Source organism: Homo sapiens, chromosome 8 (genome assembly GCF_000001405.40).
Source record: "Homo sapiens chromosome 8, GRCh38.p14 Primary Assembly".
NCBI lineage: Eukaryota > Metazoa > Chordata > Mammalia > Primates > Hominidae > Homo > Homo sapiens.
In genome coordinates, this window is record NC_000008.11 from 74,820,172 (window position 1) to 74,892,260 (window position 72,089).

Sequence of the window (72,089 nt, forward strand, 5' to 3'; positions counted from 1 at the left end):
CCATGTATGCTGGCCTCCTGCCAGAAGCACTCAGTTGCCAGTCGTGTGGATGAGCCACCCTGGAAGTTAATCCTCCAGCCCCATTTAAGCTGCATGCATAGGAATAGATTGTAATACATATATATTTTATAAAATTTCTCAAATATTTTGGTAATACAGTATTTTGGCATTTTATAATTATATATTTATTATATAAATGTATAATAGATATAATATGTAAATATGTAATGATATATATTTATATCCTAAAATATATAATGTGAATTACACAGAGCACTCAAATTTGAAAATATGCTTTGTGTGTTAATAGTCGAGGCTCTTGTAAGGCAGGTCAAGGCAGTTGAACTTGGCCCTGTGGACAATGGAGAGCCAGTAGAGAGTTATATGTAGATGAGTTAAATGATTCAGTTTCTTTTATAGGAAGGGAGCTGAAAGCAGTGTGAATAATGGATAGGAGGAGAGTCACTAGAGTAAGAAATATCAGCTAGAAGGTGATTCTTCTAATTCTAGAAAAAGATAATGGCATTAACTTTTAAGCAGTCACAATAACAATGATGATGATAAAAAGGGTAGATTGGCAAAACAGGTCAGAGATTAAAAATACACGTTTTCCAGAGTTATTGATTGTATGAAACAAGGTGAGAGAGTGAGGAACAAAGGATGATTTGGGCCTCTGTCTTAGGGAGACAGAATAAAATAATAGCTTTTTATTTATATGCCACATCACAGTTTATGAGCCCTTTCACATATAGTGCATTTTGTTGTTTCAGCAATCTTGTGATGAATTAATATGTATTAAATTAAAAATATGCTTTACATAGTAATCTTGCAAAGGTTCTCACCACTGCTAAATAACTTCTTTGTAAGATGCTGAGTGTTCTTTTCCCGTTTTTTTTGGTTTTTTTTTTTTTTTTTTTTTTTTGAGACTGAGTCTCCCTCTGTCACCCAGGCTGGAGTGCAGTGGTGTGATCTTGGCTTATTGCAAACTCCGCCTTCCAGGTTCAAGCAATTCTCCTTCCTCGGCCTCCTGAGTAGCTGGGACTACAGGCGCTGCCACCATACCTGGCTAATTTTTGTATTTTTAGTAGAGACGGCGTTTCACCATGTTGGTCAGGCTGGTCTTGAACTCCTGACCTCAGGTGATCCGCCAGCCTCGGCCTCCCAAAGTATTTGGATTACAGGAGTGAGCCACCGTGCCCAGCCCATTTTTTTTTTCATATAAAATAGAGGTTGACTTGTGTTCTCCACTTCAAAGACACTTGGGCCTACCTCTATTGTCTTTTGTTCTCTCCATGTTATTAGATAGATCGCCTTTTCCAATAGCTGATTCAGGCATGTGTGCAGTAGATTGTCTCTCTGTGTCTCTGGAAGCATAGTGATTTAGATAGTACTTCTCAAACCTTAATGTGCATATGAATCATCCAAGATTCCTGATAAAATGAAGATTCTGATTTAGTGGGTCTTGGCTGGACCTGAAATTCTGCATTTCTAACAAGCTTCCAGGTGATCTCAAGGGTACTAGTCCACAGAACATATTTCAATTAGAAAAGAATTAGACTAAAGTCAAATGCATATGTGACACATACACACATACATACACACACACACACACACACACACACACACACACACACACACACGTCAAAGTAGCTTTGCTTAAGCAGGTGTACCATTCTGGAATGCTTACATCTGATTTCCATTTTAAAATAACAACCATTTTCTCACAGGTTTCAAGATGCTGCCAAATGTGTATGCATTTCTTCTCAGTAATATAACTACATTCCATTTCTGTCTCTGTTGGCAAGCAGGACCTAAAGGTTTCAAAACATGTCAATGGTCTTTTTCAAGAAGAGTCCTCATAAAAAAAACCACCTCATTGTTAGTTGTTCATTAGCAGTCCTCTTACTGACAACTTGGATGTATGCCTCTTAATTTTGCAAGTATTTTAAAATTACAATTACCTCCAAAGCATTTCAAATACTTCTTCTGGCAATAATGTCTGCTTGGAAGCAGAATTCTTAACTCTCCTCCCACAGGTCTTTTCTTTTATGATTCCATAGCCTTGTGGGTTTCCTTAATAGTCCGAAATTCCACAATATAATCCATGTGTGCTGAAAGACATTTGAAATCATTGACATGCCTCAGGGTCTCCGGATTAAGCAACTATCAGCTCTGCCCTTATGTAATTGGACTCAGAGGTGATCTCCTGTTTAGATGCATCTCAGAAATTCCTTCTCCTCCTCCTCCATCCAGCCACTTCCTGCACTTAGAGGAAATCCATTTTTGGTTTAGACAAGTTTGTCAAGCATCACATTTTTATCCCTATGGAAATCTTTCAAGTCAAACCCCAAGAGGTGGACAATACCTCTTTGTGTATATGACAAAGGGTGTAGTCTTAAATATAACTTTCGATTCTTATGAGGTTCTAAGCAAGAACTCAGTCACCCTGGAGAATGAAAGGCTCATGACTGCTGTTCAGGTATTAAAAGTCCTTTTGTTCCTCAGATAGCTGGGAAACTGTGTGAGATATGTAGAGAGTAAAGGCTAATGTGTGCTGCCACTAATTTCTCAAAAAGTCCACAGATCTTAGAGCTGGATGGCCTACAGAGAGTTTCTCATCTAACCTCTGATTTAATTCAGGAATCCTTAATATAGCATATTTGAGATTCATTGAAGGTGCCATGAATACTTTCCAAAGTGGTGCAACCCTAGTTGGACAGCTCCACTTGTTAAGATCTGCAGCTGTGAACAACCATGTGAATTTCCTCTAGTTGCTCCAATGTTTCATAATATCCTTGCTCACCTCCTGAGTTTATATATCTGTTTATGCCTTTTCAAGTTTAGTATTAATTCCTTGTTTAAAGCTCTCAATATTTCAGCTATGGCTCTCCTAAAATGATTTCACTTTAGTTAGGAGTTGAATAGTCATCAAAATGTGTCAAAACCTGGACTTTGGTATATATTATTATAAAGTCTGTATCTCATCACTGTAGTTTGAATTTTAGTGACACCTCTGGTACACCTCACTACCCTCTTAAAGAACTTGATGATGTCTGTCTCACCATAGAACGTGAATCTTTTCTCTCCCATTTTTAGGTGCACCAATGAAGAGTTAAACAGTATGCATTTGACCACACATACTACTCGTGATCCAACTGGGAATATATCCTAGGAAACTTGGCTGCCTGTCCAGTGTGCCACATGACCATCATTTCTGATGACTGTAAATTCACATAGTATTTCTTCTGCTGAAACATGTGGGAGACAATCACATTAGCAAGCTGGAAAAAATCAGTGTAAGTTAAGTAAGTTTCTAAACTGAAGAGCGTGTGTTTTCCAGGATTCCTATTGCTACTGACTGTAAGTGGTCCACATTTTGTTAATGAGATCATGACGCATTTTGGGGAGGGTCCTTTCATTATAGAGCACCAATGTTCACATTCTTCTTCTTGCTTTGCCTGACATAGACTTTGCCCCTGTGACATCCTCCTAACAAGGCACTTCTAATTGTTGGCAGCTGCTGCTGCTGTTAAAATTCTTCATGGCCTCTGTGTTATGCCCTCTAATACATTTCCTGAGAGGCTGAGCTATTCTCTGCTTAAAATTTCAACTATATGCTCTAAACCTGAAACAGATGTTATCTTGGCTGCTGTCATTTGCCATGAGCTTCTCTATTCACATTTTATACAAGGCAGGTAAAAAGCAAGTAATTTCTGACCTCACTCTGTAGAGAAAGAAAAAAGGGAGAGAAGGTAAAATAAGAGAGAGAAGAAGAAATATATAAAGCACAGGAATGCAGCCACATGGAAGCAGAGAACACAGCCACTTGAGCATCTATTATCCTAATATCATATGCTATAGTTTGGTTACTACCGATTTGCCTGGCATCCCTCTCGAATCATATTTGTGGCCACCCAGATTAACTATGTTAGCTGATCTCTTGATTTAATATCAGCTTGTTCTTTTTAGCTCCCATGTCATTTACTGTCTTAAAAAAATGTACTGCTTGTTACTCAACTGTCTGTTTTTTCATGAACCCACAGTCTTTTTTTTTTTTGTCTTTGTTTCTTCTTTTTTGTATGGGAACCAGGAACTAGAAAGCATAAAATGAGAGAAATTACTCACAGAAAAGGTGGAAGCCCAGAGAAAAAGGGGTTTGTCTTTTATGGCTTGTACTTTGTAAGCTGTGGGTGTGACTCAATTTCCTCACCACCCACATAAAAAGGTTGCCACCCAATCACTGTTTTTTTCTACCCCAAACCCCTCCCCTTTGATTTTGGCTAAGAGAGACCCTTAGAAAGACTGCCCTTTCTGGACGTTGCAAACTGTGACATATAAAAGCTGTTAGCTGCTCCTCTAGCCAGCAGCATTCAAACCTTGCAGAGCTTTGCTCTCAGAGAGTTTGTAAAAAGACACACTCCTCTTACAAGAGTTCATGCTACCACATAGCAAAGAACCTTAAATTTTTGGAAGAACAATATATTCATTTTGGCATTGTGCAGAGGTAAGCTATTTAGCTCAACAAGTTTATATTGCATGCATTGATTTTAAAGTAGCTCACATTTTTTTAAAGAAATGAGATTGGATTACTATGACTTTTTTGTATGTGTTCTATCACTTGGTGTGTCTATATGTCTGGCAGACATTATCAGCACATTCTCTGTTGTTACCTGTGATTCATTTTTTCTTCACTCTCCAGGTGAATTTCAATTGCTGAAAATTTCCCACTGAAAATATGCAGTAATATATTTTGTGGTTCAGACATTTGGGGCAAATGGTTCACATTCATTTTAGGGTTAGTGGTCATGCTGTTTATTTTTCTCTGCTATACAAAGTTCCTCTTAGGGGTCTGCCTCATGACACTAAAAAATGAATAGAGATTCTACTGTAGGTTATCTCCTAGGCTTGAGTTCAACATTTGTTTGGATTTTTGAAGAAAGTCAAATCAAGCAATGCTCCCAAATGATGTCTTTGTAAATTCATACCCTCTGGCCCTATTTTTTTTCATAGACCCTAACTCTACCTTTCTGCTTTAAAGCAAAGTAAACTCGGTGGCCTCTTCTTCTCCACCCCTCAAAATGATAGCAATCTCTGCCGTCAGCAGTGCACTCCTGTTCTCCCTTCTCTGTGAAGCAAGTACCGTCGTCCTACTCAATTCCACTGACTCATCCCCGCCAACCAATAATTTCACTGATATTGAAGCAGCTCTGAAAGCACAATTAGATTCAGCGGATATCCCCAAAGCCAGGCGGAAGCGCTACATTTCGCAGAATGACATGATCGCCATTCTTGATTATCATAATCAAGTTCGGGGCAAAGTGTTCCCACCGGCAGCAAATATGGAATATATGGTAAGAAGAATTCTTTTTTTTTTTTTTAAGTTCTGAGTGAGAAAGCTTTATATTGTACATCTGCAGAATCTCAAACGACCACGAGTGTTTATATGTCCGGGTATATGGACTTTTTACATATTTTAACCTAAGGTTCTTATGTGCCTAATAATGTTGAGTACTGTTGCATCACAGAATCAGAGAGACAGAGAGGTCCAGAGAGACAGAGACAGACAGATAGAGAGAATCTATGTAGACTTTCTTCTGTGAGTTCCATAGCTACTGGTGAATTGTATCTTATGTAAGAATCATAGATAAAAAGTGGGGTATGTTGACTGATCACATTTGGAAGGTCCACTTTAAAAAAAGTCACATGAACTTTTTCTGTGCTTTATCTCACAGTCATATTTATCAGCTATATCATTTCTTGAAAATACTTCTTAAAATTATAGGTTTCATATGCATGATTTATTCTCTGGGTAGGTGTCTTTTCCCTTTTTTGGACAAAGTTCTTACTGACGCTAACCTATTTGTATTCTAAGAGAACATGCTGACTTTTTTCTCCTTGTGATTTAATGCTTTGCTGTCCAGATAACAGTGAAGCCAGTGCATTTGCACACTGTTCCAACTTGCCGTGAACACATTTTTTGCTCTTTCTTAAAAATAGACAATGTTTAAATCATTTTACTTAGAAAGTAAAAAAAAAAGTTAGTATTGAAAGGAAAAAGTCTTGTTAAAATTTTTATTTGGTTTTGAATTTATGCAAGGTTATGATTTAAAGTCCAGCGTCTTACAAGAGCACAGCTTGGAGCCTGTTTAAGGCAATGAAGACCATCAATATGGTATTTCCAAATTGGGGTGAGGGGAGGGGGTACCACTAACAGTTTTATATGTGCTGAATTAAAATTTGGGATTTTTATCATATTCTAGATTCACTTGTTTTATGTAAATAAGTTATATTAAAAAGTTTGGCTAGTTGCAGATGCCAATGTCACAGGAAAACTAAAGACTTGCTAAATGATGTAACAGAGTCACAGTTCATAGAAGTACAATTTAGACTCTGTGAAAATGCATTTTCCTAGAATTTATAAAGACAGAGAAGATGTAATCAGTCCTGGTGTGTGAGGAGCAGTATAGTCTCATGATTAAGAATATGGGCTATATAATCTAAATGCTTGGGTTTGAATCCTAGTCCTGAAGTATATGCTGAATGAACTCATTACCACACTGTTTCATTTTCATCATCTCTAATATGAAGATAAAGGTGGTATCTGCCACACAGCATTGTTGTGAGAAATGTATGAGTTGACGAGTAATCAGACCAGAGCCTGTTGCTAACTAGATGTTCAACAAACATTAGTTTTGATGGGTTTCTTTGAACTTCTTGTGAAAGGTGCCCAGTGAAAACTCATTCAAGATCTAAAGACAAAAAGTTACCCATACAGAAGAGATGTTTTTAGAAGGTGATGTAAATATGTAAAAATTAGATGAGCAAACACATTTTTAAAATTACTAAAATGATGAAATAAATATGCCTAAGATACCATGCAAGCTCAGAAAGGCATAATATCCCAACTATGAGTTTAGAGAATTTGTAGCAATCACATGACTCTAAAGTGAGAACCAAGACTGCTGAGCCAGCTTTGAAGGTGAGCTCATCTGGGTTCAAATCCTAACTCTGCTGCTTACTTTGTGGCCTTGCACAGGTTATTTAATGTGTCTAAGACCCAATTCATTTATCTGTAAAATGAGAATAACAATACTAACCAATCAAAGAATGCAATTCACTATTTTTATCCTATTGAGGTCAGAGCGTTCACCACGAGGAAAGGCATAGTTAGGTAAACACAGTATAAGTAGGTTGAAAAAAGCCACATTTTTTCTAGCTCTATTTTCCCTTATCAAGAATTAATTCATTCCACATGCATTTATTTAATTGCTTCCGTATGCCAAGGACTTGACTAATTGTTTCCATAGACGATCTCATTTGATAGCTCACATTCTCCGTGTGAGGTTAACATTGTGATCTTCATTTTACAAATGAAATCACTGAGACCCACAGATGTCAACGAGTAGGCCAAAGTGGTAAGGATAATGAATGGCACTGCTGGAATTAGAATTTAGGTCTGTGTAATTTCAAAGCCCATGCTTCTATTGGGGAGCATCTTCTCATTTGCTGCATTGAGGAAATGCCCCATGGCAGGACCCCTGAAGATGTACAGTTATCTTTCTTTCCTTCTTTAAAATGCCAGCTGAAGTCCTATAATATCCATGCTCTATTTATTATTCCATTCTTATTATTTTTTTGAATATCAGAACCACTATATATGATTTATTTTGTAAGAACTAGCTCCAGTGCTGATTACATAGTAGGTGCTTTCTAAATGCTCCTTAATTCAGTAAAAGTAATGAGAACAGTAAGTGCTAGAAAGTAAAATAGGGCTTGTTTCAAAAACTCATGTAAATACTGTGCATACACTTCATTCACACCTGTATTTGCTAATTTAATATTTATTAAATATTTAATATTTGTTAAGCATTGACTATATGTTAGGCTACATAATTGGGGATACATTCATGAATAAAATAGACATCTTTGGCTCCCTGGGTGGGGAATCAGACAATAAGCCAGGTAAATAAATAAGTTACACAGGATGTAAGATGATAAGGTTATGAAGAAAAACAAAGTGGCTTGTGGTAAGGGTTTGATTTTTAACAAGTGTTCAAGGAAGAGTCACTGAAAGAGCCTGGAGGCAGGCAAGGGAGTGAGCCACTCTCAAAGGTGAAGGAAGAGTGAGGAGTCTAGACAAAGGTCTGGAGGTGGGAGAATATCCATCAGTTCAGTTAGAAAAATGTGCTCAATTGAGTGAAATCATAAGTTAGAAGGACTCTTTGAGTAAACTGGTCACTGGGAAGAGTTCATCTAAATCCGTCATGAAGACCCAGAGGGACTTGGAGGGAAGTAAGTATAGTAGGTGGCTTGGAGATTGAAGCAGGGACTATAAGTGACTTGAATTCTCTAGGCTATATGGAAAATGCAGATCTTAGTTTGATACTATTACCTTTAGTTAAACTTGTTCAACATTGATTTGGATTGTGAGCATGTGAAAGATAGTAGAATTCCTAACCTGTTCTATGTACCTCAGAAACTTAGGACACCCCTCACTTGATACCTCACAGATATATGTGCTGTGATCACCAGCTGTGTGTTCAACTTCTCCTCAGTGAGTGATATCACCCAAGGGAACTTAACAGAAGATGGTCTTTGGCTCAGGGCTTCTAATTGCATCAACCTAGTTTGTAATTCCTTTTACCTACAACTCTCTGAGCCTTTTACCACTCCATTTTCCTTCCCTCTAAAGTCTCTTCCTTAGTTTGTTTATAATACTATCCTTCAAGCTTTTGATGCCAGAATGCTTCTAATATCCATGACCACAGATGATTTATCCTAGTTTTGAGCTGTGGTAGCCCTTCTTGTCTACTCTTATCATGTCTTGCTCTCATGAAGTGATTTACAGTTACTTTGTGCATTTCTTGCAAACTTTAATTTTGAGCTTTCTGGGTGCTGTGTCTATTTATTCATTTTTGTATCTCTGTTTTCTTGGGCAATTTCTTGTGTATAGAAAGTGATCAACCATTATTTGTTGAATTTAGATGAAATCCTTGTGAATTGTTATGTGTTTATAATTAGCATTAATTTTGATATTATAAATGTCTTAACAGAGTTTTTGTCATCATTTATAATGATATTTGATTCCACACCTGAATTAAAAAGTTTTTCTTAAATTCTAAAAAAAACCATATAGATAGAACTTAAAATTTGCAAGTAAAACTTTTTTACTCTTGGCTTCTGTTCTACAATTAGTTTATTGACTATTTCCAGAGCTTCTTGCACACCAGCTGTTTTTTATTCTTCCTGAGGGTAGCTTAAACCATGACTCTAAACCACAAACCACACTAGTTTCTTAGAATAAGAATTATCTCCAAAAGAATAAAATTGCAAGACCCACACATAGAGTAAAATTTGTAGGATGTTCTCTGAATTTAAGTCAATTGAATAAATTAATTTGAAAAACTTTGAGGTCCCTCTATGAGAGAAAGAGATCCAAAGAAAACAAACATTTTTGTCTTTAAAGTCTAAACAATGCAGTAAAAACAAAACAAATGGAAAAAAATTCCACTAAGGATATAATTCAGTATAATACACTGCTGTATAAGATTGATGTAATAAAAGAGGTACAGAAAAATACCATGGAGGAGTTGAAGAAGGGAGCGATAATCTCTAGTTGGCAGATCATGAAAGGCTCCTTGGAGGAGGAGCATGTGAAATAGATGCCCAGGAAGGGTCAAGGTTGGCTGTTACAGAAGGCAAAGCAATGCATGAACAAAATCTCCAGCAGAGAAAAACCATGACACTTGAGCTGTATTTTTGAAGAGTTTGAGAAAAGGTTGAGGATTCCTTACTCCAAAGGCAATTAGGAAGACTGTGAAGATTTTAGAGAAGGATTAGGGATGCGTTTTAGAAAGATGATCCTGGCAGTTGATGGAGCTGATATTGGCAGTGAAAGTGACCAGAGAGGTGGTAACTCCCGAGTAAGCAATGCCAATCCTTCAGGCAAAGATAAGGAAGAACCGCACAGCTGCTCCAACATAAAGTGGCAGGCAGGAGAACTCCCTGAAGTGTCATGGGTGAGATGGCAGCCTTCACAGATGGTATGGAGTGGTGGAAAGGCAGATGAGGGACAATGTGAATATAATGAAGGAAATGAACTGATCACCTTAAAACTGAAAAAAAAAAGTGTAATGTAATTTTAAGAAGCCAAAATAACTATATTGATAATACAGTATCTCTTTTATTTGTTTGATACCTGCAAATATTATTTGCAGAGCTACAGATATAAGGTTTCCTATCATTTTTGGAAAAAAGAAAAATACTGGATACCAAATCACAGCAGGTAGTAAAGTTACAGAAAGCATGACTTAAATGAATGAATGGAGAACAGATTAATCCATGCTTGAAAAGAGCCCATGAACTATTTGCCTAGGATGATAATTTATGACTTGGGAATAAACAAAAATGCTGATTTTGTTTGTTTGGGCTTCATGTGGAAGAGAATGTGGAAAAGGTAAACTACTTTTTGTTTTTCTTTCTTCAGTAGTTGATTAAACACTTGTAGTATCTATCTTTATATATACATGTATATATCTTTTTTTTAACAAAGCCATATACCGTCCCACAAGGCGCATTTCCTCTCATTTGGGAAGGATAACTCAATGTTCTTGCTATAAACATGAGAATTTTAATGTGTATAATGTAAACCTCTCCAATGCATGCTTTCGTGACCACTAGAAGGCCTCCTGAGGGCCTCTGCCAGAAGGCAGTGTACTGAGAACAATTGCTGGCAGGAGGCGTTTTCTCCAGCACATTCAGAACTCTACATTCCTGCTCTCCTGGATGTAAAATCTTTTCAATGTCTTGGCTTCAGAAAGAGACTGGGCACATTTTGTAGGAATTTTCTTCCACGGTGCACGTTGCTTATTATCACTTTGATACGCCTGAAGAAGGTAGTAACCTTAAAGGTTCTTGCCTTTTGTTCCGCTCTCCCCACAGGGAGCCAGCCAAAGGTAAGAACATTTTGTTTGTCACCATTTTCAATATAGGTTCTGAAAAATGCAAATGTAAAAGCAGTAACAGGATGTGATTTGAAACCTCAGCATCAGGTGGCAGGCAGAAAAGCTGTGAATCACAGGTAGGCCACATAGGTGGTGACTGTACTTCCGAGTATTGGACACAGTTTTTTTGGTGGAAAATGATATTTGACCAAATGCAACATTGTAGAAAAATAATTTTATTGTGTTTCTGTTGAATATTTATAGAGCCTAGCATCATGTCTGCTCCACAGAGAATATGCAGTGACTACTCAGTAACTATTTGTGGAATAATCAAATGAGGTCCTTTAACTTTTTCTGGTTAGTGTGTGACTGTGGTGCTCTGGGGGGCAAGAGTTGTACAATGTTCAAGCACTTACTCCATAATTTTTACTCGTGTGCCTGGCACTGTGTGCTGAGGGAGTCAGTGGGGAGCAAAGGGACTCTCTTTGGTAGGAAGTACTGTGAACAGACAAGTCAGGTGCAAGGCAGTGTGCTAAATGCTGAACTAGGATAGATACAGGGTTCTTTGGAATCCTGTGGGAAGACCTAGCTCAGATGTGGAGTGGGGGTAAGAAGGTAGGGAAGGCTTCCAGAAGGAATGATTTTAAATAGAAAATATACAAAATAAATAAAGTTATACAGGTGTGAGTTAAGGAAAGAGGGATCTGTAGTGGGTATAGGAGGATGTTCTAAGAGGGTATGTAGTACACTCGAGACATGGATAAAAACTCATTGAGGCTTGGATTAGTGTAGAGAAGAAAGAGTGATGTTTGATGAAGTTGAGGAAGGCACCCAGACATTTGTTCGAATTTCATTTTAAGATCCAGGGTAATCATTGAAGGTTTCAAGCAGGGAAGTTATATAATCAACGAAGTGAAGAAAAGATGCAGTCAAGAGGCTGTTAGGATAGTCTAGGTATCCTCAGCTACGTTTAAGGCAATAAGGATATAAAAAAACCATAAATTAGAACCGTGAAATATGTAAGGTACAAATCCATAGGAGTAAGTGGTTTACATGATGAAGTAGAATAAGGATTTATATGATGAGGCAGCCAAGGAGGATGCCTCCGTTTTTGACAAGGACAATTAAGTTTCTCTGAGTTAGAGAACACAAAATAAAGAGCAGAATTCTGGAAGCCATTAGTGGCTGCAGGTTTATCACCCAGGACACGCACCTCTGGAGGTTGAAAAAAGTAGCTAGTGTGGGGGAAGGAACATTCTTCTACTACAAAGAATTTTGGATGGGTATATCCTTCGGTAGTCAAAATGAACCACTTTGCATCATAGAGGTTGGGTAGTGTAGTGGAGACAGCATAGGTGCATTATTTTATACCTGGGAATCTACTCAACAAATATGCAAGAAAATACCCCCCTCTGTTTTTTTAATGGTGCCATGAATTTAGTATTTATGAAAACCATTTACCATTAAATAGCTGTGAACTTGAGGTATTTGCTTGTCTATAAGAATTTCTGAAGAATAGTATGAAGTGGGCACAGAAGATATAAACTAACAGTTTAAAATGGTCAAGAAAGATGTTTGGCATAAAATGCAACCTAGACTGAGGCTTGGAGGGATAGGATTTGAATTCTTCCAGTCTATGTTATCCATAGTATCTGAAATCAGGTACCAAGCATTTTTCTTAACACAAATATGGAAGAATGCCCAACACGTTGCCCAACAAGACTAAACTTCTCATAAAATCTCTTAAAATTTCACACCACATACTCCAAACTGAAGTAGTCCAAAAGTGTTACTCAAGGACACAATAATGTTTTCTAGTAAAAAGTGCATCAAATTCACTTTTAATAATTTAGTTAAATATGAACATTCTACCAAATCTATCTCTCTGCATTCCAGAGAGATCATGTTTTCAGCAGGCCGTAGGTAGGCGGGAAGGCATTTGAATCCTTCTGACCAAGTGGGCAATGGCAAGATATGAGGTTTGCAGGAGTATCACAGGAGAGTTCAACAATCTAAAAATTAGTTATTAAAATATACCATTGAGTTGGTGAAAACAATTAAACACATGTAGAAATCTCTTCCTGGCTTATAATTTTAATATTAAATGATAGCTGGTGGGTACTATAGTTCCCTGGAAAGTGGGATGATTGTTAGACTCTATCAACAAGTGGTCTTAAAATTTAAAGCTAAAACATGTATTAAAGAGGGATCTACAGAGATGAATTAATATGTTTTAAAACATCTAAAATGTTCTCTAATTTTCAGCTTCTTTTGCCTGTAAGCAAGCTCCTTAGAATCTCCTTATAATTCTGTTTCTGATTATCTAGTTGCTTCAGGGTTTATCCATTTTCACTTTACCTGATTGCCTGGTTAGTTGAGATTAATTCTTGATGTCTCTTAAACTTCCGGCTGCCAGATAATGTGATCAAAAGTGCACCTCACTGCTTTTCATTTTAGGTGACTGATTCTACCACCATTCCCAAATCTCCAACAATAATAATAGCCACCATTAAATACACCTTTGCCCTGCTAGAGCTGTGCTACATACACTTCAGTCACTATCTCATCTAACTCTCTCAAGTTTTGAGAGATGAGATAATTTTCCTCATTTGGAGATAGAGAATCTTAAGTTTGGAGAGCGTAAGTAACTTCCCCAAGGTCATAGAGCAAGTAAATAAAAATGTTAAGAACACAATTCTATCTGACAACAAGCCCATGCTTTAAATCAGGGGTCTCCCCAATTCCCAGGCTGCAGACCAGTGCCCATCTGTGGCCTGTTAGAAACTGGGCTGTGCAGCAGATGAGTGAGCATTGCTGCCTGAGCTCCGCCTCCTGTCAGATCAGTAGCAGGATTAGATTTTCACAGGAGTGTGAACCCTACTGTGAACTGTGCATGAGAAGGATCTAGGTTGTGCACTCCTTAGGAGAATCTAATGCTCTAAAGCCTGATGATCTGAGATGGAACAGTTTCATCTCAAAATCATCCCTTCCCACATTCCTCCCTGGAAGAATTTTCTTCCACAAAACGTTCCTGGTGCCAAAACCACTGGGGAGCACTGCTTTAAATGGCAACGTAAAGTACCTGTTCCTCTTCCTGCGTTCATCTCTCCTGTTTCTGAGCCCTTTGGATAGAGAATTTCCCTACATGGATTTCATCTGAGGATATTGCTGAATGTTAGAAAGAATTTCTTCATGTGGAATCAAATCTTTCTCTTTGTATTATTTATACCCTTGGAAATCATACAGAAAAACTCACAGGCTAGAGCATCCAGTCTCAGAATGTATATTAAGAGGGAAGAAAACCTATATGTCATAGATCCTTGACTCAGTGGATCCAGTCACCAAACTCCTTCTTAGCCTCAAGACCCTTTGTGTTAAACATCTACACACACAATCCTTCCCATCCAGATGATGCCAGCATAAGCTGTCAGGGAAGGCTACACAAATACATTTGATTTCTGAAGATCCTGGAAAAGGTAAGAAGTTTATCATTAAGGAAATGGAAAGTCAAGGCACTCCCACCTGCCTTTTACTCCACATATGCACGCATGAACAGTGACAGTGAGATCATCTTGGGACCTGGAAGCTGTGTGGCCCTGAGCAAGGAATTCCCATCACTGGTTGCACTTTCTGGTTGGGTTACAACATGTGTGTGTTCTTCTGACCATGAGATGCCTAGAATTTATGTGACAAATTACTCTCCAATTGCTCTACTTCTGTGGAGTTAACTTGGCAGAGTCAGTGGGCACATTCTCCTGATGATTCACATTCTCCTGATGATTCACATTCTCATGAACTAAGCTGCTTGTAGGTCACATAAATGTGTGTTGTAAATGCAGACGATGTTGTTATAATGGAAAGGGATTCATTTTTTTCATCTTTGTTTCATTTATATTCACTGCAGTAAACTCATCCAGTCTTATGGATTAAAATACCACTTATATGCTGATGATGTTTCAAATTATATTTATAGGCCTCTCAGTTGAATTTTAGACTAATTTATTCACCTACCTACTTTTCCAAAATTGAGCTCCAGATATTCACAACCTTACCCCCATCCCTTCAAATCTTACTTTAGAATTTTTTTTATCTTTTTAAAAATTTTGGATTTTCAGAAAGTTTCATACAATTCTCACGTGTTACATTGGGTATTTCAACCAATAAAGTCATTTAGAGTTTCCGTGAACATAGAACCACTTTGCAAGTACACATTCAAGGTCTCCAACCTTGAATTTTTGATTTGATAGATTCAGGATTGAGCTAGACATCTGCCTTCTCAAAAGTTCCCTGGGAGATTCTAGAGTTATTTCCCTGGTGAGAACCCTAAAATGTGCTTTAAGATCATGGTTCAGGATTCCAAACCAAGTTGAGAAAAATATTATATGGTTGAAGTATCTACTTATCTGTCTATATACTGAAAGAATTAATAGGTTAAAGCAAAAATTATTCTGGGGATAATTTCCGTATTATCACATAATTTCACTTGACTATTCATTCAGCACCTACTTCTAGAAAACATGTGAGCACTATGGGTGAGCTATAGATATCCACAACAGGGAATGAACCTTACTTGGGAAGTGCTTTATTGACTAAGAAAACTTCAAAAGAAGCAAATTTGTTGTTTTCAAAGCACTTAACCAAAATATGGTTTCACAGTGCACATTTAATGATGCATAGACTTAGAGCACTGGAAATTTTATTCCTTGACTTTTTTAATCAACAAGCTATTTAAATACTCTTTCTCAAAATTCTATTTTTCTTTCATGTATTCCTTCATTAATTTATCTATTAAGGCTGTATTGAGCACACCCTTAGTGTCTCTTTCAATAATCCAGATAACAAATGATGATGGCTTTGACCAAGGTGGTAACTGTGGTGGTGGTGATCAGTGGTTATAGTCTAGAGATACAGTATTTTGAAGGTAAGGTCAATGAGATTTGCTCACTGAGCAGATATAGACTATAAAAAATAGAGTAGATGACTAGATTTTTGGCCTGAGCAATAAAGAACAGCAACCAGTAAACTTTTTCTGTAAAGGGCCTGATAGTAAATATGTTCAGCTTTGCAGGTCTTATGGTTTATGTTGCAACTACTGAACTCTGCCTCTGTAGCAGGAAAACACCATAGACAACATGTCACAGGCAGTGGAGGTGATGTGACCTGTCCACCATAGTTAGCTGATTCCTGGACTAGAGAAACGGCATTGTCATTCACGGATACCAGGAAGACTGAAGGAGTAGTTGATTTGGAGGAATGGGGGTAAGGTTGTGAATATTTGGAGCTCAATTTTGGAAAAGTACGCAGTTGAATAAATTAGTCTGAAATTCAACTGAGGGGTCTAGAAATACAATTTGGAACAATACCATCAGCAAATAATTGGTGCTTTGATCCGTGGGACTGGATGAGTTTACCTGGGCAGTGAATATAAATGAAACAAGGATGGAAAAAAAAAGAGAAGGGACTTGGACTGAGCCCTGGGAACTTTCCGGCACACAGAAGTTGTGGAGATAAGGAGGAATCAGCAAAGGGATAGAGAAGAAGCAGCCAGAGAAAAACAGGCAAGTGTAGGGTCATGAAACCAAGGGATGAAAGTGTGCTCAGAAAGAGTAAGTGGTCAGGCATGCCAAAAGCTGCTGATAGACCAAGGAAGGTGATGACCAGGAGATGACCTTTGATGACCTTGAAGACAGCTGCTTGGGTGGAGTGGGGATGGGGTGGAAAATCTGCCTGGGGTGGGCTCAAGAGAGAATGCGGAAAGCAAAACTGGAAATTCCCAGTGAAGACAACTCTCTCAAGGAATTTTGTTGTAAAAGAAAGGAGAAGAATGGCATAGCAGTTGGAATAGGAAAAGGGTTCAAGAGAGGATTTTTACAAATATCTGTGTGCTTTTAAGATATTTATGTTGCTGGCAATGATTCAGTTCAGAGCCCCTAAAAATAGTACACCTTACACCATCTCTTTATAGATAAATAAATTTACATGAAAGATAATACTCATCTTATTTAAGGAAAGCATTATCTTTCTTCAAACATTACAAAAATCCTTTGGATCTCACCTTTATATTTTTTGATATACATAATATAGTGTCATATTTTGTAGTTATTTTTGAGGTTGAAGGGAATGCTTTTTAAATCAAGTTTCTTTAATCCTCTCCTTCTACTCTTACAGAGAACTATTTTAATATCATCTAATTAATTTAATCACCACTCTCAAATTCTCCTATGAAAGCCCTTTCTCTTCCTCTGCCCCACCCTCCCCTTCCCTGGCCTAACAAGGCTCAGTGCTGCCCTCCTGTCTGGTTTAACACAAGTTCTTGTATATTCAGCTGTCAGTTTCCCTTATTGGCCATTTCACAAGCATTTCTATCTAATAAGGATAAATCCGTTAATTTTAAAACAGAACCACAATCATGCCTATGAAGTGTTTTTAAGCCTTTGACTGCCCTAAAGGAAAATAATTTTGGCATCACTTAATTTTTTAATGGCTTTTTTTTTCACTTCTATAGGTTAGCACTCTTTTCTCAATCTAAGAAAAAGATCAAATAGCCCTAGCTAAATTATTTTAAAAATAAAAACTTGTCTATGTAAGATGCTTTTGCTTTTTATATTATGTATGTGAAATGACACATAAACGTCCAAGAAAAAATAAATGTCCAAAAGGACATGCCACACAGTCTCCAATGCCATTGACATGGCATCTATGAAAATAACTTTATTTCTGTCCCCCAAAATTCAGAGTCTGATATTTTTATTTTTAGCATTTTGTGTATTTGAAAATGGTTTCCATGTGTAGAATAGACTTCTCAAAGTTCACTTTAATTTTCATAATTAATATTCTTTTTTCCTTAAAATTTTAACTTTATGAATTTTTGTTCTTTCCATAAGTATAGCAAGTTTGGACAATCACATTTATTTAATGTTTGTTACCACTTGCAAATTAAATTTCTTAAACTGCATGTATAGGTTTAATAGATTTGATTTTCTTGTTTAGTATTTCAATTGATTTATTGATAATAATACTTTCCATATAGTTAAATAAGTTATATAATTCTAAGAAATGTAGCGATTCATTTCACCTAAATTTTGCAAAACAGCTTGAAAAAAATTAACAGATTTTCTTATCATTGAAAATGATAAGAAATCATAAATTCAAGTATTTATATGCATATATATTTTAAATTGAAAATGTAGGACTAACATGTTACTGTAATAGGGCATTTTTGTAACCATTACATTTATTAGTAATATCAAATAAGATCAGATTCCTTACCCTAAAAGCCCATTCTTTTTAACCTTTTTAAAAAGTAATGTCAACTTTCATATTTTAGGGAGTATATGTGCAGGTTTGTTACCTGGGTATATTTCATGATGCGAGGTTTGGGGTATAATTGATCCCATCACCCAGGTAGTGAGCATAATGCCCAGTAGCTTTTCTACTATTCCCACCTCCCTCCCACCCCTCTCAAGTAGTCCCCAGTGTCTATTTTTTACATCTTTGTGTCTGTGTGTACGCTCAATGTTTAGCTCCCACTTATAAGTGAGAAAGGGCACTATTTGGATTTTTACCTTAAATTTTATCTTTTTAAACATTTCTACATTTAATTTTTATATTTGAAGTTAAAGGATCTTACCCAATTAAAGAGGAAAAAAAGTCAATTCAATCAAGTTTAGGAGTGGAGTCCCAGGTAATTTTGGGGGTTGCCTTCCATTTCTTATGGCGTTTCTTACTAGCCAGAGATAGTGGCTGGGATTTAAGACAACATCTTCAGATGTCAGTGTGCTTTATGGTCCTGGCTGCCACTATGTTGAGGATCCCAAAACTTAGAAAGACAGTTGATAAGACAGCCTCATATCTGGTTTGGATCAGTATCATCAAATTTTTCTGTCTACTTATGGAAGTCCGCAACCTTTGCCCATGCAGCAACATTTTTTACTCAATTTTGTATTCAGCTCAAGTTCTAAACATCTCTGAACTTGATGAGAATCCTACATTCTTTTCATATTCCTTCTATCTTTTGGCATCACTACTCTTTTAGATATTTAAATGACTTCAGTGTGAATTCTGGATATGTGTCATGTCTTAGTTTGGTGGTTTAAACTTCTTGTGCTTCGCAGGCAAGGTACTGTGTCTATCTCAAACTCTCTAATTTTATTTATAAGCACAATAGCTCATGGTGAATATTTTAGTCCAGAGCTAAATCAACCAATTTATGAGCTGACCAACTGAATGGCTCTTAATAAAAAAGAATGGAAGAAAACTGCTTGGAAGCAATAAGGCATCCTACAAGCCTATGCATATTCTGATACCATTATGAACCATTTTTATTTTATGAATTAAACTGTATCTGATTTATCTAATTTAATCATAATGTATAACTTCTAGTGGGTCTTGTAAATATTTGTGCATATTTACGCATAATATTCTTAATTTTTCCTCATTTTTAAGTTGAAATATTTTAAGTGTTTACAAGCAAATTATCTGTGAAAATACCTTACAAGCAAATTATCTGTGAAAATACCTTATCTATTTAGAGGGAGAAGAACTAGGAAGTCAGAATGTTGAATATGGTTTAATAAGAGCTCCGTATATATTAGGTGCTTAGTTTTTCCGAATAGATAACAATTTGTTGCATATTTACTAGGCATTTCACAGAAATAAGTACACACCTGTGCCCTTCTTTCTTCCATTGATACATCTGTAGAGTATATTAAAGTCATTTTAAATAAATGCTACAAACACTCAGAGAAATTTATCAGATAGATTGCCTATTAAGCATCTGGAAATTAATAAATTAAGTCAAATGTTTATACAATTTACATCCTCATTTTCTGAACTTTCGTCAGTTGTTAAATGTTTCCCATAATTACAATGGCAACATTCATTACAACTTAGAGCTTCCCGATAGGAAAGAATTAATCATAAGTACTTACGGATCCCACTTTTTTTGTTGAAAATTTCTATATTTTTTGTTTTTTAATTTTTAAAATTTTTTATTGATACATAATAGAAATATTTTAGGATACATGTGATAATTTAATACATTCATATAATTTGTAAAGATCAAATCAGTGTAATTGGGATAGCTATCACTTTAAATTTGTATCTTTTCTTTATGCTAGAAACATTTGAATAACTCTCTTCCAGTTACTTTGAAATATACACTAGATTATCGTAAACTATAGTCTACTTATCTATCAAGCACTGGGTCTTATTTTTTTCTATCAAACTCTATATTTGTACCCATTAATCAACTTCTCTTCATATAGTTCTGATAGTTATTAAATAAAGTCATCATTGCTTGTCAGTTTCAAACTTAAAAGACCTCATCATAGTAATAAATTGAAATAAGTGGAGACTAAGGGGATAAATCACTTACCCATCTTTCTCTGGGAATTGTAACCAATGGAGAAAGACAGAGAAAGTAAATGTAGGTCTCAGCTTTACCAGAGGATATGATGTAATTCCCAAATTTCACAGCTCACTACTCAAGCCAGACTTTCCCCTTCTTGAGTAGATGCAAGTTCTGCCTGGAGACAGAAAGGCAAGAAAGAGCATGGGGCCCTCTGACTTCCGCTGCAGTGGGCATCAGAGGGTAGGTCAGTCCTGTCTCCATGTGGGAGTCTGACAGTACCTGTCAGACTTTCCAGAACCTTCCTTTAGGTACATGGAGACAGGTAGAAACCCTCCTAGTTTCCTAAAAGCAAACACAGTGAGAGAAAGCAATTATCCCTCCTTCCCTGTAACTACCTTCTCCAATATATAATATTTGTGCATAGAAATACCAAAAAGCATGGACATCGGTGAACACGTTTTCTTCACATCTAAGTTCCTTATAATAGTTAACAAAGGATGGTCTTGTAAGATATTTTTCAGGCATGAGCTTTTTAGTTTATCTTTTTGACATACCCAATATTTAGCTTTTAAATATATGAATGAGTATAAAGGTAGGATTACATATGGTAAATTACTTTTAAAGTTGTTAAATGCCTTAATTTTTATTACTTATTTTTTATTTTATATATTTAACATACACAATGTGATGTTTCGGTATACACACAGAGAGTGAGATAAGGAAAAAGAAATGTCTTGAATATTTTTAATTATTTCAAAAATAATCTAGATTTGCTTTCTCCATGATATGGAAAACGCCAGAACTGAGGAAGTCCCAGGCCAATAGAACACAGGTCTTCCTTGCTCTGATGCTAGGGCTACTCAAGTGTATCTAAATCACAAGAAGTTAAAGATGAAAGGGACCCTGGAGATGCCCTCATTCAATCTCATTTTACAGATGAGTTAACTGGGAGATCACAATTGACATGGCCTCAGTCGCAGATGACCTTAGCAGTGGAATTAGGGTTAGATTAGTCACTGATCCAGGTCAGCGCTATGTGTGCATGTTGTGCTAATATTTTAGCGTAAGATTATAAGAAAGTGTTTTTAGCAGTTACAGATCTGAGTGCACACTCTAGTCCAATATGTACAGAATGCATACATGTACTTTTTCCAAAGTAACTATAATTTGTTAATAACCTTTTAGGGGACATAATTTGTTGAAGCTACTCCATCTGAAATTCCTGTATAAATTAATTGTAATGTTTTGTATTGTGGTGAACTGCAATCAATATTTTATGAATCCATATTCTGTTAATATTTGGTCAGAAGAAAAAATATTTGATAAATCAATTTTCAACCAAAAGAAATGTTTTTTAAAGTTCATTTCATCCCCAGAATACTATGATTTTTATATGACCTCTGTGAGTGAGTTTATTTTGTGCAATCCTAGGTCAATTTATGTAAGATGACTTTGTTTTTCCTAATTTAAAACTATTTCTGAGTAACTAACAAATGTCTTTTGAAAGTAGGCCTCCTGAGGTAAGAGGGTCTCTTGAAGAGTTTATCTTTTTTTTTCTTATTTTATTTTAAAGTCACTAAATTAGTTTCTTTCAATGAAATATGTTGTTACATTAAATAAATCTATGCAATCCATTATCCTTGAGGGAAATGAAGCCTTTTCAGTGATATGGTCAAGCATTCCCATGAGTTTGCTTGAAAGCTTGTAACTTGCCAATGCATAGCTACTAATCCTTACTTAGCTGAACACAATCTGATGGAGGAAAAGTAGGACAAAAAAGATCAATAGGACATTTACATACCTCCTCATATAAGCTCCATGTAAATATAAGTGATCATAAAACTGTTGCTTCCTTCTTCATACAAGGTCTCAATTTCTAAAATATGCTGCTAACCACTCTCTAGTCACAATGTGAACGCTATTTTTCCAGGTAGAATAATATATAAATATTATAAATAGTTTAGGAAATAATGCCATGACATTGAACTATGAAACCAATTTTAAAATAATTATTTTCAACAGGTAAATACTTCACTAAATTATATTACCACTAGGGAAATTTTTTTAAACTTCTTTTTCTATAATGTGTATAAGAATTATAAATATTCTCTATTGTGTATTTTTGTACCTTATGACTTGCTAGAAAATAGATTACCATTTCAGAACTGATTTATTACTGGCAGGTCTGCAAATGCTAGACTTGATTTCCTCTTGCAGCTATGGAAATGAGTATGTCAATCCATATGCTAACTAATATGAATGTATGTTAAATCCACGGCTCATTCAAATTTTGTCCTACGATATTTTTCAATGAAAGAAAATTTACCATCCATCACTAACATCCTTATTAACTTAGCTTCCTCTATAAAGGAAAGCAACAGTTGCTATTTTTCTTAATTCATTTAATTGAACCATGAAGTACTATGTTTTTATAACACTATGTAGCAGTGTTACTTTTATTAGTTTGTTTCTAGTTTATACCAACAAGAATATAAATTATCATCGTATTATTTTTATTACCACCAATGATTCAAATTATATTATATATGTAGACTCTGTGGGTTTTATTACACCATAATAGAGTATGACCTTATACGTTGCAATATAAAATTAGACATTATTAATTTTGGTAAAATCAGTTTGAATAAATTAGATAATCTTTGTTTCTTAAAATATATTAATATCATGGCTTTTGACGGCTGTGAAAATTATCTCTAGGAAAACCAATGGACTTTGTTGGATTCAAATTTCAGTAGTCAGGATGAGCTGTCCCCAAGTTACAACTAGTTATGGTGTTTTGTTTTAACCTTTTCTTTACTAAAACTGATGTATGAATGTTGGATCTAGATGACACTGAAAAGGCAGTAATTTTTTGTAGTATAACCATATTGCATTACAGAACTTTGAATAACAGTGGCCTGAATTTGCTTTCTTTTAGTTATAGCAGTCTCAGGAACCAGAATTAAAAGAATTTTAGGAGGTCTGGAGTGGTGGCTCATGCCTGTAATCCCCACGCTTTGGGAGGCCAAGGCGGGTGGATCACTTGAGGTCAGGAGTTCCAGACCAGCCTGACCAATTTGGTGAAACTCTGTCTCTACTAAAAATCACAAAATTTGGCCGGATGTGGTAGTGCGCACCTGCAATCCTAGCAATTTGGGAGGCGGAGGCGGGTGAATCGCTTGAGGCTCGGAGTTCGTGACCGGCCTGGCCAACATGGTGAAACCCTATCACTACGAAAAATACAAAAATTAGCTGGGCATGGTGATGTGCGCCTGTAATCCTAGCTATTCAGGAGGCTGAGACAGGAGAATTGCTTGACCCCGGGGAGGCAGAGGTTTCAGTGATCCATGATTGCACCATTGCACTCCACTCCAGCCCGGGCAGAAAAAACAAAAACAAAAACAAACAAACAGACAAACAATAACTCTAGGAAATAGTAGCACCATTTATTTTGTCTTACTTTTTGTTTGTTATCAGCAAATTCCGTAACGCTGAAGATTTTTTTCCCCTACAGGTTTGGGATGAAAATCTTGCAAAATCGGCAGAGGCTTGGGCGGCTACTTGCATTTGGGACCATGGACCTTCTTACTTACTGAGATTTTTGGGCCAAAATCTATCTGTACGCACTGGAAGGTAGGAAGTAATTTCACTGATGCAGTTCATCCACATGGCTTTATTAATTATGGACTCTAGGAGGGAATTTCATCAATTTCAAGTAATATCAACAAATTCTTATTGAATGCTCACTATGTGTCAGGTACTAACGCTTGGCCTATGAATATTTTAGATGTCTTCCAGAATTACTTAATTAGGCTAAAGGGCCAGTTCCCCTTTTCACCCTTGGAACACCTTCCCTTAGCCTGGATTTTTCTTTGAGCTCGCAGAATCTTAGAAAGGGTCAAGCCTGTGCTGTATCTTGCCCCCTCCATCTCAGGAAAAAGCCCCATGACTGTGCAGAGGCTGTGTGTGTGTGTGTGTGTGTGTGTGTGTGTGTGTGTGTGTGTATGCATATGAGTGCAACTTTCCCAAAGTTGCATATACCCGCATTTACATAAACATATACAATAAAAATGTAGGCATTTACATATGTTTATACACATACATATACATGCAGGTATATGCAGCTATGGGAAAAGCTATTCCCATTTGCTAGGATAATTTTTCTGCCACTGTGCAAAGTCGTTATCCAACACTCCAAATACCCATCTCCCCCAAATAGGGAAGGAAAATCAACTGTGCTATTATTAAAACTAAGGGAATTCAGACTGAAGTGAAAAAAATGCACTGGGTTCTAATATTGTGACTACTTTTATACATCTAATTCTGGATCATTTATAAAATTCTGATGGAGGAAGTTTTCGACATGGATTAAATAAGACATTGATGATTCCTGAAATTATTTGCATTTTCTTCGTGGAATGACCAGACACATGTTTAGACAAATACAGAATCACTTACTCCAGCCCTGGCCATTTCCATGCTTGGCCCTAGTTGGAGGAATAGAGGACCCGACTAGGTGGTGATGGTGATTGTGAGGGGTGGATGTGCTCTTGGATCATCATGAATAATCTGCAAAAAGAACAATCAATTTACAGTGTAACATGAGTCCCTTATATATTACCACTGCTGCACTCTGATTTCTTTCTTTTCTTTATATGCAGATATCGCTCTATTCTCCAGTTGGTCAAGCCATGGTATGATGAAGTGAAAGATTATGCTTTTCCATATCCCCAGGATTGCAACCCCAGATGTCCTATGAGATGTTTTGGTCCCATGTGCACACATTATACGCAGGTTATTTCAATTACCTTGTTAATTTTTGATTCATACTTTTAAAATATGCTAATACTATTTTGGTGGACATGCATTGTCTTAGCTCTGACTTCTGTAACAGTTTATTGGTTTATTTTCACAGATGGTTTGGGCCACTTCCAATCGGATAGGATGCGCAATTCATACTTGCCAAAACATGAATGTTTGGGGATCTGTGTGGCGACGTGCAGTTTACTTGGTATGCAACTATGCCCCAAAGTAAGTACCAGGTTGGATTCTATTTCCTGGATCCTTTAAAGACGTTAAATATCCCTAGGCTGATAGTTATCTGTGACAGGTAAGTGAGTAAGGCTTAGCTATAATGGCCTCTAATCCTCAAATCCACCATCCTTCCAATATTTCTGAAAAAAGATTAGCTGAAAGGTTACTTCTCACAAAGACAAGGATTCTAGTTCAAAATTGTAGGCAAAACAATCTGAAATGGTAGGGCTCACTAAATTCTCCTTACCATATGTTTTAATTATGGCAATTGTAAAATAAACACTGTACCACACAAGCTTTTAATAGCTATATAAAATAAATCAAGAAAGAATCTTCCATGATATTCTCATCTATCAGTACAAAAATGCTGGCTTACCTTTTTAGCAAAACATTGGAAGTCAATTCCTTCTTCCTTCTCTTATTTTTTAGATTTTAAAAATTCATAATTTCATCCTAGGGCATATATAAAATGGATTATGGAAATTTATCAAACATTATAAATATAGCCATATTTGTGAACATTATTTATGAGGATAAACATTTATCAGCATTTGGTAAAATGCCTCTTGATTACAATAACTCTTTGGATGATAAAATGTTCCAATATTTATATACAATTCTGTTCCCATTTGGAATAAATACCAAAATGTGCAAAGGATTTATGACACTCTTGGTGTCTTCCAAAATAAGTCTCAAACAAAGATTTTCTCCAGCTATTCCAGCATGGGGAGGGAATGAGAAAATGTTTCACAAATAACTGCATTACTCATTTATGTGGTAGTATGCCAGTGGCAGTGCTTTTACAAAGTCAGAAAAATAGTGATTCTCCCTATGTTCCCCTCTTCATAATTATTAGAATGGGAAGATTTGGAAAGTAGACTGTGTCTGCATTATTAAAAAAAGCATTAAAATTTTACATTTATACGAAAATTTTAGTTTTACACATTGCATTTTCCTATGAAGCCTTTACCCTTTCTCCCTGACATAAATAGACCAATTAGTACCCAAATAGTCTAAGAGATTTTTGTTTCATTTATGTAACTATTCATTTTTGGCCCATAGTTATAATTTTCTAATATTATCAGTGAGATATATTATTGCTTTACAGGTCCAAGAGATTAAGATATTACATTAACATGCTACATTTCAGTTGTAATAAAGAACAATTTTTCTGAAAACTAAGTAATGAAGAAGGTTTTAAAATCCTGATTGATAGCTGAATATAATTCTTCCAAACCTAATATGAAATTATGTTAAGTCTAACTGTTATTCAGTGGGAAAAAGAGAGACGGAGAGAGAGAAAGAGAGAGAGGAGGAGGAATGGAAGGAGGGAAAGAGATAAGTGAAAGAGAGAGAGAAAGAGAAATAATTTAGTTAGAATAGCATAAAATAAAAGAATGAATAGTATAAGTGTATAAATTGGCTGATTCACTGTTTTGAATAGAATTATCCTCTATTCAATAAAATCTGAGATTTATGTAAAAGTTTATAATATAAAATATGTAATAATTTTACTTATGATACAATTTTATTTCCAAGTTTTTGTTTCTAAAAATATGTGCTCCAAAAATGTCTGTGAAACAAATCAACAAAAAGATGAAATTAAGATAGCATTAGCTTGGCCCATATGCTTTTATAACTTTGGGTAAATGCATAGATGGAGGGCCAGGTGCGATGGCTCACTCCTGTAATCCCAGCACTTTGGGAGGCTGAGGCGGGTGGATCACCTGAGGTCAGGAGTTCAAGACCAGCCTGACCAACATGGCAAAACCCTGTCTCTACTAAAAATACAAAATTAGCTTGGTGTGGTGGTGCATATCTGTAATCCCAGCTACTCAGGAGGCTGAGGCAAGATAATCGCTTGAGCCTGGGTGGTGGAGGTTGCAGTGAGCTGAGATCACGCCATTGCACTCCAGCCTGGGCAACAAGAGCGAAACTCTGTCTCAAAAAAAAAAAAAAATACATAGAGGGAAATAAGATTATGAATGGTACAGGATTAGGATAAGAGAGCGAGCCACACTCATAAGATAATAGGTCCCCCTTGAACCTTTCTGAGCAAGCCTGTGATGGTATCAAAATTATGCAAGAGGAAGCTTATCCTTATAGTGTAGAATAAATTTAATAAAGGTGGGCAGTCTTAAAATCCCATCTCATTTTGTAATATGAATAAAAGTTTTTCATTTTAAGGATAGATTTTCCTGTATAGCTAGATATTTTGTATTTAAAAGTCTGAATTTTTAACTGAATGGTTGATCAAGATATTTTCATATCTTATACATATACTTTGTGAGTCACTGCTTGGTCTTAGTTGGGTCTTCAGGAAGATGAGGACCACCTGTTTCACATTTTAGCCTCTTACCTATTGTTGTCTTATCTTCAACCCTGACTTTTTACCACCGATAACCAAATTTTCTCCCGACCATTTAACTGTCTTCACATTGCTGTCTATATTGCTATTTCTTAGTATTCTAGTTACTTATCACCACACTACTGAAAACACATTTATTAATTTCTCCTTTATAATTAAAAGAGCAAAATAACAGTATGGCATCATGGCAGTTTTTAACTCTGTTAAGTGGAGATTTTGGTTTATTATTATGATAATGGCCATCAACACAGTGAAGGAAAAATATTGACAACACAAAGTAATTCAATTAAATGGGTTCAGTATTATCAAAAATCTAATAGCACTAATTTAAAACAATTAGTAGCTATGAATTTGCATATGAAATAAAACTTTTGAAATCACCTTTAATTGTTCCTGAGAGACATTACTCTCTTATGAGAATAATGGTATATTGGTTTATACCATTATACCATATATGAAGTTTTTCACATCTCATTTTATGAAGATTGGGAAACTAAAATACTTTGCAGAAGCAAATCTCCTTTTATTTATGATAACTTATATTTTGTGTATATGATAACTTATTACTCATTTCATTATTTTTAAGCCTCCCAGAAAATATTAGTTTGTTTTTTTAATCATCCTCAGATGAGCATTAGTGTGAGTTTAAAAGGAGTAAGTTTAAGGGAATATGGCCTGAGTATGTGCTCCAGAAATCTGCTGTAGAAGGAGAGAGATTTGAGTGGAATGACCCTGGTGTCCCAGGGCTCTGTATCATCAGGCGTTGTAGGCATTCACTTCTTATCTGTAAATTAATATAGCATCAACAATACTAAGAATATATAAATATATATACAATATATATAAATATATATATATATATATAGAGAGAGAGAGAGAGAGAGAGACGGAGTCTCGCTCTGTCGCCCAGGCTGGAGTGCAGTGGTGCCATCTCAGCTCAGTGCAAGCTCCACCTCCTGGGTTCACGCCATTCTTCTGCCTCAGCCTCCCCAGCAGCTGGGACTAGAGGCACCCGCCACTACGCCCAGCTAATTTTTTGTATAATACTCAGAATAGTTTTCAAAAGCAAGATATACAGAATAAGTTACTATTGAAATAAGAAATGATTATAACTTTCAGTGACTTTCTAAAGCAACTTCTCAAACGGATCATCACATGTCAATACTTGTGAACATATGGCTTAAGGACAATCTACTTTTAAAAAATGGGTGGGTTGCACTAATGCTATCTTTTTTGTTTTCCCTTCTAGGGGCAATTGGATTGGAGAAGCACCATATAAAGTAGGGGTACCATGTTCATCTTGTCCTCCAAGTTATGGGGGATCTTGTACTGACAATCTGTGTTTTCCAGGAGTTACGTCAAACTACCTGTACTGGTTTAAATAAGTTTACCTTTTCCTCCAGGAAATATAATGATTTCTGGGAACATGGGCATGTATATATATATATGGAGAGAGAATTTTGCACATATTATACATATTTTGTGCTAATCTTGTTTTCCTCTTAGTATTCCTTTGTATAAATTAGTGTTTGTCTAGCATGTTTGTTTAATCCTTTGAAATATTTGAAACATCAATTTCTATTTTCTGACCTCTAAGCCTAAATTAAGATATTGTATATGTAATGATGACATAGTTGATGCATCCAATCCTAAAACTTACATTCCAAAGGAATTATATCATTATGTTCCTAAGGAGTAAATATATATTTGACCTGTAAGTGTGTGTATGTATACATATACATATGTATGTGTATGGATTTATATATGCACACAAACATATAATATGTGATGTAACATGTAGATGATAATATGATTCAGTAGTCAACTTGAGGGAAATTTTTAAAAAACTATTCTCAATTATATACGAGGTGATGGGACTTCTTAACACACATTTCTATAATACCCATGAAATGATAATTTGTAAAATAACACTTAGTGATATCTGGAAATAATAATTCAATTAAGCAACCACGAATTTCACCCTGGAGATATTTTTTCTTATTTGAGTCCACCAAAGGATAATGCCAACTTATATAAGTTCTCAAATCATGCCTTCCGCTTAGTCTCATTTTATTCATTCAGTCGTCATGAGTTGAGTGCTTACTACATGCAAGGCACTCTGCTAGTTATATTCTAATAATGCAGAGATAATTAGACATGGTTCCCGCCCTCAAGAAGCTCACAAAAGTATTCAGGAAATAATGCAGACTAGTGATTTTGCTATAAAATTATTTTTGAAGGAAGCAGACACAGCAGTATTTACCTGTAGGTGGAGCAAGTAATAAGCCATGCTGTGCAATATATACATAAAGCTTCTGCTTCTCATGGGAATTTAGTTACAGTGCTTGGAATGAGAAGGGGAAGGAAAGAATTAACAAATGCCAAGATTTCTGGAGCAGATTGTACAGCTGTGACTTTGGAAAACAGAAAGTAAGACCCTCAGAAAACCAATGAAGTCTAAGAGAAATAAAATTTAGTGGACAGGTATGAAAAGTGTAATTGCGCCTAACTACCAGATGGAGAGCTTCAGAATGGGCTATCCTTAGAGTCTAGTACATCTTGAGGCCTCTCAGCAGGAGACAAAGGATTCCAAAAAGAGATGTGGAGGTGCTGAGGGCACCTCTATCTCTTTGTTGTTTAGTCTGTCATTGAATCAATCTACTTATCATCTTGGGTCTTTGAGTATTGTATGAAAGATCCTTCGTGCACACCACACACAGTCATGATTTTGTTAAAGTAGCCTTCTTCAGATGCTTTTCTAAGGGCTAGTTACCAACTTTATTTCTGTGTTTCTGTAGAAGAAACATTTTCAGTTCTTCATTGAGTTTGATTATGGAAATCCATTCAAAGTCACTATGAAAATTTTACTCATGTAGTTTGGAAATGCAACATTTTCCTATCATGAAATCTCTTTCAGAGAGGAGAATACAACATCTTAGTCCAGACATTTAACATACTGCATTTCAAGTACATGTGTGTGTGTTTTATTCAGGTTGTGTAATGCTCCCGTAGAATTATAGAACAATTAAATATGGTTAGTTCCAGAGTGCAAATTACAGAAGGAAGCTACTTGTTTAAAATTCCATACACGTTTGCAGTTTCTTGTACACATTTGGATACTTTGAAAGATGACAGATTGTTAAATCCATTCAATGGTAAAGAAACTCACCATCTGGAGATTGAGTCTACTTGTTAATGAATGACTAGCCCAATTATCCTTATAAATTGAATATGGTGACCAAATGCTTTGATATCATACTACTCTGCCTTTGTGGGCACATATGTAGACACTACTAAAAATAAATATTTTTGGAGATTAAAATGGAGAATAGAAGTAATTACATTATTTAGGTCTTAATCCAACTTTTTTCTAATATATCTAAACAATTGAAAGGGAAGCTTATTCATGGAATATTGGCTTGATTTATCTAGAAAGTTTTTCCTTCTTCAATTTTACTATATTCATTCTACAGGAACAGCAATAAGTACTATTAAACAGAAGATGGCTACACTAAGTTCCAATTTTGTTGCTGAATTGCTTCTGTGAGTTCACTTTTCAGTTCTAAGGAAGAATAATATTTGCTACATATTTCACAGGGGTTCTTATGAAGGTAAATTTACCAGATTAATAAAAATTTATGAATATTAAAATTATCATTAATAATATAAAACACTTATTTGAGATTAAATTAAATTTTTCATGAGCCCCTCTTTGGCAGGAACTCTGTTTAATTCTTTGTATTTATCCCAGCTTCTTAAATGGTGGCTGTAACATAATAAATGTTTAATAAATGCTTATATGAATGGATTTTTAGAATTAACTAAGAAGCCAAAAATGGCAACAATTTACAGAAATCCCACCTTTCCATGCTTAAGACAAAAATGTCTTAAATATAAAGCTGTGATTATATCAAAAATCCAGATAAATCATCAAATATATCAGATTAAGACCAGGGTTTACACACTTAGGCAATAGTCCTTTCCAAACCATGACAAAAACTACAAGTTTATTTATAATTTAACAACTCAGCTGAAAATATAACGGGTATATTTGTTATTCTAACTCTATTTTTTAAAGTTAATAATATAAAGTGGCCATGTAAAATATTTTATTTTCCAGGCTAAAGCAAATGAAAGTTTGCTGGTATCAACACAGCCTGCCATATTTTTCACAGCATGCAACAATGGTGCTAGGATAGCTATTTCTTACTGTAATTGCCAGAGGCAGAAATGGTCTGGGTATAAGCTATTTCATAAAAGCAGCTTTAAATTGTCAGTATTAAGGTTTTCATGTGGAAAGGTGTCATTCAAAAAAAAAGTAATTGGCATACATATTCCACATCATCGATCCTCTCTGTGGTGTTAATTTTTTTATATGACCAGTAGAAAAATTTTAATATTCTCACAATATAGGTTTTGGGGCTTCCATATCATCAAAAGACTGAAAAATTATAATTTTAGAATTAAACTGATGGATTTCATTATAGAATTATCTGTGAGTTGTGTAGACACAGTCTTAATGTTTCTGGTTATGACAGATAAGTTTGCTCAAAAAATGTGGATGAAGCCATTATTGTTATTATTGTTATTGCTTCTGTTCAGTTGTCTAAGTATCATCCCTTCTGTGGCCCATCACGCAGCAGAGTTGCCCTACAAATTTCATTTGGCAGCGCCATAACATTCATTTAAAAAGTTTATGAAAACATTCATTTGAAAGTTCCATGCAGCTTTAGCACAGAGTTGACCAAACACTGGCGTAAGTTCAATTTACACAGAATATTTGAATTGAAACAATAGAAATTTTTCTCATAATATATACCTATGTGAAACCAACTTATCTGCATAATTAAATCTAATACATATTTAAGCCAGTTTAAGTGCTTTGTGTTGATGCCATGCTTATCAAATACATGCACAAGCTAAACATAATTTGAATGGGTCTATGAAGGAAAAATAATGCTTAGACTTTGGTGTAGGTTCTTCCTGTGTAGCCATATACCCAGGCTCTGCAGTATCGAAGGATGCAAATGTTGACATAGATGGAAGCTCTTACCTACCAAAGTGTTTAGGAAGGATAAAGTTACATTTGTCTTAATTTCTAACATTATCTTTGCTTTTATGTTTCATAAAAATTTGTCATTATTTATGCTGGTGAAACGTATAATCACATCCAATTATTTGAACACATGCAAAATAATTTTTTAAATTATGTTATTGTTTAAATTTGACTTATGGGAGATCAGTCAAAAACTTAGAAGGTTTAACACTTCACTGATTAATGGTGCTGAAAACACGTTACAATTACCACATATCCTTGCTATAAGTTTTGAAGTTTCTTAGCAATTAAAGTTTTTTTATTCAGTGTGAACTGTCAGTATCTATTCTGGTGCTAAATGTATGGTGCTAAATGAATTGTTAGTGTTGATGGCTTTAGTAATGCTCCTTTTATTCATTGCTAAATTTAGTGTTATCCATTTGATTCCTGATTCAGAAATATCAATAAAATCCTATGTTAAATTAATCTTTACCAAAAACAGGCAAGTTAACTCTGTTGTTTTAATTCAACAGTCCAACATTATTTAGGTGTTACAGAGTGTAAATATATTTCTTTGGGAGTTATTTTCTTTTTAAAATCTTTTTATAGCTTGGCAATGTCCAAAGTCAAATATCACCTAAACTGGTTAGATTACTTCTACAGCTAATAATATTGCAGGCACTGGCGCCCTCTGGTGGTTATGAAGACAAATTCTTAATGGCTACTTGACCTACAGCAAAAGCCATTTCTGTACCATAAAAATTTGTTGTGCAATATTAGAATTATCATATGTTTCCTACATCTGACAGCACCTAAAATGTTTGATAATATTAACATGTATCTAAGAGGAAAAAAGAGTTAATATATTCTGGCACCCACTTTCCTAGTAATGTTTTCCATGATTTTCCAGTTCTGAGGCACTTATTAAAGTGCTTTTTTTTTTCTGAATTAATTAGGTATTGGTAAAATATATTTTTAAATTTAGTTAGCTTTATAAACACAATTAGAATTACAATTAATTAACAGAGGTATAATTGTCTCACTTTCAGAAGTGATCATTTATTTTTATTTAGCACAGGTCATAAGAAAAATATATAGAAAAATAATCAATTTCATATATAAAAGGATTATTTCTCCACCTTTAATTATTGGCCTATCATTTGTTAGTGTTATTTGGTCATATTATTGAACTAATGTATTATTCCATTCAAAGTCTTTCTAGATTTAAAAATGTATGCAAAAGCTTAGGATTATATCATGTGTAACTATTATAGATAACATCCTAAACCTTCAGTTTAGATATATAATTGACTGGGTGTAATCTCTTTTGTAATCTGTTTTGACAGATTTCTTAAATTATGTTAGCATAATCAAGGAAGATTTACCTTGAAGCACTTTCCAAATTGATACTTTCAAACTTATTTTAAAGCAGTAGAACCTTTTCTATGAACTAAATCACATGCAAAACTCCAACCTGTAGTATACATAAAATGGACTTACTTATTCCTCTCACCTTCTCCAGTGCCTAGGAATATTCTTCTCTGAGCCCTAGGATTGATTCTATCACACAGAGCAACATTAATCTAAATGGTTTAGCTCCCTCTTTTTTCTCTAAAAACAATCAGCTAATAAAAAAAAAATTTGAGGGCCTAAATTATTTCAATGGTTGTTTGAAATATTCAGTTCAGTTTGTACCTGTTAGCAGTCTTTCAGTTTGGGGGAGAATTAAATACTGTGCTAAGCTGGTGCTTGGATACATATTACAGCATCTTGTGTTTTATTTGACAAACAGAATTTTGGTGCCATAATATTTTGAGAATTAGAGAAGATTGTGATGCATATATATAAACACTATTTTTAAAAAATATCTAAATATGTCTCACATATTTATATAATCCTCAAATATACTGTACCATTTTAGATATTTTTTAAACAGATTAATTTGGAGAAGTTTTATTCATTACCTAATTCTGTGGCAAAAATGGTGCCTCTGATGTTGTGATATAGTATTGTCAGTGTGTACATATATAAAACCTGTGTAAACCTCTGTCCTTATGAACCATAACAAATGTAGCTTTTTAAAGTCCATTGTATTGTTTTTTCTTTCAATAAAAGAGTATAATTAATTGGTTGTTTTTGAAGTATATCTAATTGTTTCCTTTTTTTCATAGTTTTAAAGTAGATTAGACACTAGATGAACTGGCCTTTTGGACCATCGGCCAGTTTTGATGAGAGATAAATCACTTTTCTAAAGCAACAATGATTGTATCTTTAACGCATCACTGAACACCAACTTCTCTATTTTTCTTTCTTCCTTCCCTTTTCTATTTTCTGCCCTCCTTCTTTCCTTCTTTTGCCACTAAATCCCCGCAAATATTTTGAGGTATCATTATAAAAGATATTTCCATGGAGGGAGAGCAAAAGAACAACATCAAGAAGTTCTGACTAAGGAAAACTGCTGCAGTTGACCATGAATATTTTTTGTTTCTTCCTAGAGGGCTTCTAAGCCTTTTTAAAGGAGAGGCACCATCTCAGGCCGCTAGTCTGCCCAAGGCTGGAGACTCCCAGGGTGGCTCTTCCTTGTAGAGGGGTAACTCTTTCATCTCTAATGAGATGGTTGATCTCACAGGCCAGTTGAGAAAGACCAGAATCTAGGACTTCATTTAAATTTTTCCTTACCATAGAGAGAGCCTCACTAACTGAAGCCTTTTCAAAGAGCATCTCCCCCACAACCCTGTAGCTGTCTCTCAGCTTCTCTTTCTCTTGCTAGTTGTCCTTGCTCACTTCACTTCCTCCTGTTTGAAGCCTCTGGTTTTCCACTCACAATTTTGGGAAGTTCTGTCATCTCCAGAGGAGGTGGGGTTCCATTCACTGATCTGTGCGTGTGTATGTGCATGCATGTGTGTGCAGGTGTGTGAGGTGTGTGTTGCAATTTCTAGCCCCACAGAGGCCTGACTGATGCTAGCAAAATCTCACCCTTCTATTCTGGGACATCTCTGAAGGTGAAGAAATGGGGCGGGGGGTGATGACCCCATTCAGTCTTACCCACTGTTGAGCACTAATTAGCCTGTGCTAATTATGAGAGGCAATGCCCCCTGACAAGGCAGACATTGGCTTTCCCAGATACAGCATACTGTACTCTTGTAAGCAAAGCCTATTCCTGCTGTCACTTGACTCTGCCCTAGGTCCTTCTGAGACAGTAACCTTGGCACTGTGGTCCCAGGAAGCACTGACTCTCTCCTGTGCCGTGCTTACACTTTGCAGGAGTGATTGGTCCTGTCTGGTCCTGTCTTAGCAAAGTGGAGAGGTGACACACATCCTCAGTTGAATATCTGTGACCTCAGCTCTCTCCTTTGATGAAGGAAAAATGAAATCCTGGCATGTTTCCTTCATTGACAGCCTAATAATTGAAGGGAACACGCCAGCTTATGAAGGAACACATGGATTTTACCAAACTTAGGTGCAGACAGAAATTCATTCTGTGACTTTCTACATAATACATTGAACAATGTAGTTAATTATCTCAAAAATGATTTTTTTCTGAAAACATGCACATGAAAATGGTATAACTATACTTTATTCTAAAAACTAAAAGGTATGTGAAAATTCTACAAGCTCTAGAATCTGTCAGTATCCTGCAAAATTGTGTATGCATTTACCCTTTAACTCAGCAATTCCTCTTCTACACATCCATTGCAGAAATACACTGGCAAAATATGAAATGACATGTGTACAGTGTGAATCATTATAGTATGATTTGTAACTATTTGTAATAGTGTTAGCGAAACATCAGGGGTTCAGTCTAGCTCCTGCTGCTCTCAGCATAGAAAGTCAGTCACTGAGACAATGATTATTGCCAAGGAAGAAGGCTTTGCAGTGGACAAGATGAGAGATCAGTCTCAGATTCATCTCCCTCTCTGACTAAAATTAGGGGTTTATATAGCAGGGAGGAAATGTCACCATGTATGGGAAAACAGGAACTCTGGAGAGGTAAAGAAGAAATCATAATGAATGAAGGGCCTGGCTTCTCATTGTCTGAATCTGGTGAGTTTCAAGCTTTAAGACCAGAAGGGTCAATCTCTATGTTTATCAAAAACAAAAACAACAGCAGCAGCAACAACAACAACAAAAAACCGTCTTTGGGACTACTGGGTCAGTTTCAATAGCAAAAGGCCAGAAACAAAGGTAAATCAGAAACGGGTTGGCTGAGTAGTATGCCCACATGAGATAATACATTGCCTTCCTTTGTTTGGGCTGCTATAATAAAGTATCACAGACTGATTGGCTTATAAACTACAGACATTTATTTCTCACAGTTCCGGAGCTTAGAAGTCTGATATCAGATGCCAGCCTGATGAGGCTACAGAGAGTTCTTTTCCGGGTTGCAGACTCCTGGCTTCTCCTCGTATCCTCATGTGGCAGAAAGAGAGTGTACCAGCTCTCTGAGGTTTCTTTTATAAGGATGCTAATTCCATTTATAAGAGCTCCACCCTCACAACCTAATTACCTCTCAAAGGTGAGCCCCCTAATATCATCACACTAGGGGGTCAGGATATCAATATATGAATTTGTGGGGATACACTCAGTCCATAAAAATTATGCAGTTGAAAAAAATCTTTATAAACTCATACGAAGTGGTCTCCCAGGATACTTCCCTAAGTGAAAAAAGTATTGTACAGAAGAGTGTAATTGGTATGCTACCCTGGTGAGAAGATTCTGGGGGAATACTACACGTACACAAGCATGCATTTATGATACTATCAGTTTTTATTCGCAAAAAGAAAAGTGGAATGGTGAATCAGAAAAGAATAAAAATTATTACCTCTAGGGGGTAAGAAGGGAACCTAATAAATGGACAAAAATATTTCAAATGACTCTAACACTTAGTATTTTGGGTGTATATCCTCAGTGGAACATATTTTAAAGATAGAGTTGCAAAGAAAGATTTCATTTTATTCAGTAGCCTGCTTGTAGTATTATTAGTGAGGGGTGAGAGACTAATGCACATAAGTAACTAGACTGCTCTTTTTAGAAATCAAAGTTTTCAATGTAAGAGAAAAGAGGTACCATCTGAAAAAATAACACTGAAGTATGAATTTGAAACATCAATATTAACTCAAGGTATTTGAGTTTATGTAGTCTTAAAAGCTCTGAACAGTGTAAAGTCCTAGAAACTCAGAATCCAATAGTGCTAAGTTCAGTTAGTGTACAGATTGTTGTCCCTAACACCATCATCGCTTAAGGTAAGGCTTGGCCTTACTTCAGCTGCCACCACCTAATCCTTGACACCACTGTCTCTCACATACATTAATGGAGTCCAAAGTGGGGTTTGTTGTCCCTAGTGCTCAAGAAGCACAATTGAGAGTCATGCTTAGGAAACACAAGAACTTGTTTTGATATTTAACTTTATCTAAGAAAAAGAAAGAAAAAAATGAAGATTCCCTGCAGGACAATGGATTGACAGCGATGGCTCTCCCTTGATCCATCAGTAAGGGACATGTTTCCCCAGAAGGGTGTGGTGTCTGAAGAATGGCGAGTGGCCTACGACAGCAGTGTCGCCTGTGCTTCTCATGCGGGTGTGTGCTTTTAGGGCTTTTCCACATACTGTATTTTAGTGAACCAGATAAGAGAATGAACTAATTTTGAAATCCGGCTTTTAACGAACATTGACAAAAAGTTTCAGAAAATTCCCACGGAACAAATATTAAAAATAATTTGATAATGAATGCACAAGTAACACTAGGAAATGTAAGAGCTGGTACTTACCTTGCTTACAATAACAAGCTGTCAACTACATTATAAGGTAAAAATAATGATGATCTACTATGATAGACTGGCCAAGGAATTCAAAATTTTCTAGACTACTAGGAGTAATAAATGTGCTGTTAATGATTCATATTTGCCTTGATAGATTAGCTGGTGAGTTAGGCCATCATGATTAGCACTGTTTTTAAATGAAAATAAATGTAAAATGATGATTGAAGTGATATACTAAACAAAACTTTTCAAAATTATTGAGCATATTTGAGCATATTTGATCATGTTGCTCTGCTAAAAATGTAAATACTGGCAAAATTTAAATTTGAAATTATAATAGAAATATCACAGTACTGTTCTGGGGAAAGCAAAATGACTTTATAGCATTGATGACAAAATATTTTTAACAGTTATTAGAAATTTTACTGTAAATATTTTGTTACTTGAATATTTTATAATGTATACAATGTATTATAATTCATGGAACCTAGGGGCTCTAATGTCTAATGTCTAATATATATCAGCACAGGTTATAATTTATATCATACACAATGGGGTAGGGAAGATCCAAACTTTTTACTATCGGATTGCACAGCCAAAAATTTTAGAAGCAATAGGTGCGAACCGGGGCAGCTTCCTAACAGGTCTGTCTGCTTCCACTTTCGCTCTCTCACTGTCCAGCCCCACAGCACCAGGATTGATCATTTTCAAAGTAAAACACACCCCATGACTTTCCTGCCCAAGACCTTCCAGCGACATTCCAATGCACTTTTTTTTTTTGCTTTTTTTTTTTTGAGACAAAGTCTTGCTCTGTCACCCAGACTGGAGTGCAGTGGCGCAATCTTGGCTCACTGCAACCTCCACCTCTCAGGTTCAAATGATTTTCCCGCCTCAGTCTCCTGAGTAGCTGGGACTAAAGGCACCCACCACCAATCGTGGCTAATTTTTTTTTTTTTTTGTACTTTTAGTAGAGATGGGGTTTTGCCATGTTGCCCAGCCTGGTCTCAAACTCCTGAGCTCAGGCAGTCCACCTGCCTTGCCCTCCCAAAGTGCTGGGATTACAGGCGTGAGCCACTGCGACTGGCCTCCAATGCACTCATAAGGAAATCTGAGTTTCATCGCTATTCACGGGAGCTCTGCTGGGTGGCTCCTGCCTCCTCCTTCAAGGTCCTTCTCTGCTTCATTGCTGCTGCTCACTCTGCCCCGACCTTACTTGCTCTCTTTCCTCCAGGTTTATCTCCTTGGTGGGGCTTTTTCAATTGTTCTTCCCTCTACTCCTACTGCCTCCCAGATATTACATGGCTTTTTATCTCTCACTTTATTCTGGCCCTTCCTAATAGACACTTTTCCAACCTCCAGATTTAAAACAGCCCTCTTGCCCCTCCAGCACTCTCTGCGTTTGCCTTAGTGTTATTACCTCCATAGCAGTGACACTGTGATTACTCTGCTAAGATCCCTGTGTGAGCGTATATGCGCCATTCAGTTGCATTACATATGTTGACTTAAGGCTGTCTCTCCCACTAGAATGCAAGCTTCATGAAAGAGAGATTTTTCCTTATTTATTTGCTGTTTTCCTAGATCCTAGAAATGTGCTTAATACTTTGCAGGTGCCCAGTAAATATTTTTAGGGGGATCAAACGATGAATGGAGTCGTAGGGATTAAATGAAGTAATGTACATAGAACATTTAACATGGTTCCTTGTGAGGAATTAACACAAATCATTATTTATCTCTATCATTTTTTACAATGTTCTGAAAAATAATTAGGGATCTATGAGATCTATATTCTTAGAAAGTTTGTGCTAACGGAGTTAATTTGCCATAGAAATAGTAAACCAAGCTTGTTTTTTCACAAAACTAGTATTTATCATCTGCTATGTTACTTTTAAAAAAAAAATCTGTAGCTGGAAATAATTACATTAATATCTTTTAGGAATGGGTTCATATAGTTTGAACAGTCAACTCATGACACAGATTGCCTAGATAGACATTTTTATGTTGGCCCCTGATTTCACCTTTACATTGATAAGAATGTGGCAAAGAATGCAAGTTCTGGGAAAACAGCACTGAATCCTTTAGCTTTTTCCTATACTGTCTGTATTTGAAAATGAAAATAGGCCACAGAGAAAGACAACGAAGACATACATGAGGAGAAGTACGCCTGTGAGGCTGAGGTGGGAGGATCGTCTGAGCCTGGGAGGTCCAGGCTTCAGTGGGCTGTGATCATGCCATTGCACTCCAGCCTTGGCAACAGAGTGAGACACTGTCTCAGAAAAATAAGTAAGTTTGCTCAGTAATTCCAGTGTGAATCAAATAGGGTAATCTGAAAATGACCGAATCAACTGGCATCTTTGAAACTTGGGTGTTTTTTTCTACAGTACTTAATGAGTTCTACTCAGAAGACTAAGAATGTGAGAATTTTATCTAACTGATTCATCAGCTTGAGCCACTAAATGAATATGAAAAAGAAACTACTTCACATAGAAAAAAAAGTCTAAGTATGTGAAATATCTTTTTGGAGCTAGAAAATAAAATGTTAAACCATACATATAATGAAACAACTCTACCAAACTATAATTATATTAACAAATTTTCAGATAAATTACAATCTTCCCTGAGGTTGAACACAACATCCATATATTTAAAAAATATTGTGGTGACAAACAAAATTACCTGTATGCAGTTTTGAATAACCTTCTGGAAGAGGAGGGATACTGTGAATCTCTGAGAATCACTGATAGAGACACTCATGAGTAAACAGAATGAAACTAGTCTGTTTAATTTATTAAAGTTCTCTGTGTGCTGCTTACTTCTGTATTTTATTATAATTATGTGCATGGTTATTCATTTTTTTTCATGATTTTCTTGAGTTCCAACTATGTGCCAGACTCTATTCTAGGTTTTGGAGCTATGCAGTGAGCAAACCAAGTAAAAATCCATGCCTTCATGGAACATCTGTTCTAGACGGGGAGAGGTTGACAAGAGACACAAAGACACGGAATATGTCAGAGGGTAATCAACACTATGGAGAAAAAATAAGGCAGGATGAGACAGAGGAAGAACAGGGAGGGAGGATGCTTAATTTTACCTAAGGAGTCAGGAAAGTCCTAATGAAAGTAACATTTCAGCAAAGATATGAAAGATTTGCTGGAGATAGCCATGTGGCAACTGTACCTAGGCATCTACCATGTGTATCTCTGGGGAAGAAGTTTCCAGGCAGCGGAAGATGGAGGCAAAGGCCTTGTGGCAGGACCATGCCTGTCTGGTCCACAGATGTGCAGCAGAGGGGGAGAATAAAATAGTATTAGAAAAGGCGGCTGGGTGCAGTGGCTCACGCCTGTAATTCCAGCACTTTGGGAGGCAGAGTCGTGTGGATCACCTGAGGTCCAGAGTTCGAGACCACCCTGGCCAACATGGTGAAACCCCCAGCTCTACGAAAAATACAAAAAATTAGCCAGGCATGGTGGCGAGTGCCTGTAATCTCAGCTACTCAGGAGGCTAAGGCAGGAGAATCACTTGAACCCTGGAGGCAGAGGTTGCAGTGAGCTGAGATTGTGCCATTGCATGATAGCCTGGGTGACAGAGTGAAACTCCATCTCAAAAACAAAACCAAAAACAAACAAAAAAATAAAAAATTAAAAAATTAAAAGAAGAAGAAAAAAGAAAGGGGCCAGAGATTTCTTAAAGGATGCAGAATTACGGCTAGATAGTAGGAATAAGTTTTAGTGTTCTATACCACCATAGGATTACCATGATTAAGAATAATATAGAGTTTCAAATAACTGCAAGGAATATATTGAATATTGCCAACACAAAAACTGATGTTTGAGATCATTACCCTGGTCTGATAACAATATATTACATGTATCAAAAAACTTCACTGTATACCCCATAAAATGTACACTTATGAGTCAATAAAAAAAGGAAATGAGGACAAGGAGATCACAAAATACTGTGTGGACCAGATTATTGTAAGGACTTTGACTTTTATTCTGAGTGAAACAGAAAGTCATTGAAAGTTTTAAGCAGAAAAGTGCCATGATTTAACACATTTCAGAAGGATCACTATTTTCACTGTGCTCAAAATAGACTGTAAAGAGGCAGGGAGGTCACCTTCATTAGGATCTTGCTCTGTCAATCATCTTTTCTTTCTCTGGTAGTTTTACTCTTCTTCCAAGCCCAGAAGAGCACACAGAAAACAGCCACTGTCTTATCCACTGTTTAGTCCCTGACTACTCAGACTCATGAATGTGCCTCACACAGTCATTGACTTCATTTTTTGATCAGATTATTAGATTTTTCCTATAGAGTTGTTTGAGCTCCTTATATATTCTGGTTATATAACCTTGTCAAATGGGTAGTTCAAATATATTTTCTCCCATTCTGCAGGTTATCCCAATTGCCTGCTTAATCCCTGGCCTCTTGCAATTCATTCATTCTACAAACATTTTTTAGCATGTTTCACATGTTAGGTACTATCTAAAATAAAAATCAGGCAAGTGCATACCTGCCAGAAACTTATGTTGTGGTGGCAGGTGGCAGAAATATAGAAGTCACTAAGTGTATAATAAAATGCCCAGTGGAGATCCTTGCTATGAGGAAAAATGAAACAGGGGAGGACAGAGAGGATGATGGGACCATAGGTACCTGAGCTGGTCAAGAAGGGCCCCACTGAAGAGGTAAAATCTGAGCCAACACCTGAATGATGTCCACTCTCCCTGAAATGCAACTGTGCCTTGAAAGAATTGTGTGATTTCACTGAAAATAACTAGCACTTTTATTGTCTTTCTTCATTGTCTCTGTTGAACTTAAGGCAGTTTTCATTTGATTTTTCTTGAAATTCTTCTCCTTCAGTTCTGTATTTTCCTACTTGACCTCTATTATCTCCGGGACTTTGAGTGGTTTAATGAGGAACCCATATCCCCTAGGCCAAGCCTGACATGTCACTCTGCTGTTCAAATTCTTTTCTTTGCTTCTTGCCCCTTATAGAATAAATGCAAACAGCCTTTATTTCCATTTAACTACCCTCAGGCTGAAGGCCAGAGTTTATATTTACAGCTTATTTCTACTATGCTTCATCCTTTTTTCTAAAGATAAACTGATACCTTGTATTACTTATATCTTCTTCCATACTTCCCAACAACTCTGCTGAGTCTCACACAATTTACATCGCCTGGGCATGCGTGGGACAGCATAAATCTGTCATGGCTTTAATTTTACCTCTTCTGGAGGTCTTTGGTTTCCCAATTTATGAGCATACTTTCTTTCCTTTGAGCCCCAACAGCACTTGAACGATATCTCTATTCTTGCATTTACCTTCTAGTTTCCCTTATTGCGTAATCATAAACATCCTAAAAATATCTTTAGTACACAACAAGTTCTGTGCTAGGGTCATCTTTGTATTACACACTACTAGCACAGAATAGCCATTCACCATTGAAAGAATTGATGCTTTTATTCAGGACTGTGGTCAAGCTGTCATATTATTTCTGCCATAGTCATATGCCTGCATGTACATGAGTGACTAACAGATGCCACTCTTGTAGCTATCTGCAGTGGCATACTTCTGTTGCAAACTTATGGGAACTTAGTTACATCATAGGTATACTAAATATATTTTTTCCATTACTCATACTCAAATATAGAAGAAATAGAAAATGTTTGTCAAAGAAACGTATGCAGAGAACACGTGAATGATTTTTAGTTTTCCAATCTTTGACAAAGTAACGTAATTCATACTTCAAGTGGACAAGTGAGTGTGTGGTGATGTTTTCAAAGATATTTGAGAATAAAGTTGAAGAGAAACACTGACTAAATAAGAGTGAGAAACTGATATAAGGGTTGTAAATTTTTTCAAAAATGGTTCAGGGCTCTACTTTAATTAAAAGTATTTTCAGGATGGGCGCGGTGGCTAACGCTTGTAATTTTAGGGCTTTGGGAGGCCAAGACGGGTGGATCACCTGAGGTCAGGAGTTTGAGACCAGCCAGGCTAACATGGTGAAACCCAATCTCTACTACAAATACAAAAGGTTAGCCAGGTATGGTGGCACATGCCTGTAATCCCAGCTACTCAGGAGGCTGAGGCAGGAGACTCGCTTGAACCTGGAAGCCTGGGTGACAGAGCAAGACTCCGTCTCAAAACAAACAAATAAACAAACAAACAAAAAGTATTTTCAAAGATCATTTCTACTTAGTGTAAATTTAAATGCCAATTACAATAGAATAGCTGATCCCCTTGTTAAGTAAATATTTATGGCAAAATATAACTTTATAATTTAAATAATTCATAATATCCTCCAGTAAATAAAAATTATTTAGGGCATTTCAAAGCATCTGTTCTATTTCCTAATTTTTTTTTAACAAGCACAATGCACAAACAAAACATTAAATAAAAAGTATAATGGTATCACCTTCTATATGTTTCATATACTTGCATATTTTTACATATGCATACATATTTTTACATATTAAAAAACAGTCCACATTATTTGCATTCTACTCATTTCTCTAGTGGAAAAGCTAGCTAGTTACATTCTAGCATGAAATGTACTGTAATGCAATTTTTTTTTTGAGATGGAGTCTCCCTCTGTCACCCAGGCTGGAGTGCAGTGGCGTGATCTCAGCTCACTGCAACCTCTGCCTCATGAGTTCAAGCGATTCTCATGCCTCAGCCTCCCAAGTAGCTGCTATTACAGACTTGCACCACCACACCCAGCTATTTTTTGTATTTTTAGTAGAGACGGGGTTTCACCATGTTGGCCGGTCTGGTCTCGAACTCCTGACCTCTGTTGATCCGCCAGCCTCAGACTCCCAAAAGTGCTGGGATTACAGGCGTGAGTCACTATGTCTGGCCTATAATGCAATATTAAATGAGAATATCAAGTATACCTTAGGAAGACCTGGGATTTGTGGGTAGGTATGGACTCTTAGACTTTCTGACCGAGATGATCTCTGAAACAAATCCTCTCTTCCTTTTCCTGTTTTCCATAATCATGAGTTTTTTTTTCCCAAAGTGATGTAAGACATTTGGCAATATATTTAAAGTTTTAAAACTCTAAGCACAACATATTAAAAGAAAACTGCACCTGAGCACATCATAGTCAAATTACTAAAAATCAAAGAGAATGAAAGCTTTTAAAGCAGCTGAAACAAAGGACAATTGTCATTAATGGTGCAAGAAGTAGACCAAAGGGTTAATTTTCAATAGAAACTTTGAATGATGGAAGGCAAAAGAATAATATCCTTAAAGTAGTAAAAGCAGAAAATCGCCAAACTGAAATTCCAAACCTGTAGAACTTATTATTCAAAAATAAAAATGAAATAACATATTTGCAGATTGAAAGAAAAAAGCTGAGAGAATTATTGCCTGAATAAACTAATGGGTGTGCTTCAGACACAAGGAAGGTGATACCAGATGAAAAAAGTGAACTATAAGAATAAATAAATAATGCCAGAAAGGTGAATATAAAGGGAATATAAATGAGTATTAACTGTTTAAAAGGACAGCAATAATGATGTCTTATGGGTTTATAATGTATATACAATAATATATATGGGAACAATAATATAAAGTGGGGAGGAAAATAGAGTGTCTTCCATTGATTAGGGAACAGTAACTGTATTAAGTCATAATTTAAGAAACCATATAATCTCTAGAACAATTATTGAAGGAATAATAGAAGAATGTAAAAATAAAAATCTAATAGAGCAGGAAAATGAGAAAAATGGATTACTCAAAAGAAGTCAAAAAGAAAGAATTAAGAAACAAAGATGAGACATAGAGAACCAATGGCTAGATTATACAATTCAACTTGTATATCAGTAATTACATTAAAAAGTTATTTTAGAAAACTCTACCTGAGGGAGGAGCCAAGATGGCCGAACAGGAACAGCTCCGGTCTACAGCTCCCAGCGTGAGCGACGCAGAAGACGGGTGATTTCTGCATTTCCATCTGAGGTACCGGGTTCATCTCACTAGGGAGTGCCAGACAGTGGGCGCACGTTAGTGGGTGCGCGCATCGTGCGCGAGCCGAAGCAGGGTGAGGCATTGCCTCACTTGGGAAGCGCAAGGGGTCAGGGAGTTCCCTTTCCGAGTCAAAGAAAGGGGTGACGGACGCACCCGGAAAATCGGCTCACTCCCACCCGAATACTGCGCTTTTCCGACCGGCTTAAAAAACGGCAAACCACGAGAGTATATCACGCACCTGGCTCGGAGGGTCCTACGCCCACGGAGTCTCGCTGATTGCTAGCACAGCAGTCTGAGATCAAACTGCAAGGCGGCAGCGAGGCTGGGGGAGGGGCGCCCGCCATTGCCCAGGCTTGCTTAGGTAAACAAAGCAGCTGGGAAGCTCCAACTGGGTGGAGCCCACCACAGCTCAAGGAGGCCTGCCCGCCTCTGTAGACTCCACCTCTGGGGGCAGGGCACAGACAAACGAAAAGACAGCAGTAACCTCTGCAGACTTAAATGTCCCTGTCTGACAGCTTTGAAGAGAGCAGTGGTTCTCCCAGCACGCAGCTGGAGATCTGAGAACGGGCAGACTGCCTCCTCAAGTGAGTCCCTGACCCCTGACCCCCGAGCAGCCTAACTGGGAGGCACCCCCCAGCAGGGGCACACTGACATCTCACATGGCAGGGTATTCCAACAGACCTGCAGCTGAGGGTCCTGTCTGTTAGAAGGAAAACTAACAAACAGAAAGGACATCCACACCAAAAACCCATCTGTACATCACCATCATCAAAGACCAAAAGTAGATAAAACCATAAAGATGGGGAAAAAACAGAACAGAAAAACTGGAAACTCTAAAAAGCAGAGCGCCTCTCCTCCTCCAAAGGAACGCAGTTCCTCACCAGCAACGGAACAAAGGTGGATGGAGAATGACTTTGACGAGCTGAGAGAAGAAGGCTTCAGACGATCAAATTACTCTGAGCTACGGGAGGACATTGAAACCAAAGGCAAAGAAGTTGAAAACTTTGAAAAAAATTTAGAAGAATGTATAACTAGAATAACCAATACAGAGAAGTGCTTAAAGGAGCAGCTGATGGAGCTGAAAACCAAGGCTCGAGAACTACGTGAAGAATGCAGAAGCCTCAGGAGCCGATGTGAACAACTGGAAGAAAGGGTATCAGCAATGGAAGATGAAATGAATGAAATGAAGCGAGAAGGGAAGTTTAGAGAAAAAAGAATAAAAAGAAATGAGCAAAGCCTCCAAGAAATATGGGACTATGTGAAAAGACCAAATCTACGTCTGATTGGTGTACCTGAAAGTGATGGGGAGAATGGAACCAAGTTGGAAAACACTCTGCAGGATATTATCCAGGAGAACTTCTCCAATCTAGCAAGGCAGGCCAACGTTCAGATTCAGGAAATACAGAGAATGCCACAAAGATACTCCTCAAGAAGAGCAACTCCAAGACACATAATTGTCAGATTCACCAAAGTTGAAATGAAGGAAAAAATGTTAAGGGCAGCCAGAGAGAAAGGTCGGGTTACCCTCAAAGGGAAGCCCATCAGACTAACAGCGGATATCTTGGCAGAAACCCTACAAGCCAGAAGAGAGTGGGGGCCAATATTCAACATTCTTAAAGAAAAGAATTTTCAAGCCAGAATTTCATATCCAGTCAAACTAAGCTTCACAAGCGAAGGAGAAATAAAATACTTTACAGACAAGCAAATGCTGAGAGATTTTGTCACCACCAGGCCTGCCCTAAAAGAGCTCCTGAAGGAAGCGCTAAACATGGAAAGGAACAACCAGTACCAGCCGCTGCAAAATCATGCCAAGATGTAAAGACCATCGAGACTAGGAAGAAACTGCATCAACTAACGAGAAAATCACCAGCTAATATCATAATGACAGGATCAAATTCACACATAACAATATTAACTTTAAATGTAAATGGACTAAATGCTCCAATTAAAAGACACAGACTGGCAAACTGGATAAAGAGTCAAGACCCATCAGTGTGCTGTATTCAGGAAACCCATCTCACGTGCAGAGACACACATAGACTCAAAATAAAAGGATGGAGGAAGATCTACCAAGCAAATGGAAAACAAAAAAAGGCAGGGGTTGCAATCCTAGTCTCTGATAAAACAGACTTTAAACCAACAAAGATCGAAAGAGACAAAGAAGGCCATTATATAATGGTAAAGGGATCAATTCAACAAGAAGAGCTAACTATCCTAAATATATATGCACCCAATACAGGAGCACCCAGATTCATAAAGCAAGTCCTGAGTGACCTACAAAGAGACTTAGACTCCCACACATTAATAATGGGAGACTTTAACACCCCACTGTCAACATTAGACAGATCAACGAGACAGAAAGTCAACAAGGATACCCAGGAATTGAACTCAGCTCTGCACCAAGCAGACCTAATAGACATCTACAGAACTCTCCACCCCAAATCAACAGAATATACATTTTCTTCAGCACCACACCACACCTATTCCAAAATTGACCACATAGTTGGAAGTAAAGCTCTCCTCAGCAAATGTAAAAGCACAGAGATGATAACAAACTATCTCTCAGACCACAGTGCAATCAAACTAGAACTCAGGATTAAGAATCTCACTCAACACCGCTCAACTTCATGGAAACTGAACAACCTGCTCCTGAATGACTACTGGGTACATAACGAAATGAAGGCAGAAATAAAGATGTTCTTTGAAACCAATGAGAACAAAGACATAACATACCAGAATCTCTGGGACACATTCAAAGCAGTGTGTAGAGGGAAATTTATAGCACTAAATACCCACAAGAGAAAGCAGGAAAGATCCAAAATTGACACTCTAACATCACAATTAAAAGAACTAGAAAAGCAAGAGCAAACACATTCAAAAGCTAGCAGAAGGCAAGAAATAACTAAAATCAGAGCAGAACTGAAGGAAATAGACACACAAAAAACCCTTCAAAAAACTAATGAATCCAGGAGCTGGTTTTTTGAAAGGATCAACAAAATTGATAGACCGCTAGCAAGACTAATAAAGAAAAAAAGAGAGAAGAATCAAATAGACACAATAAAAAATGATAAAGGGGATATCACCACCGATCCCACAGAAATACAAACTACCATCAGAGAATACTACAAACACCTCCACGCAAATAAACTAGAAAATCTACAAGAAATGGATAAATTCCTTGACACATACACTCTCCCAAGACTAAACCAGGAAGAAATTGAATCTCTGAATAGACCAATAACAGGATCTGAAATTGTGGCAATAATCAATAGCTTACCAACCAAAAAGAGTCCAGGACCAGATGGATTCACAGCCGAATTCTAGCAGAGGTACAAGGAGGAACTGGTACCATTCCTTCTGAAACTATTCCAATCAATAGAAAAAGAGGGAATCCTCCCTAACTCATTTTATGAGGCCAGCATCATTCTGATACCAAAGCCGGGCAGAGACACAACCAAAAAAGAGAATTTTAGACCAATATCCTTGATGAACATTGATGCAAAAATCCTCAATAAAATACTGGCAAAACGAATCCAGCAGCACATCAAAAAGCTTATCCACCATGATCAAGTGGGCTTCATCCCTGGGATGCAAGGCTGGTTCAATATATGCAAATCAATAAATGTAATCCAGCATATAAACAGAGTCAAAGACAAAAACCACATGATTATCTCAATAGATGCAGAAAAAGCCTTTGACAAAATTCAACAACACTTCGTGCTAAAAACTCTCAATAAATTAGGTATTGATGGGACATATTTCAAAATAATAAGAGCTATCTATGATAAACCCACAGCCAATATCATACTGAATGGGCAAAAACTGGAAGCATTCCCTTTGAAAACTGGCACAAGACAGGGATGCCCTCTCTCACCACTCCTATTCAACATAGTGTTGGAAGTTCTGGCCAGGGCAATTAGGCAGGAGAAGGAAATAAAGGGTATTCAATTAGGAAAAGAGGAAGTCAAATTGTCCCTGTTTGCAGATGACATGATTGTATATCTAGAAATCCCCATTGTCTCAGCCCAAAATCTCCTTAAGCTGATAAGCAACTTCAGCAAAGTCTCAGGATACAAAATCAATGTAAAAAATCACAAGCATTCTTATACACCAACAACAGACAAACAGAGAGCCAAATCATGAGTGAACTCCCATTCGCAATTGCTTCAAAGAGAATAAAATACCTAGGAATCCAACTTACAAGGGATGTGAAGGACCTCTTCAAGGAGAACTACAAACCACTGCTCAAGGAAATAAAAGAGGATATAAACAAATGGAAGAACATTCCATCCTCATGGGTAGGAAGAATCAATATTGTGAAAATGGCCATACTGCCCAAGGTAATTTACAGATTCAATGCCATCCCCATCAAGCTACCAATGCCTTTCTTCGCAGAATTGGAAAAAACTACTTTAAAGTTCATATGGAACCAAAAAAGAGCCCGCATCGCCAAGTCAATCCTAAGCCAAAAGAACAAAGCTGGAGGCATCACACTACCTGACTTCAAACTATACTACAAGGCTACAGTAACCAAAACAGCATGGTACTGGTACCAAAACAGAGATATAGATCAATGGAACAGAACAGAGCCCTCAGAAATAATGCCACGTATCTACAGCTATCTGATCTTTGACAAACCTGAGAAAAACAAGCAATGGGGAAAGGATTCCCTATTTAATAAATGGTGCTGGGAAAACTGGCTAGCCATATGTAGAAAGCTGAAACTGGATCCCTTCCTTCACCTTATACAAAAAGCAATTCAAGATGGATTAAAGACTTAAACGTTAGACCTAAAACCATAAAAACCCTAGAAGAAAACCTAGGCATTACCATTCAGGACATAGGCATGGGCAAGGACTTCATGTCTAAAACACCAAAAGCAATGGCAACAAAAGCCAAAACTGACAAATGGGATCTAATTCAACTAAAGAGCTTCTGCACAGCAAAAGAAACTACCATCAGAGTGAACAGGCAACCTACAAAATGGGAGAAAATTTTCGCAACCTACTCATCTGATAAAGGGCTAATATCCAGAATCTACAATGAACTCAAACAAATTTACAAGAAAAAAACAAACAACCCCATCAAAAAGTGGGCAAAGGACATGAACAGACACTTTGCAAAAGAAGACATTTATGCAGCCAAAAAACACATGAAAAAATGCTCATCATCACTGGCCATCAGAGAAATGCAAACCAAAACCACAATGAGATATCATCTCACACCAGTTCGAATGGCAATCATTAAAAAGTCAGGAAACAACAGGTGCTGGAGAGGATGTGGAGAAATAGGAACACTTTTACACTGTTGGTGGGACTGTAAACTAGTTCAACCATTGTGGAAGTCAGTGTGGCGATTCCTCAGGGATCTAGAACTAGAAATACCATTTGACCCAGCCATCCCATTACTGGGTATATACCCAAAGGACTATAAATCATGCTGCTATAAAGACACATACACATGTATGTTTATTGTGGCATTATTCACAATAGCAAAGACTTGGAACCAACCCAAATGTCCAACAATGATAGACTGGATTAAGAAAATGTGGCACATATACACCATGGAATACTATGCAGCCATAAAAAATGATGAGTTCATGTCCTTTGTAGGGACATGGATGAAATTGGAAATCATCATTCTCAGTAAACTATCGCAAGAACAAAAAACCAAACACCGCATATTCTCACTCATAGGTGGGAATTGAACAATGAGATCACATGGACACAGGAAGGGGAATATCACACTCTGGGGACTGTTGTGGGGTGGGGGGAGGGGGGAGGGATAGCATTGGAAGATATACCTAATGCTAGATGACGAGTTAGTGGGTGCAGCGCACCAGCATGCCACATGTATACGTATGTAACTAACCTGCACAATGTGCACATGTACCCTAAAACTTAAAGTATTAAAAAAAAAGTTATTTTATCTTGATTTTATGGAAAAATATAAAAATTATAAAGTTTTAGGCACCAAGCCATATATTTTCAACGTAAAGATATGGCAGAACTAAAAGAAAAAAATGGACATTTCAACAATCATTGGGGAAGTTGGAGCACATGTCTTAATAATTGACAAAATCAGCAGTCAAAAAAATTCAAGAGAGACCTAGAAGATTTGACCCACCAATATGACTTATTTGTACATATAGAAGACTTTATCCAACAACTGCATAATAATGTTCTGTATGTGTGTCAATGGACCACTTATCAAATTGGACCCTATAATAGGCCAGAAAGCAAGACTAAGCAAATTTCACAAGATTGAAATCACACAGATTCTGTATTCTTTATATATATATATATAATATATATAATATACATACGAACAGCTTATTATGTATTTTATTACCAAAATATATTTATTCCAGTAATTTGAATAAATTTGAAACCAATAAATCCAAAACAAATTTGAAGTTGGTTTGCCATCCAGAAATCAATTAATGTAATTCTAATCATTATCAAATAAAGATGAAAATTCATATATCATTTAAATAGAAGCAGAAAATTCATTTGATAAAATTAACGAACTATCATAAAACAATAACAAAAACCTCTCATTGTTTGGAAAACTAAGTAACCTTCCTTAATCTGATAAAAGATATTAACAAATGTCTTACTGCTACCGTCATATTTAATCTGGTTAAATATTGAACAATTTTCTATGGAAGCCAAGAATAAAACAACTATATATACTATCATCACTTTTATTCAATATTGTATTAAAGTCTTATCCAGTGTAACATGGCAAAGAAAAAAGATATATATATATAAAGGAAAGGGAATGTTTGAGTTGCCACTATTAATGCAAGACATGATTGTGCACATATAAAATCTGGAAGAATATACAAATAATTAGAATTAATAAGTATGTTTGACAAGGTCATTGAATATGCAAATGTAAGTTTGACTTTCTGCTTATTAGCAACAAAAGCTAAACATTAAATTAAAAAAAGTTTATAATAGTACCAAAGTACCAAATAGTTATAAATTTAATAAACTATGTGTAAGACTTTTACTCTGAAATTTTAAAAGCTAATCAACTGAAATGTATAAATCATTTGTATGCACTGAAAAGCCCAGTGTTCTTAAGACTCCAGTACCCTCCTAGTTGATCTATAAATTCAATGTAGTCCCTATTAAAGTTCCTTTGTGTGTGTGTGTGTGTGTGTGTGTGTGTGTGTAAATTGACCACCTGAATATAAAATTTACAGGAAAATGCAAAGACCTAGAATAGCCAAAAGTCTTGAACTGGACAAATAAAATTGAGAGTACTTTACCAGATCTCAGGACTGATTTTAACAACTAGAGTAGGTAAGTCAGTGTAGTATTGGCATAAGAATACTCAAATTCAAATAGAGTGACCAGAAACAAACTCATATGTATATGTGTGTTTGTGTGTGTGTGTGTCTGTGTTTCCTGATTTAAGACATAAGTAATACTGCAATTCATTGGGGAAAGGTTTATATTTTCTATAAATTCTTCCTTATAATTTGACTATCCATTTGAAAACAAACAAACCAATAATATTGAGCCTTATCTCACACCATAAATTAATTTGATTTACAGAACTGTAAGCAAAAATTAAAACCAAGTTTCTGGAAGAAAACCTAAGAAAATATCTTCATAACTTTGGGATAGACAAACACTCCTTAAGCAGGACACAATAAACATTAACTCAAAAAATAGAATTATTTATTAATATAAATGAATTTTATTAAAATTAAGACCTTTGCTTGTCAAAAGATGGCATCAAGAGAATAAAAAGGTAAAGTATAAGCCAGGAGAAATAATTTATAATGCACTTCCAAAAAAGTACTTATATCCAGAATTGTTGAAGAAATCAAAAAGAAAAAGATACTAGAATTCTAAAAAATCTGACAAAACATTTAAATTTTTATCTTCAAAGATTTAATTGGTTTTTACTCAAATTTGCTTGGTTATTATGTATAGTATCTTATTCTATTTATATTTTTATAGGCTTCTTTTAATTTTTTGAATAAATGAAAGGTAGTTATTTTATAGTCTGCATTTGCTAATTCTAATATCTGCATCAGTTGCAAGTTTGTTTTTGTTGTGATTTTTAACATAAAGCCCTCCCTTCCCTGCACACATACACACACACACACACACACACACACACACACACACACACACACACACACACACACACCAGGAACTTTACCTGTAGATTATTTGAGGCCTGGGCTGTAGCTGAGTTTCTCTAAGAGGGCTTTGCTTCAGTTAGTCCCATAGGGACATTGTCACTCTGGAACCACTTTAAATTAAGTTCCTGGATTCAAATTTTTCAGACTGCAAACGGAGTGGATTCAGACTGAAACATTGGTCATGTAAGGGCTAGCTGTGGTTACAAAGTCTCAAGGACGATTTTATTATCTTACCACTTACTGCCAAGATCAAGTCAGCTAAGACTTCCTGCTGTTCACTTCTGTGCGGTGGGTTTATTTCTCATCTGCTCTTACCAGATTAACCTGAAGTCTCCTATAAGAATATCCAGTTGCTTCCCCTTTTATTAAATTGTTCTTTGGATTCCTTCATTTTATGTCAGTCCAATGATGCACTAAAGCAAGTTAAGTATTTTATACAGATTTTAATGATTTTAAGTATGAGGGTTTTTGAAGGTATTTATTTTATTACATGGCTAGAAGCAAGGTTGCGTCTTTGCACTAACTTTAAATCTAAATAGGGTTTGGATGAATAGTTGTGTAATATGAGGAAGGGGATCTTCAGCTACATCTTCAGCTAGTAAGTAGGCCAGAATTTCAACCCATGTAAATGAACTCTAGAATATGTTCTTAACCAATACTAAATTTCTTCACATGATGACTAGTGAATTAATGAAATTTGATAAATGTTGAATAATGACATTGCACTTAGTTAAATATTGAATAATTACTTGAAAATACTGCATAAAGATGTAGTAAAACTCAAGTGAATGTAGTTGAAGTAAAGAAAATTAAGGAATCGTGTCTTAGGTGAATTCTCCATATGTTGCTATGTTTACTCATAATTACATGAAGAGAAATGATCTGCTTTTGGATCTACCATTTGACACTAAATCATCAAACACTTTTGCATCAATGTTTTTGATTCTCCCTTGAAGGTAGGAATTTTGCTATAGATAATTTAATTTTTGATGTACTCTTAAAATTTTTTAAATAAGACTTTTTTTTACAGTTTTTTTATTCTTCCAAATCAGAATAAAGTTTTCATTTTTGCCATTTTAATTTTGTAAAAAAAAGTATTAAACCACTAGAGTTTTCCCACCTTTTCCATTGAAATATTGGTAGGTTATTTTCCTGCTTAAATTTTTCTTTTAGAGATTTTATCAAATTTATAACAGTCTTGTCAAACAGATTCCCTTCCTCAAGTTTAAAAGAGTCTTTGTTTCAGTAACTCCGGTTTTCATTGATAGATGGTTGATAAAGAATTCCAATATATGTTTTAAATATAACAATGAAAGTGCATTTGCTTTTATGTATAGCTAAAATACCTCTGGCACCTACCGTATGTAACACACACACACACAAAAAGTTGGTTTTAGTTGTCTTAGATAACTTTTTTGATTCTAGAATTTTGTGCAAGTAGGAATAGTTTTCTAATCCACAATTTTAGATGCTGAAGTTAACTAAATTCCAATATGAATTTAAAAATAGAAGTAATATGTAATTTAAGTACAATGCAGTAAAATGTAGATGGGTACAGATTTTTGAATAAATGCTATTTCGTTACTCCAAAAGACTAATTGGATGTTCAGAGTTGAGCAAAGGGCAGACTGACAGTTGGGAAACATTAAATAGAAGTCAAAGAATATGCAAGGTAACATTTTTATAACAAGAAACATAAGCCAATGTTAACTCTTGCTCTGTCAACTAGGTTAACTTTTTCTTTAGAATACTTTTGTTGTTGTTTTGTCACAAGATGGAATTTGTCTACTGGTTATCTAAGATTCACAAGTACTTAAAGACAGTAGCTTAATTTGAGATTTGCCTTACAAGCACTGGATTTTGTATTGATGAATCATTCAGCAGAAACTTGGATAGAAGAAGTGATTTGAGAAACAATGTGAGGAGAGAACACAAGATACCTTTATTGCTATCATTTCATGTTATAAAACATTAACTCATTTTTTAAAAGTGGATTAAATGTTCAGTACACTTCCACTTAAGCCTTTCACATGAACAAAAAAGAAAAAAATAATTTCAAAGAAATTTTCATGGAATCCTAAGAGAACTTTAGAAAAAAATAAATATTTCTGGTAAAAAAAAAATGTTACCAAGATATTGTTATTGCTATGGGAAGAAGAGCCTATGAAACTAGAAACCCAATACACACTTCATTCAATATGAGCAATAAGTAGGAAAGGCTGTCTTTTCAGTTCTAATTCATAGTGTTTTGTCTTTTTCACCTGTATTTGCTAAATGGGAAACAATAGGGCACTTTTGGGCATGGCTATGAATGGACAAATATCCACACTAATATTTCCCCTAAAATGTAAGTATGTTCATTAGTAAGACCATGTCAGCCCCTGGAAGGGATCCTCTTGAGCCAAGCTCAGCTCAGTTTAGAAACTGGCCATGCCTACAATTGGTTCCAGTCCTTATTTTTTAATGTGATTATTCTTCCATCTGAAGCCAAAGGAACCCAGAATTATCTGACAGGCTTGTACTTAAAATGGTTGTCTTTAATGCAATTTCCTCAGTTAATTTGTTTTTCTGCCATCAGTTAAACTGAGGTTAAAAGAAGAAATATCTCCAATAAACTACTGCCAATCAGGCACAATTATCCACTGCTATGGCAGCAATTCTAGACCATAAGAGAACTTCCAATGCTTGAAATCAAAATATGAGAGGATGAAATTATTTTCCATTCAGTCATTATTATCTTCTTTGGATTAAAAGTTTCAATTTCACCAGATTCTCAGATCTGTTTCTTTTTAGTATTTTGTTCAAAAGTTGACCCCCCACACCACCCGGATGGTTTCGTTTCCCAGAACAAATAAGCATTTCCACTAACCACGGCCGGCAGTTGGGCTGGTTCTTGGGCAGAGGTCTCAGTGCCTGCTTGTACACAATAATTTTTCAAAAGGTAGGAAACCAATTTCTGGCTTAGAGAGAACTTAGGGAAAAGAAAATAAACAGACAAACAAAAAAACAAAACAAAGTTTACATTCCGTTTGGCCTATTTATAACATATCTGTGCATTCAGCATATGAGTCCATTAATACTTTGAGCCCTTAATAAACAAGGGAAGCCCACCCAGCTTCACTGCAGATATGCCTATGGGCTCACCTGATTTTAATATAACTAGCCCCGCTCCTGTACTCTCTCCACCACACTGAATGGAAAACTGGACAGCTTCTTCGCTCTAAAGTTCCACTAGCTTTTTGTGTCCTTTAAGGAGCCATTTACTTTATTGAAACAGCGGTTGGAAAAGTGTTTCAGTGCCTAAAAGATTTGCTCTGTTTCAGAGTTTAAACAAGAGGTGGGAGGCTTTGCTAAGGCACTGAGGGGAGTATGGCTGTAATAAACCCATTCTCTCGTTCTTATTTGGGGTTGGCCTCAGTGTTGGCGCAGTCTTTCTAAGGAGTACATGAGTTTTTCACACATTACAGATAATACCCTTGTCTTCATATTCTGTCTTTTTGCACACATGAGTATATTGGGGACATTTTTATGGAGGCTTCTGCAGTCTCAGCTCATACTAATACAAAAAAAAAAACTTTTTTGGGTGTTGGGGAAGAATAAGAGAGTCAGCAATGTTTTTGCAGTGGAATCTGCCATTCTGACCTTCTTCATAACAGGTGGGAAAAGTTTTCTTTTATACTTTGCCCTTCTTCCACAGAGGTTCAACACCACTGGCAGGACAAGGTGATGAAAGAATGAACTGAAGGTTTCTGGAAAGTGAGTTGTTGTGAGTGAAGACAAAGGAATATGAGCCATTGTGATGTCCTGGCAATCTCTCATGCTTGGGTCTTTTGCTGTTCTATGTTCCCAATATTTTGGCATGGATTCATTCAGGAATGTCTATTTGGCAGTACATGTTTTATACAAGGATTGTTTTGGTTTATTTTTGGCTACGGTATTTATGATACTTACTTCTTCTTCTATTTGTAAGAATTCAGCTTGAAGAAAGAGTCAATGAGGCTTTTCTGAAGAGTTGGCCACGGAGTATCCCATATCCTAGAGCAGTTTCTGCCACATGGTGGGCTGCAAAATAGGCCTGTGGATTGAATAGCCTCTTCTTTGTTGCTCTATAATATCAACTACTCTTTCAGTCTTTAAGTCCCATAACTCTCAAATAGTGTCACTGAAGACTTAGGCCAACACTAAAGGTCTGGGGCCTTCTACTTAAGCAAGGAGACAATAAGAGAACTTAGATCAGTGCCAGGTGAACTTCCATAGCACTGTATGATATAGTTTGGATCTGCGTCCCCACTAAATCTCCATCAAATTGTAATCCCCAGTGTTGGAGGTGGGGCCTGACAAGAGGTGATTAGCTCATTGGGGCGGATTTCTCATGAATAATTTAGCACCCTCCCTCTTGGTACTGTCCCTGTGATAGTGAGTTCTCATGAGATCTGTTCATTTAAGTGTGTGACACCTTCACCTTCTCTCTCTCCTGCTTCTGTTCCTGTCAGCTAAGCCTGACCCCCCTTCACCTTCTGCCATAATTGCAAGTTTCCTGAGACCTCCCTGGAAGCTGAGCAGATGCCAGCACCATGCTTCCTGTACAGCCTGCAGAACTGTGAGCCAATTAAACCTCTTTTCTTTATTAATTTATAAAGATGCCAGTTTCTGGTATTTCTTTATAGCAATGTGATAATGAACTGATGCACAGCTGGTGTCAAATTTTCCTCTAATTTGGTCTTGAGGTCTCTCTCTCTCTGGAGAGTGACTATCATTCTAGCCCTGACCTGATGGCTCCAGGGGAGGTGGTCGTGGATGTTTACAGAATGGCTTTCATGGGATGCTTCTTTATCCTGATGGATGGCCTAATACCTAAGTGTCTAACCCTTGATCAGGTGTTTCTCTCACAGGAAACTTGCTTCTACTAGCAGGTGCCCTTAAAGCTCTTGGCTGGCCTGTGTTCAGTTTATTCCAACCAAGATAGCCACCCTCTAGGAGGGCCCTGAGCAGGAGGAGAGTTGTGCTCGGGTGTGCCCCTCAGGTGAGACGCAAAGAAGGCCACACAACAAAACACATGAAATAACCCAAGTGGTGTATTATTTAACAGATCCAGAGAGAAGATGGCAGCACACTTTGCAGGGCTAATTTGAAGGGGAGAACCCGGACGACGGCTCAACCAGCAGGTGAGAAGCAAGTGACAGAGAGAGAAGGACCTGTGGGGCAAAGCCTTGACTGGGGTCCAGGGCATTACCCAAGCAGATTACGGGCAGGGAGTTCTAACTATTTGGCTTACAGCAAGCAGGCACAAGTTTTGTGGATCACTGTGGCCTGTCTGAACAGTCCATGTAAGGTGTGGGGAGCAGTGGGGTGAGTCAAGAGAATTGTATCCAGCTGTCCTTAGGGAGGTGGTTTCACCAGGAGGTGGTTGTCTAAGGCATATATCCAGATTGATCCTATTGAAAATTGGGAGGAGATGAAGAACTGGAAACTGTATTCAAATGTGACTAAGCCCTACTTCTGTTATGAGACAGTACAACTCTTATTCAAAAAGGATAATGAGGCAACATAAAATTACAAGAATTCATTCCAGCCAGTCTAGGACCTTGGTGTTCTAGCCCTCCAGTACTTGAGTTTGCCTTTTCTGCTGGCTTTTCCTTTTTGCCCTTAGGTCTCCATTCACCAGGCTCCTAATTGGTTCCTTTAGTCCTTCCACTGAATGAAGTTCCACCTCTGAACTCCAGCCATCTTGTGACTATGTATATGTTATCATGGAAAATGTCTTGTGAAACTACACATATAGAGTTCAGCTTGAAACTCTAAGGTTGATTGCATTTTTTTTGGCTCAAGCCACCACTGCTGGATAAATGAAATTCTAGGTACCAGAATGTGAAATGCCTAACAGCTTCTGTGTACACATGTGTTTTTCTCTTTTAATTGATATCCTGGCTTTAGACCAACTTCAGATTTACATCTACTGGACAAATAATCCTGATGCTCTCATTTTCTTTATCCTCAGTCCTGGAGAGGGGTGAGGACGGGAGAAGAGTAGGTAGGAGAGAGGCTTTTTTGAACTTTTAGCTTACCCCCTCCTAAACCCTTCTGCTCCATCCCAGTACTGTCCAAGCAAGCTTGATTATGGTATCTTCATACTAGCTTTCTAAAACCTCCAGAACATAGAAGAGGCAGAATAGCATAATGATATTCACTCTGGAGCCAAAGGTCTCTGACTCTGAGACTTTGAAAATTATTCATTCTCATTCTGTGTAAAAAGGTTCTTAGTAAAAATCCTGCTGATAAACAAAACTGTTGGAAGCCTGGAAGAACAGTCTTCTCTTTCATATTGAACAACCCACTAAAATGCGTTTTTAATTTTTTCATTGTAAATATTTCATTTCTGTTTAGTGGTCTCAGATTTTCCATATTCTGACCAAAATTATCAAATTCTTCAATGGCAGGCAATTCTACACTCCTATATCTTGTATTTAGATATTTTAAAAATTATTATGTATTTCTATAATAATAATGGTAACTATTATTATAACTTTTTATTCTGCTTTGTACAATGCCTGACAGGAAGGTATTCAATGACTACTGATTGACTGATTAAATATAAGCATAAATTAATTAACTGGTTAATCCACTGTGGATTCACTGATTCTATAGTCAATGTCTAATCTCAATCTAATGATCATCGAATTATATCTCAACCTATCTCAGTCTAAAGATGTTGATCATAGTTTCTGTCCCTAAAACTTCCAAATCTGCCTGGAAGCATTGGTGACTCCTAATGAGCCTCTTTTTTAAATTATATAAGTAAGAAATGGCACAGGTTTCAGAACAAATCATCCACCAACCACAATGAATGGAAATAAAGAGAAAATCAGATTTGAGTTGTTATGCTTCTGATTGAAAAATCAGTAACAGAGGAAAGCTTAGTGTTTTATGGGAGCACAGAAGTGCATTGAATTTTGTATAGGCATGCTATCAGAGAAGCAGAGGTAGGTCATGAAATGAACTGCAAATGATAAGAGTTTCGCCAGTCAAAGGGAAGCACATTCCAGGCGAAAGAAATAGCAAGTATAAACAATGAATTTGTAAAATTTACAGAATTATTCTCCTAACCAGTGACACAATTCTTCTTCGACTTTGTAAACTTTTGTAGAATGCTTTGCTAAAATTTCTTAAAGTTATATTTCATTCACTGGCATTTAAAAAGTACTTTTATTAATTAATCTATGTCACTTTTTCAATAATAAGAGTAGATATTTTCTCCTAGAAATGTTGCCAGTATCCTGCTGAGTTTAGCCACCTGTCGCCCTCTTTCTCCCTGTGTTGAATTACACATGCCTGTGAAATGCCCAACTGTGATTTTGCCCTAATGAGAGGAAATCCATAGAAAATTTACTCAAATAAACTAACTTTACAAAACTATGGGAGATAATTAGGTACAGGTCCATTTTCACAGGCTTCGTGAATCATATTGGAAATGAAAAGGAGTGAAAGGGCCAAGAATCAATTTTGGAACTTTTTGGTATTTGAAGTCTAGGATGGGGGAGCGATTGGGAGTTAGGACCAGAGTATATACTGGACTTGGGAACTCTGGGGTGTCAGAGGTCAGCTGGCGCTTCATTTGCACCCAGCATCCATGTTCCCTGGGGGAAAAATGTCAGGTGAGTTGGGGTTCACTGTCAGACTCTCAGAGCACCAAAAGTAAGACTTTTGAACACTTTAAATTCCACTAGAGAGTAAATATATATATGTATTTTATATACATTTATAGATAATATATGATATATAATTAAATGATGTATTATATAATATATATTTACTTTCTATCTATATTACCTATAATATAGAAACACATATATTACATGTAACATATAAAAATATAAACACATATTACATTATATATTTTATATATATATGTATTACTAAATACAACTTAAATACAACTTTAAATACAACTGAAATACTGAAATACTTATTTATGATTGTGGTCTACAGTTTTATCATTCATGGAAAGGAAAAAATTTGAGTATAAGTCACTTATGTTTTCTCCATTCCAGTCTTATCTTTGAAAATCTCCATATTATTAGAGACACAAAATTATTATCTGAACAGAGATTACAGCAGGGTAGTAATCATGTGTGTGTGATGGCGACCATCCTCACCCCTTCTCCTGCTTTATTGTTCTGCCACATGACAAATGATATTATCCTGTTTGATTCTAGTTTCCCTCCCCTTCTAGAATAAAGTTCCATGAATTTATTTTATTTTCTTTATTTTTTTTTATTCGCTGCTGCATTCCCACTTCCTAGAATAGTGCCTGGCATATGTTAAGTCCCTGATAAGTTTTTATGGAATTAATAATGAATATATATTAATAATATGTGTGGCTGGGCGCAGTGGCTCATGCCTGCAATCCCAGCACTTTGGGAGGCCGAGGTGGGCAGATCACGAGGTCAAGAGATCAAGACCATCCTGGCCAACATGGTGAAACCCTGTCACTATTAAAAATACAAAAATTAGCTGGGTATGGTGGCGTGTGCATGTAGTCCCAGCTACTTGGGATGCTGAGGCAGGAGAATCTCTTGAATCCGGGAGGCGGAAGTTGCAGTGAGCCGAGATTGAGTCACTGCACTCAAGCCTGGTGACAGAGTGAGACTCCGTCAATCAATCAATCAATCAATCAATCAATCAATCGTGTGTGTGTGTGTGTGTGAGAGAGAGAGAGTGTGTGCATGTATATGTGTTAAAAGGTTGATCGAAGCTCATTACAAAAATCAACAAGGTTATGTATGTCCTTGTCTCCAGGTTCCACTCATCCCTTTCACAGCACTGAGCCCTCAGGGAGGGGTTGAGGGCAAAACAAATTGCTTGTAATGATCAGAAATATAAGAGAACCTACAACATGATGATAGACAAACTCAGATACGTAGTTTATGATATACATTACAGTTCCATTTGCTTCTTGTTAAAGTTGATTGACTAAGAGTGAAAGAAGACTATCAGAGCCTAAAAGGAAAAAGAGGAGGAAGGAAGAGGAGGAGGAGAAGAAATGGAAGAGGAGAAGAGAGGAGAGGGGAGGGAAGCTGCGAGAACTCTCACACAGACTAGAGAGGCAGCTGATGGGCAGGCAGTCAGGTTGGTAGATTATCACAATTTGTCCAAATACTTAGATTACTTGATGACATTGATAAGAAACAAGATGGCTTTAAGTTCAGGATCAAACAGCTGTTGGATCTTACCAAGAAAACTGGAGATACAGGTGCAGGTACTTCTCCATGCCCCGGTTTACCTTGGGTGTCCTTACTCATGCAACACCAGCCAATAGCTTCATTAGGCTGTGTATACTTCAAGAATGATTTCTTTAGTATGTATTCCCTATATGCCGAACTTCCTCAAAAACATGTCTGTATTTTCTCACCATGCTGTATTTTTTTTTTCCTGGGGGAATTCCCTCCCTTTATGCTCAGCTTGTGCTCTACTGAGTTCCCAGAACGAGCTTCCCTTCTTCTTTGTTCGATTTAATAACTGCCTGACTTCCCATGATTTAGCTTTCTATTTCTACCTCTTGCACAAGGCCTTGCTTTTGCCCACCAGCTTGCAGAGCCCTCAGCCTTCCTCTTCATCTCCTGTAGCACCACAGTGTGTTCCTCTCAGTTCATCATTTACCAGTAGTCTGCTCTACAACATCCCGATTTGCAGATCAGGATTTATGGGTCTCCTCAGCTAGACTGCAAGTTTCTGAATGGCAGGGATAAATGAAATTCCCTATCTTTTATAAAAATGATTCCTATAACAGATCAAATAATTTGTTGTATCCTCAACATATATTTGATGAATAAATGAATGAGTGAGGAAAGATCAGTTTTGAGCACCATCCAAGAGAAAATCTACCACTTCAAGATAAGATTATGCTTTGCTTTCTGGTATTAATGCTTCAAATGGTGATGTCAAAGGTTGGGGTGCGCTATGGTTTAAAAGTGTTCCTTCCAAAGTTTATGTTGAAACCTAATACCCATTGTGGTGGTAATAAGAGGTGGGGCTTTTAGGGGAATTGATTAAGTTGTGATGGTTCCACTTTCATGAATAGATTAATGCCTTACAAAAGGGCTGAAGGGATCCAGCTTCGGCTCTTTTTGCCCTTCTCCTCTTCACCATATGAGGACATAGCATTAGTCCCCTTTTCTTTTTCTTTGTTCTTTCATTCTTTGGCCATGTGAGGATGTGGCAAGATGTCCCTCACCAGGCACAAAACCCAAAATCGAGTGCCTTGATCTTGGACTTCCCAGACTTCAGAACTGTAAGAAAATAAGTTTCTATTATTTATAAATTACCCAGTCTCAGATATTTGTTATAGCAGCACAAATGAACTAAAGCAGGGTGTGTATGGTGGAGTTGGGGGACGTGTTGTGATAGCACCCTCTTCCCTGGTGAGAGCACCAGAAGGAACAAGGAATGGAGTTACCGTAGTCTTGTAAGGCATGGTGCAGCAGCAGCAGAGGAGTAGAATATGGTTCTGTCTTGACAAAAGTAGTCACAACAACACCTCCTCCGCAGAGGGAATGCAAGAGCAACCTCAAAAGAGAAATAGATAGAGGGGAGAAGAAACTAGAGAATTTAGGAACAAGTGTGTGGGAACTTGAGCCAAATACCCTCACTAGAGTCTGGATGTTTAATTCCTCCAATTACAGTAGGTATTGGAGAAAGTAAAGTTATTTACAAGTGGCTGGTCTTTAGTAACCAAAGTGGTTTACTATCTCTTAATTAATAGTTAATATTTATTGAGCACTTACTGTGTGCTTGGTTCAGCTCAAGGCTCATAAATATATTATATATGTAGGTAACATTGTATAATTTTGCTCATTTTCAAGTTAAGGAAACTGAGGTACAGAGATATTAAGTTACTTGCTTAAGGTTAAATAGCTGGTAACTAGTAGAGGCAACATGTGAACCCAAGTCAGAATAGAAAATCTATTACTCTGAATGTAGATTTAAAATGTGCTAGAAAGCTAATATGGAAAACACAATGACAAATAAATGGCAATTAGATGGTAATCTATTTCCCCTCTCAGTTTTTCAGTGCTGCTCTACCAGATTTCACGATTAATGTCAAACTATAAACTTTAGGGATAGGCAAAACTGGTGGCAGTTAGAATTCTGCAAATAGCCAGACTATTTTTTTTAATGTTTTGGGTTTGGCAAACCTTCCTAATACATTTTGCCAAGCCATTTTTGCCTTAATTTTTAAATCCAAGTGTATTTCAACGGAAATATAATATGTATGCTCTGATTCATTTACACTTAAGTCATCAAAACTTCATTTGGTTAAGAGTTACCTTATGGCCAAAGCCCTTTTCTCTTCTGAGGAAGACATGTTTCCCTGACATCCAAGAAGCAACCAACAGACCAGGCTCAATATCTCTTCTAACATTTAGTAAAGAAAGCTAAAGTGAATTCTAAAACTGGAAAGCAAATAAACTATTGGGTTAATTTGCAGTGGCCACATCACTGGGAAAACCGCAAATGGACCATGGCCTTGTTTGAACCTGTCACTTATGGTATGTTCTACTGATGGTTAAGTAAGAAAAGAAACAGTGTTAAAAGGAAGTATAGTCTGGGCGCGGTGGCTCACGCCTGTAATCCCAGCACTTTGGGAGGCCTAGGCAGGTGGATCACCTGAGGTCAGGAATTGGAGACCATCCTGGCCAACATGGTGGAACCCCATCTTCTCTACTAAAAATACAAAAATTACCCAGGCATGGTGGCAGGCGCCTGTAGTGCCAGCTACTTGGGAGGCTGAGGCAGGAGAATTGCTTGAACCTGGGAGGCAGAGGTTGCAGTGAGTGGGGACCGTGCCACTGCACTCCAGCCTGGGCAGTAAGAGCAAAACTCTGTCAAAAAAAAAAAAAAGAAAGTATATAAAAAGCATTTTCATACAAAAGATTTGTGTTCATATCTACCTGAAATGTAGTCAGTTGTAAGGTAATTTAACTGTCCAAATTCAAACTCTTCCCCAAAACAATCAAATTAATTAATACTTACGTAAATGTTTTGAAAAATTGCCTTAAAATGTACAGAGAAAAAATGTACTATTTACACACTTAGAGACTCAAAAACAATGTCAGATTCTAAAATTCAAAGTACTTTGGTTTATCCAAACAGTTGTCTAATAATGACAATGGACATATTTGTCCTATTTTGTCTCAAACAAATACACATTTATCTATTTTAATCCTATTAGGATATTAATCTTAAAAAAATCAATTGAGGTGAGCTCACTCCTGTTTACAAGACATCATTATAATTGGAGTAAAGAAAACTTAAGCATTAAATGACAAGACATTTTCATTTTCATTTGAAAATTCAGACATGGGGAAGCATTTATTTTTTAGAATGTAATTGTACGAAAGGAACACATGTCATTTATTACATACATCTGTCAGTAAAGGTAAAAAATGTATGTCTGAGATTAATGACATACAGTTTCCTAACCTAAGTTTCTGAGAGTTAGAGATGGCCTCAGAAGAAGATTTCAGCCCCTCGCTCTGCTGTCTCACGGCTCCTCGGGGGTTTCAGTGGAAAGTAAATGTCCACATCTCCTCTCAATTCTGCAAACTTTCCTAGAGTGGCTTCATCATCCAACATCACCACACCTGGGGTTGACCTGAATTGGGGCAGAATCTAGCATTCCCTTTCCAAGGAGCCCAATGCCTACCAATTCTCAGCCGCTCTTCTCATTTTTCCTGTCCTCCAGAGCAGGGTTACTGTAAGTCCAGGGGTGAGGACAGCTAACTTTAACTATCATGAATTTTTAAAAAAATTATTTTTGGCTGGGCGCGATGGCTCACGCCTGTAATCCCAGCACTTTGGGAGGCCGAGACGGGCGGATCACGAGGTCAGGAGATGGAGACCATCCCGGCTATCACGGTGAAACCCCGTCTCTACTAAAAATACAAAAAAAAATTAGCCAGGCGTGGTGGCGGGCGCCTGTAGTCCCAGCTACTCGGGAGGCTGAGGCAGGAGAATGGCGTGAACCCGGGAGGCGGAGCTTGCAGTGAGCCGAGATCGCGCCACTGCACTCCTGCCTGGGTGACAGAGCGAGACTCCGTCTCAAAAAAAAAAAAAAATTATTTTTGTCTTTGGCTCAGTTAGAAATTTGAGAAGCAAGAATTCAGTTCTGTTATCTGTGCTCTGCTGTCATCCCTTCACTGAGGCTGTGAAAGTGTAGCTGCTGCAATGAGGAGAAGCTGAGGTGTAGATGGAACGCTAAAAGGAGAAGCGTGACTTCTAAACTTTATCCCATCGCTTTGATTATTGTTGCTATTGTTTTGTCTCCCATCAAATGTAAGGTCTATGAAAACAGGGGCTTTACTTGCTTCCATTGTGTCTGAAACTGTCTGACATAAAAAGGACTCGATATATTTAAAAAAAGATTAATAAGTAAGTAAATAAATAAATACAGAGTTGGTCAAGACCTAATCATGCGCACTGATTTTTCAGCTTTCTATTTTCTTTAGGTCAAAAATAAGCTACTAATTAAATAATTCATGCCTTAGCTTATCCAGGCTGCTATAACAAAATACCATAAACTAGGTGATTTAAATAAATAAATCTATTTCTCACAGTTCTAGAGGCTAGCAAGGCAAAGATTGAGGTACCAGCAGATTCAGTGTCTGGTGAGCACCTACTTCCAAGGTTCATAGATGACACCTTCGCGCTGTGTCCTTACATGGTGGAAGGGGCAAGGCGTCTCTCTCAGGCTTCTTTTATAAGGGCACTGACCCCATTCACAAAGACTCTACTCCCATGACGTAATTATTCAAAGGCCCTACCTTCTAATACCATCACTTTGGGATTTCGGATTTTAACATATGAATTTTGCGGGAACACAAACATTCAAACTATCGCAAGTTGTATATTACTTTTTACATCTTTGGGGGTTGCCTCCTTTACTTCCCCCTCTACATGAATAGACTTTATTTTTTAGATCAGTAAAAAGTAAAGATTAGTTTAGTTTAGATTAGTAAAAAGTACAAAGAGTTACCATATACCTCCTCATTCCACACAGTTTTGCTTATGCTGGAGTAAAGTGGCGCAATCTTGGCTCACTGCAGCCTCCATTTCCCAGGCTCAGGGGATTCTCCCACTTCAGCCTCTCAAGCAGCCGGGACTACAGGTGTGTGTCATCATGTCTGCTAATATTTTGTATTTTTGTAGAGGTGGCATTTCATCATGTTGCCCAGGCTGATCTCTAGCTCCTGAGCTCAAGCCATCCACCCTCCTCAGCCTCCCAAATTGCTGGGATTACAGGGGTGAGCCAACGTGCCTGACTAGTTTCCCCTATTATTAACACCTTGCATTACTGTGGTACATTTATTACAGTCAATGAGTCAATATAAATTATTATTATCTAAAGTCTATCATTTACATTGGAGTTCCCTCATTGTGATGTATATTCTATGGGTTTTGACAAACGTGAAATGACATGTATCTACTATTACAAAATCAAACAGAGTAGTTTCACTGCCTGAAAAATCCTTTGTGCTCCACCTCATTATCTCTCCCTCACCCCAACCCCTGACAACCACTCATCTTTTTAGTGTCTTCACAGATTTGCTTTTTCCAGAGTGTCGTGTAGTTGAGATCATACAGTATGTTTGCTTCCAAGTTTTAGCAATTATGAATAAAGCTGCTATAAACATTCATGTGCAGGTTTTTATGTGAACATACATTTTCAGCTCAAATACCTAGCAGTGCAGTGACTAGGTCATATGGCAAGAGTATATTTCATTTTGTGAGTAACTGCCAAAATGCCTTCCCAAGTGCCTCCTTTACTGTATAATAGATACTTATTATTTAAATGCCTTTTAATTCACTTTTAAAATAGTAATTAGAACATGTTAATTTTCATGTTTTACTCTTTTTTTCTTTGTGAATTACATAATTATGAGTGTGTGTCATAGTGTGTCTCACAACAGGAGTGATGCACTCACAGCCCCCAGGCCCCCCCCATCTTCCCTGTCCTCTTTCCTCTTTCCCTGCACCTCAGCTGGAAAATTAACAAGCATTTTAAACTTATTGCTAACAATTAGGGAGAAGCACTAGAAAAGTATAAGTGGAACTGTTTCATAGTTGATCACTTGTCTATTTAATAGCTGTTTGGTTTAATTTATAGTTGCAGAATATATTATAATTATTAAACTATTAACATTTCATTGAGCCTGACAAAGCGATTGTGCTTATTCAACATTCATTCAATAGCTACTTATTGATTTCCTACAACATGTCACACATTATATATTTGTTCGTTCTTTAAGGAGATTAAATGTTAGATTTTTGTAGAACTCTTTGTTATGCCCCCTGCAAAGCAAAACTACTGATTATCATAAATAGGGATACAGGCTATTTTACTAGCTCAAAATGTAGTTTTTTATATGTGCCTATAAGCATAGATAACATTCTAGTCTTTAATTAGCATGGGAACATTTCTGTTGTGGGTTACATTCACTTTTCATACGGAATACAATGTAGCCTTTTTCAGTGGCATTAAATCACATGCTGTGGAAAACCGAGGATTTTCTTTGGGAAACTTCCTCCACTCTTGCTCTGTTGTTTTTCTTCCTCTGGTCACTCCTCTGTGGCTTGTGTTGGCCTCTCTTCCTCTGCCTGCTTTTTAAATATTGTGTTGCCCATATTTCCTGTCTTAGTACCTCTATTCTCTCTCAAGATGATCTTACCCATTCCTCCAAATGTTGCTACACATTAAAGAATCACTAAGTTTTGTTTTTAACCTGTAGTTTCTCCCTCTTTCTCATCCTCTATACTGCAATTACAACTGCTTCTGAAAACTTATCTCTGGAGTTCCTGCAAATAACACATATTTAATTGGTCTAAAGCTTAACTCATTACCTTCCTCTAAAGGTCTCCCCTCCCCACTTTCCCTCCCCTCCCCTCCCCTCTCCTCCCCTCCTGTCCCCTTCCCTCGCCTTCCCTTCCCTTCCCTTATTTCTTTTTCCATGCACATGTTAAAAAAAATGCAGTCAGTACAAAGTAATTCCTCAGAGGCAACCACTCTTGCCAGTTACTTACGTATTATTCCATAGACATTCGATGCAAATAAAAAACATGTATGCACGTGTGTTGTCCATTTTGGGCACAAATGATAACATACTGTGTACACTGTTCTGCATCTTGCTTTTTCTCATGTAATATATTCTGGAAATTAGTTCATAATCAATAAACACGGACTTGACTTATTGCTTTTAATGACTATAAAATATTCATTAATATGGATGTATATACTTTAACTTATTGATGGGCATTTCAGTTGTTTCCCATTTTTGTTACTAAAAAATTTCTGAAATAAATGTTGAAAAGTACAATGCATATTTATTTACAGGTTCGATTTATAGAAGTAACATTATTAAGTCAAAGGTATGTACATTTAAAATTTTAATGGGAAAAAGCATAAAAAAGCCCATGTGGGATCCTCCAGGATGATGAGGAGGTAACATGCCACACCACTCCAACTAAAAGAAAAAAAGAAAAAAATGAATAACTATTACTTAATTTATCTCCAACCTACCTCCATACCCTGGACAAAATATTATTTTTATAGTTTTCTTTTTATGGTGCATTCGATTAGAGAAAAATAATATCCCATTATAGATTTAGCTTATATTTGTCATCTTGTGGGTAGTTTTTAACATTTATTTAAAATAACTTTAAATGTTTACCCTTTTTCCTATTTGGTTGTTAGTTGTTGCTTTCACATTTTCGTAACCTTTTTGATCATTAAATATATTAACTCTTAGAAACTTTTATTTAAGCGTATCTTTTTCACAGTATTTCATCTATATTTTGCAATTATTTTTGGCTTTTGTTCATAGAGTGTTAAATTTTTATGCAATAAAATTTATTTGTCTGTATTTTAATAGCTTTGGTATCAGTTTTCCTATTTTTCAATATTCTAACATGGTGTAAATAATATGAGGATTACCTATTTTGAAGACTTTGGTAGGAATTATATATCTTGCTCTTAGGGTCTGTTATTTTTAGAGGAAGTGGGTATTTAAATACTTTGTGTATTTTTGTTGGTATCTTTACATTTTCTAGCTCTTTCTACATAGTTTTGGCAAAAAACTTTCACTTTAATTCAGACTTCCAAATATAATTGCATACTTTTTTGAACCAAACAATATCTTACATTTCTTTTCATTCCCAAGCATTTGTGATTCCTCACTGATTATCATTTGTATTCTGTGAATTTGTGATGTCTGTATTTGTTTAGATTAACTATATTTTTAATTTTTTGACATTTTCAAAAGATCTGCTCTTGGAATACTATATATTTAATGCTATTAAAATTCATTAATTCTTTTTTCTTTTTTTTGAGATGGGTCTCATCCTGTCACCCAGGCTGGAGTGAGGTGTGGGATCATGTATCAGTGCAGCCTTGACCTCCTGGGCTCAAGCATTC

The 72,089-nt window shown here is 36.7% G+C and overlaps 1 protein-coding gene across 2 annotated transcripts; it reads left to right on the top strand.

Annotated features, from left to right (window-relative positions):
* The first annotated feature begins 4,362 nt into the window (after positions 1-4,362).
* PI15 (peptidase inhibitor 15) lies at positions 4,363-34,858 on the top strand. Of its 2 annotated transcripts, none has more exons than NM_001324403.2 (6): positions 4,363-4,504; positions 5,011-5,351; positions 23,810-23,928; positions 24,957-25,089; positions 25,211-25,326; positions 28,947-34,858. In NM_001324403.2, the coding sequence occupies exons 2-6, from the start codon at positions 5,079-5,081 to the stop codon at positions 29,080-29,082; spliced, it is 777 nt and encodes a 258-aa protein (NP_001311332.1). In that variant the 5' UTR covers positions 4,363-4,504; positions 5,011-5,078; the 3' UTR covers positions 29,083-34,858. The 2 variants fall into 2 exon arrangements, with proteins under 2 accessions (NP_001311332.1, NP_056970.1); NM_015886.5 differs by having other exon boundaries at positions 5,039-5,351.
* Positions 34,859-72,089: the final 37,231 nt, after the last annotated feature.

Excerpts from the sequence above, each read along its gene's own strand:
- PI15 (NM_001324403.2), top strand. The coding sequence starts at position 5,079 with ATGATAGCAATCTCTGCCGTCAGCAGTGCACTCCTGTTCTCCCTTCTC. Across the intron at positions 5,352-23,809 it reads CAGCAAATATGGAATATATG|GTTTGGGATGAAAATCTTGC; the intron begins GTAAGAAGAATT and ends TTTCCCCTACAG. Across the intron at positions 25,327-28,946 it reads GTATGCAACTATGCCCCAAA|GGGCAATTGGATTGGAGAAG; the intron begins GTAAGTACCAGG and ends TTTCCCTTCTAG.